The sequence below is a fragment of the Bos mutus genome, chromosome 5 (genome assembly GCF_027580195.1).
Source record: "Bos mutus isolate GX-2022 chromosome 5, NWIPB_WYAK_1.1, whole genome shotgun sequence".
NCBI classification, from domain to species: domain Eukaryota; kingdom Metazoa; phylum Chordata; class Mammalia; order Artiodactyla; family Bovidae; genus Bos; species Bos mutus.
The window spans coordinates 51,375,564-51,447,652 of NC_091621.1; the positions used below are offsets into that span (position 1 = coordinate 51,375,564).

The 72,089-nt window shown below is 37.0% G+C and overlaps 1 protein-coding gene across 2 annotated transcripts; it reads left to right on the forward strand.

The window, feature by feature from the left end:
- The first annotated feature begins 226 nt into the window (after positions 1-226).
- DCN (decorin) lies at positions 227-39,366 on the forward strand. Of its 2 annotated transcripts, none has more exons than XM_005910087.3 (8): positions 227-528; positions 4,308-4,554; positions 16,244-16,356; positions 23,002-23,215; positions 24,014-24,127; positions 29,820-29,913; positions 34,276-34,414; positions 38,654-39,366. In XM_005910087.3, the coding sequence occupies exons 2-8, from the start codon at positions 4,341-4,343 to the stop codon at positions 38,846-38,848; spliced, it is 1,083 nt and encodes a 360-aa protein (XP_005910149.1). In that variant the 5' UTR covers positions 227-528; positions 4,308-4,340; the 3' UTR covers positions 38,849-39,366. The 2 variants fall into 2 exon arrangements, with proteins under 2 accessions (XP_005910149.1, XP_005910148.1); XM_005910086.3 differs by lacking the exon at positions 227-528 and adding an exon at positions 3,419-3,576.
- Positions 39,367-72,089: the final 32,723 nt, after the last annotated feature.

Sequence of the window (72,089 nt, forward strand, 5' to 3'; positions counted from 1 at the left end):
AAGCAAAAACAAAACAAAACAAACAAACTGTCATTTCGGAAGTATGATAAATGTGACTCATAAAGAAGACTAGAAAGAGTGGATAAAGGAGTAGGGTTGGGGGTGGGGAAATAAACCCTTTAGTTACAATTTCAGGGAAATGAGTGGACACAATGAAACAAATTCCAAGTCAAGTTGCTCCACTACTACATTACAGAAGCAGTTTAGAATTTTAAGCAGATGCAAAAGGCATAAAGCATTTAAATGGGGAAAAAAAGGCCGATAAAGTTTCTGGCTACAATACAAGAGACATATCATTACCATATGATCTAATGTGGGTGTCAGCCGGATTGTGTTCATTGAGGGAAACCTTATTTTTTAACTGTGCTATGGAGTAGAAGCAGGAGGTTTTCAGCCTAGTGACAGTCACAGAGCAGCACCTTCCCCCTCCTCCTTTCCACACCTGCAAACTCTTTTGCTTGGGCTGAATATTTAGTGTAATTACATCTCAGCTTTGAGGGCTCCAGTGGCAAATCCCCGGATTAAAAGGTATGGTTTTCAATAATTGTCCTGAACTCTGCTACAGACTAATAAAACTTTGATCAAGTTAAGAAAAAAGGAGTTATTTGGTAAGAGAAAAAGAGAAAAAAAAAAATGTGTACTGAACTTTTAGTAATGTTTATGCAGTGTTTTAAACAAGTATTGCTTGAAAACAGAAACGAAGTATTTGGTAAAATGGTTGTAATGCATTGTTTTAGTTCTTTCTCTCTGTTCTTTGCAAAGATGTTTCTTAGAGAAACTATAACCTAACACGGTGACTCTCTTTATTGATATATTTTGTGTTTTTACTATTAAATGTTTAGGAAATGTTTATAGAAAAGTATTCTAGACTGGCATGCTATTCATAGTTGGATTGTATATTTAAGAATTTATTCTCCTCCTGAATTCTTGTATATTTTAAGAACCTTTACACTTCAGAGAAGTGAACTTTGGTGATTAGTTATAGAAGTCTAGTGTATATTTCTACAACTTAGAAAATAATAGAAACTGTCACCAGAGAGGTGAAAACCAACACTGACTCTATTTATGCTGATTATTAAGGACCTAACTAAGCTAATCTCACAGTTAGCTACATAGTTACTAAAATGTAAAGAAGAGACTCTGCCAGAATTTTTTCTGCAAATGAAATTTTATCATAAGATACATTCACTATAGAATGAAAGCGTGGGTTATTTTCCTTTCTAATTTCAAAACAGGGTAACATGATGACCACTGATTAAGTGGGCTCCCAGTGATATAAATACCTGCGGCTTTTTCTTCGAATTGCTATTTTGACCAGAAAAAGAATCAGATGCCTCCTATAGTACCCCTTATTGATAGATGGATACTGTTTTACTGTTTACTTTTAGCTTATTTCTATTATTATTGAGGCTTTTAATTCACCCAGTGCTGGGGGGTTTAATTTGCTCTGTATTTAGAGCTTCACTTATCTCCTGAGGTTTAAATTTTGACTTGGAAATTCACGTCAAAGGCATAAATGACATCACACAAATGCTGATCTGAATGGTATAATTTAATGGGATGTCGTTTACGAAACCTAAAATTATTATTTTTGATAGAACACATTAAATTATGGCAATGAACTTTACTGAAGTAGTGACATTCTTAGCAATTAGTATTTAGGAAATAGGCATACATTTTGAGAATACTTAAAACGATTGAAATAAAATGTTAATAGTACATCATCTCAGTAACAGTCTCCTTGATGTCTACTTGGGCCACTGCTATAGGTTTGTTTGTTTTCCTGATTTATTAAGAGAGGAAGGAAATGGTAAAGAGACTATCACTGTCAGTAGCCTGGATTAATTATTTTAAGATGCTGTGTTTTAAGTATTATGATACTAATCTAAAAGAAGTTATTTCATGGAGGAATTTGTGGAAAATACCTGGCCATATTATTTTTCCCCAGGACATTCAGGGTTAAAATGGCACCCCCCACCCCCCGCCACACACCCAAGAAAATGATAAGTAATGGAAGCTAAAAACTGTCTGTTTGAGTTCAGATTCAACCCAAAAGAATATTGTGTAGAGAATTTGCACCATTTTAACAAGAGTAAACAAATGTAAATGATAATATTCCCCTGAGCTAATGTTTAATATTCTGTTTTTTGGATTCGTGAACCAGGCTTTCTTTTTTTTTTTTCTGGAGAAAAGATCAGAAACAGACATCTGCATTAATTTCTCATTGCTATTTATTAAATCTGCAATTAGTTTGCTTCATTTTTCTCAAAACTTGCAAGACATGAAATATGCAAGGCTAGCAAACTTGTGGTAAACCGTAAACATTGCATTTTAATGCGAAACAGACAGAAAACCACTCCCTGAGATCCAGTCCAAGGGAACCCTGCCAAAACAATAGGGTCTCCTTTAAAAGGCAATGCAGTAACTGAGTGGGAATGGGTTTCCAGAGGGAATCTGATCCTGAATTTAAAGGGGCAGTGTGAATAATAATCTTCGTGGTATTATGTTAAAGTCACTAGCCTGTATTGCAAATGTGCTGCCTTTGACGTGCTTCAGTAATAAACTAAGAATAAAAGTGTAAGAAATTTTAAAACATTTGTTTCCCCTCTAGTGGATCTAGGCAAACATTTCCAGAATATATATTAAAGTTAGCACATATGAAAACTTTATCTTTTCTGTATTGCTATCATTTGGATAGTGACTGGAAATAACATAATTAAAGATGATGAGACTAAAGATCATATTACAATGTGTTTGGGGAATATTGAGCAGTTTTAATGGAGTTTGAAAATATAACAACTCAAAATAGACTGTTCTATCCATGATCAACTACTTTTCATTATTCAGATTTATTAAGATTTTGTTATTCAGATTCATTTAGTTCACTTCAGCCATCTAAACAACCAACTCAATAACAGAGATGTATATATATCTAGAAGGGCTTGTTAAATGAATGAATAAAAATGGTATAGATGCACTGAAATCATATTTTTGTCAATTTGTTTACAAAATAATCCTATTGGTAAAATTAGATAACATATGTCATATAAAATAAAATAAAATCAGATAGGATTTTCCATATGTGTTTACTGGTTTATACCGTCCTTAAAAAGGATTCATTTGAGAAACCACCCAAAAGATTTATGTTAAAAACTGAATCATGCTTATATCAAGCTCAGGTTTTCAATTTGATATCTTTCTTACGCTAGAAATTCACTATTTAAACAAAGATAACCATATTTTAAAAAATCAAATTTGGTTGCTTAGAACAAATTGAATAACTTGTATTATTAATAAATTGACGGTCAACTGAGTCATTTATGGGCAAAATATTGTGCAAGGCCCCGGTACAGAACAAAGGATAATCAGACACGCCCTGAAGGAGTACATCTTCGAGTGGGGGGGCAGGCCAAGCACGCAAAACAAATTACAATATAATGTGATAAGTTCTTTAAAAGAGGTAAGCAACGTGCCTTGGGAGCACAGAAGAAGGAGAACGCAGCATCCTGCCCGGATGCCCGGGAATACACAAGGGAAACCCATTATCTCATTTAGCCTTTACAACACTCTCACAAGGTAGGTATTTTAAATGGTGATTAGCTTTGAGTGTCAGGGTTGAGGTGGGGACTGGGAGTAGAGAGAAAATGGAGAGAAATGGTGTTAAGTCGTGCATGGTCTTATTTGCAACAAAGGGGATGGAGACTTTATTGGCAAGCTGTGAGAAGTCAGCAAAGGATTTGCAGTAGAAAATTAATACAATGAAATTGAATTTTTAGAAGATGACTTGGGCAGCAGAGTGGAAGATGGCCTGGAGTGGAAGAAATATTTGAGGCTGAGACTATTTGAAAGCTCTTGTTCAGTGATGAGAAGGGTCTGGACTGGGATAAATACAGTGGGATGGAGAAATCAGATTGGCTTCTAGAGATATTTCTGAGCAGGAACTGGAGACTCTCATGTGTACAGACAAAACTTGTTTAACTGTGGCATGGCTTGTGTTGAGTGAGCATTGAAAATTTCAATGTGATTTATCATCTCAACAGTTTTACAGGTTGACTATATAATCTGTGGTCTTAATTCAGACCCCAAATTCAATGAAGTGATTCAAATACTTTTTAAATTTTTCTTCATAAGTAAACAGTGCAAGTTCATCTCTACTGAACCTTATTACCTTCCAAATATATTTCTAATGTTCTGCTCCTAACACTACATAAAATATTACTTTTTAATGCTTTTTTCTATGTGCACTCCACTTATATAACACATACATTAGGCAAGGCTATTCTTCTAAACCTTCCGCTATTTCCCAGGTTCCTCGGTTGTGAAAATATACGAGAGAAATCATGAAGGCAACTATCATCTTTCTCTTGGTTGCACAAGTTTCCTGGGCTGGACCATTTCAACAGAAAGGCTTATTTGACTTTATGCTGGAAGATGAGGCTTCTGGGATAGGCCCGGAAGAGCACTTTCCTGAAGTTCCTGAAATAGAGCCTATGGGCCCAGTCTGCCCCTTCCGCTGTCAGTGCCATCTGCGAGTTGTCCAGTGTTCTGATCTGGGTGAGTGGGATGCCGGCTCTCTACCTACCTTGTCTGCTTTATTCATGGGAATGGCTTCCCTGGGAGCGCAGCATTTTCAGTTTTAATTTCTGCAATTCCAAATGTGAGAGACAGTGCCACCTAATGAGGAGTTAGGGAAGCAGAGTAGAAGTGAAAGAAGTTAAGTTTGAAGTTAGGAGACTTGATTCTTTTTTTTAAGTCAGAGAAGCATCGCTCTGCAATCTTGGACACATCACTAAAAAAATTTTTTTCTAAGGTTCATAGCTCCCCTTATGTAAAATAAAATTTTGAACAAATAATATCTTGTGTTCTATGATTCCAAGGTGATAGATTATTTTAAGTCTGTGATTTGCTCCCATGAAATCTTAGATATTAAGAAAACCCGGGTGATCTCTCTACTCTTGGCTTAGCCCAGATAGCAGGGTTTGAACAAAACTGTAAAGTATGCAGTGTTATCAAAAGCAAAACCAGTAAACTTTTAGAACAAAAATTTATCTTTCAAGTACCAAAATACTCTCATAATCCCTGGGTCTTAGTTTTGTCTCTGCCTTTGGAATTTTGTAATCTAGCTGTTTATATTCTTTAGAAAGTTTCAAAGAAAATCTTTATAACTAAGTCGTGGTATAAATATTCAATATGATCACGAAGCCTGTATCTTTAGCTTAACACTGCAGATGCATTTTGATTTATTATCTTTCAAGAAAAATTTGGCCTGGGAATTCCAAGAGCCATATACTCAGAAGATAAATCTCCAGAAAGCTTGGAGCCCTAGCAGATGAGCCGAAGGGAAATGAATTTAGCTTACATGGCAGCTGATTCACATTCCTCTCTTCTTTTGGTTCATTTTCTTACTGGAAAGAAAAAAAGAAGGAAAAAACCTCACAGGATGATTCTGCCATGGAGCATTTTCTTATAGAATAAACCCCGTAGCTTTGTAGAGTACTTATTTTAGAAATCCGATAGTTATTCAGAATATGCTTTCTAGGGGTATTTTGCAGGAAAATTTTCCACTAACTCCTAGAGCTGGAATAAACACATACAGGAACCCAGGAAAACATGAAGCATGTTAAATAGTAACAGCTGCTGAAATGCAAACACTTTGAACTAGATTCTTCGATGCTAACATGTACTGTATCGCCATTTAAACCCAAATGAAAAATGTAAAGGGAGATTTTGTAAAAGGCTACAGGATAATGCCATTAGATTAATGGCATTTCATTCCGCAGATATTTTGAGATCTTATAATGGGTCAGATCTGTTCTGGGCCCTGCGGAAAAAGCAATGAGGAAGACAAATATGGTCCCAGTTCTTGTGGGTCTGTTATTCCACTGGTGATGATTTTCCTTTTTTGAATTATATATTCGAGACAAAAGGGATTAGATTACTACCAAATTCTACAGAAACTTTTATAGCATCTAGAGATTATCTCCATAACTGGTTTAGACAAGATATCTAAAGAAGAGAATAAACATGTGATGGATATACCAGTAGTAAAATTTTTCAAATGTTGCAAAAATGGCTGAGTTCCTAAGAAGTGTGACAAAAGTGGAATCTCACTTTGCCTGAGGACATGTTTAAAAGGATCCATAATTACCCCTCACTACATATATTATCAACAATAGAGTTGATATTTTTAAGGAGGATGGGTCCAGTCACTTCGCTGAAGTTTTATTTTTTTCCATATAGTTTTACTTTGCTTTCTTGATAAATAACTCATAAATCTTGACTCTGATGAAAGCATTGGGACAGTTTATTATTGTCTATCATGAAAATTTCCCAAGTCTATTGTTCAAAACTAAACAGAAAAATGTAACCTTAGGAAACATAAAGTCATTGATGTGGCTGTTTCATGATACAGTTTCTTGGTTGTCCTTGAGATTGTTTTGTTTATTTTGTGTTGTTTTCAAATGAGAAAGTTTTCCAAGTTATCTTTTTCTCTAAGATTTCAGAGAATACAGTATTCCTTTGGGCTTAATGATCTTATTTACAGAAGAAGTAGCTGAGATTGAAATAATGATTCATTTTGGGGAGCCATGTTTGAAGAGGAGCCCTGAGTTCCAGTGAGCAATGAATGGTCTCATACAAGTCACTTTTATTATTTTTTTTAATTTCACAGATGAGTAGTTAAACACATATTCAAAAATTGGTCAGGTATTTCTATAACAGAAAATACATTTTTTAAAAAGAAAAGCAATCCACTTGCCTTTAAAGAAAACACTGCATTCACATTTTCAACGACAACATAGCCTCTGCTCCCTTTATGATCATGGTAAGCTGTTCAGAGTCTTAACATTTTTATCTGCAAAGAAATCACAGTCCTAAAGATCTTACTATCTGTGTGAAGTACCTGGCCCATAGTAGAGGTTCAATAGGTTTTTCCTGTGTGATGATCCTGTGTGATGGAGGAAAAATGAAAGAAGCATAGGAAAAAGCAAAGAAGTGGACAATTTCATTCATAGTAAAAGCATGCATGCTAAGTCATTGATGTAGTGTTCAACTCTTTGAAACCCTATGAACTGTAGCCTGCCAGGCTCCTCTGTCCATGGGATTCTCCAGGCAAGAATACTGGGGTGGGTTGCCATGCCCTCCTCCAGGGGATCTTCCTGACGCAGGGGTCTTGCATTGTCAGGTGGGTTCTTTACCACTAGCGCCACCTGGGAAACCTAAAATAAAGGCAATGCAGTTTATTTTTTAAATTCTCTAGTGAGCTGAACATGAAGCTTGAATTATTATCATTTGTTGTTCTTCAGTTGGTAAGCAAAGAAAAAAGACAGTGCACTTTGGGATAAGAAATGTGAATGCTTATCATATAAACAATTAATGTTTTCTTAAGGATTATTTTTACCAGAGCTTTTAATGAACAGGGAGGAGCTTCAGTGTTGAAGGATAATAGTGCTTTGTCATCTTATTATCCAAACAGTGTTTAATGTAAGCAAACGTTTCTTTTTAAAATGTCTGATTATTTTGCAGTAAGAAGTATTTCTGACAAAGTTAAACAACATATCATTAAACAGTTCTTTCAAAGCTGAGATGTAAAAACTGTGAAATGAAAAATGAATAATCAGCCCATGGGAAGCTTGAAGTGTTCAAGAAGACCCATTGACTATTTTAGTTCCTAGTTCCAACTTATCTGAATAGTATTATCGTATGTTTTTCTAGAGCATGGGGGATTGAAAAAGTAAACGTATATTTTAGCCTAAGAAAGTTATGAATTCTCCATTGATATTGACCAAATTATGTGGCTGAGCTTGTATTTAATTTGTAATTTGAACCGTAATTTTATGAGACACATATATTTTTTTCATTATCTAGCCTCTTAAGGCATAAAAATATACTCATAATTATAGCATTTATAAAAATATCAATATAAAAATAAATGTAGGGTTAGCAAATTCAGAAACCTATGGATTTCCTTAAAATAAGAAACCCACAATGTAACTCATTCTTGTCAGATCTTTTGAAAAGATGCTTTATTTTACTTACCTAGTACCTTAAGGGAAGACGGTTCCCTTACTTATGTACTCTTTGGCCCAGCCATTCATCTTTGAATCAAGTGTCACCAAGAAGCATTATTTGGTACTTTGATCTCGTTTATTAAAGACAGATCAGCTCTAACTGGTGAAATAAGCATAAGTATTGCTTTTGACTATTCTTCCAAATTAAAGCAATGTTTATTAAAATTTTTATTATAAACAACTTTCAAAAGACTTGAAATACCCTTAAAAACACTTGATCATGGAAAGATCCTGGGTTATGAAGTTCAACATCTGGACTCAAATTCAGCTTTACCATTTATGGTGGTTCAGACAGCAATGAATCTGCCTGCAATATAGGAGACCTGGGTTTGATACCTGGGTTGGGAAGATCCCCTGGAGAAGGAAATGGCAACCCACTCCAATATTCTTGCCTGGAGAATCCCATGGACAGAGGAGCCTGGTAAGCTACAGTCCATGGGGGGGTTGCAAAGAGTTGGACACGATTGAGTGACTAACATGGAGACTGAGACCCGTAACTTTGAAACTTTCAAAGCCTGTCTCCTCACTGGATAAATGGGAATATCTCTTACTTCATTAGGTAAGAATAGAAAATATTTATACAAAATATTTTTCATAGTAAATGTTATGTCCAGTTTACTACTTAAGTAAGCTAATAACATGAGGCTATTTCTCATCAGTTCAGTTCAGTCTCTCAGTCGTGTCCGACTCTTTGCGACCCCATGAACTGCAGCATGCCAGGCCTCCCTGTCCATCACCAACTCCTGGAGTTCACTCAAACTCACATCCATCGAGTCGGTGATGCCATCCAGCCATCCCATCCTCTGTCGTCCTCTTCTCCTCCTGCCTCCAATCCCTCCCAGCATCAGAGTCTTTTCCAATGAGTCAACTCTTCGCATGAGGTGACCAAAGTACTGGAGTTTCAGCTTCAGCATCATTCCTTCCAAAGAACACCCAGGGCTGATCTCCTTTAGAATGGATTGGTTGGACCTCCTTGCAGTCCAAGGGACTCTCAAGAGTCTTCTCTACCACCACAGTTCAAAAGCATCAATTGTTCAGTGCTCAGCTTTCTTCACAGTCCAACTCTCACATCCATACATGACTACTGGAAAAACTATAGCCTTGACTAGATGGACCTTTGTTGGCAAAGTAATGTCTCTGCCTTTGAGTATGCCGTCTAGGTTGGTCATAACTTTCCTTCCAAGGAGTAAGCATCTTTTAATTTCATGGCTGTATGGTTTTTATTTTTATATGAAATTAAGAAACACTAAGTATATGGCTTGCCAAGCTGGATACAAAATAGCACCTTTTCTCCCCTCCTTCCCCAAAGAAAGCCATATCACAACCAAATATAAATAGGCAAAAATTAGAAAATTGTATAATTATCAAATTAATATAATTATCAAAATAGTATTCTCCAAACACTATTCCTTTGAACTAAATTGGTTTGGTTGAGAACCAAACCAATTTAGAGAACAATAAAGTGTTTGGCTATTTTATAATCATAAATGATTCACAACCTATATAGTTAGCCCTCTAAAGAAGAGGCCAGAAGGTGGAACATTTTATTTTTCCAGGCAAAAGCATTATGAATAACTAATGTTCTTAAAATGTACTTCATGATGCAAATAATATTTTACTTGTCTAAAATCTCAGGAAAATGTACAGCCCTTTAAATTGCATAGTTTTCTTCTTTTTAAAATCATTTTGCTTCAATTAGGAAAATTTTGTTAGTGGTCACCACTTGGTACTTAGATCTACAACATCTAAGGGGAAACTGTTTTTTTTAGAAGCAAACCTTATGTATGAGGTAAATGAACCATTAGAGTTCTTCTGTGAAATCATCTTGGAAGAATAAATTAGTCCTCTTTGTCAAGGGTCAGAGAGAATGCTGGAGGCTTAGTTGCTTTCATAATTTATATCTAGCTTCACATCAGCAGGGGTGAGGGATGACCCTCATTCAGAGTTTCAAATGCATCGAAAGAGTATCTCTAAGATGTGGCACACGCAGGAGGCTGTGCACGGAGCATGCCCATTGGTTGCCTAAAGTAGTTTGGGGTAGGAGTAGAGCAAGAGGAATACTCAGGTATGATCCAGATAACCAAAGCCTCTGACTCAAGGGGTTAAAGAGAAGGAAGAGAGGAGTCAGAGAAGGCCAAAGGAAGCATCTGTCTCCTTGATCTGACTGACAACTAACGTATCCCTGGTTTCCTTCTTAGTCCCAGAGGGGAGAAGGAGGCAGCTGTGTGGGATCAAGGCATTTGGTTAGACTGCAGCTGTGATGCATTCTCCTCTGGAAGATCATTCCTGGCTCCAGAGGACAGGATGGGAATAGGTTAGCCAGAATATCAATTTCCTGGATGAAAGAGGAAATGCAGAAGACTCTCTAATCTTAATTTTCTCCTTCAAAAGAGAGCGAGAAAATTATATATTTCTTTGAAAATAGGCACAAAGGAGAATTAACTCAGTTTGCAATCCAGTCTTAATAAAAGGAAGAAACCCTGTAGCAGCTACACTGTAACACTCAAGATTCAGTTAACCCTTGACTTAGTCTGAAGGTGGTTTTCAGGCAATTATTTCATCTTGTCTACTTCCATGTTTTCACTGTAATCTTTATTTGCCTTGATGACTACAATAATCAATTAATTACATTTAAATAGATGATAATTATTCATTACCTTTAATTACCTATTTAAATATCTACTTTCTGGGACTTCCCTGGTGGTCCAGTGGTTAAGACTGTGCTTCCAAAGCAGGGGCAAGAGTTCAATCCCTGGTCTGGGAACTAAGATCCCACATGCTACATACACAGCATGACACAAAAAATAAAAAAATAAAACCAACCAAACAAAATGTAATTAGATTGTTATATAAAAATAAATATCTACTTTCCCTACCAGAATTAAAGCATGGTGATAATTTATCTTTTGGCCCTCCACTCCAAAAAGTTATACTTGGTAGGTTCTCAAACATCAGTAAATGCTTGATATGAATAAATTAGCATATACATGCCTTAGTGCTTAAATGAGTGCTTAATTTTATTTTCTTGACTCTATCAAGCTGGAAACAGGATAGAACATGACTGCCTAGAAATTAGGAGTCATGAAACTGTAGTGTTTCCTTTCTTATTCTTTTTGAGGATGACTGTTGAACCAGGAGTGGGCTTCCCTGGTGGCTCAGGGGTAAAGAATCTGCCCGCAATGTGGGAGACCTGGGTTCAATCCCCGGGTCAGGAAGATCCCCCGGGAAAGGGACTGGCAACCCACTCCAGTATTCTTGCCTGGAGAATTCCCTGGACAGAGGAGCCTGGAAAGCTACAGTGCAAGGAGTTGCAAAGAGTAGAACATGACTGAACGACTGACACACACATAGAACCAGGAGTAGGTTTCCAGGTGGCTCAGGGGTAGAGTCTGCCTGCCAATGTAGGAGATGCGAGTTTGATCCCTGGGTCAGGAATATCCCCTGGAGAAGGAAATGGCAACCTGTTCCAGTATTCTTGCCTAGAAAGATCTCATGGACAGACAAGCCTGGCAGGATACAGTCCACAGGGTCCCAAACAGTCGGACACAGCTGAGCATACACACACACACACACACACACACACACACACTCAGAATCAGGAAGCTCAAACTTTCCTTAAGTTATTTGGAAAGAGAATTAAATTAAAGGGAAGTTTTAGTATTTCTGAATCCAACTGCCATCAGTGTTAAATTACCATTTTTAAGAGAAGAAGGAAATGTGCATGCCTTTAGCAGAAATGTTTTTTGATGGATCTGGGACTCCATTATATTATACTGGTCATGTGTCAAAACTAAGTGTATCACCATTGTCTTGATTATTACACTGGAGACAGAAATATTTAAAAAGTGTTGGAAGTCAACGAGAATAAATCTTGCAGTTTGGACCCCTGCCACAGGTCAGAGAACAACAAAAAAGGCATGGTATTTTAGGACATCCTGGCCTTTGTCCAACATGATGTTTACCAGATTGCTGAAATTTACTAGCACAACAATACCATTCATCACCGAGACAACTAGAAAAAAAAATACACTTCTTAAAAATACAATTCTTATTTGCATTTATTTCAGAAATGATTTCCTGGTAATATCTTAAATAGAGTTTTATTTATTTTAATTAATAACCCAATTTTAAAGAAGATAAAGTTTCCTTTACTGAATTTGGAAGAGCAACTAAATAATTCAGTTTAGCCTTGAAAACAATTGCATTTTAACAGAAGATTTAGAATTCTATTAAAGAATGCTTATTGAAAAATAATTGGATTTAGGAAACCACTTTGTTCCTGTTACTATTCTGAATAAATATTACCTCAAAACTTAGTTACTTAAAAATAATTTTATTTGCTCATAATTTAAGCTACAGAAAATTTGAGCAGGTCTTAGAAGGCTGCTCTCCCTTGCGGTCTCTTAGGCATTTGCAGTCAGGTGGCCATGGTTTCCCAGATGGCGCTAGTGGTAAAGAACCCACCTGCCAGTGTAGGAGATATAAGAGGTGTGGTTCCATCCCTGGGGCGGGAAGATCCCCTGGAGGAGGGCATGGCAACCCACTCCAGTATTGTTGCCTGGAGAACCCCATGGACAGAGGAACCTGGTGGGCTATGGTCCATAGGGTCAAAGAGTCAGATGTGACTTAGCACACATGCATGTTGGCTGAGGCCGTAATCGTGGTGAGGCTGACCCAGTCTGGGTCAGCTCAAGACAGCTCACTCTAGTGACTGACAGTTGGTGCTGCTGTTGCCTGGGAGCTCAGCTCTTCTGTCATCTGGAGTGTCTTCAGGTTGCCTCACCAGCTCAGTGGTCTCATCGTAGACAGACTCAACTTACATGACCCCACACTGTCCCCAGAGCAAGCATGCCAGAAGAATTGGGTAGAAACAGCCTTTTCTGACCTAGTTCCAAAAGTCACGCCATGTCACCTTCGCCACAGCCCCTTGGTTCTGAGAGACATCATAAGGCCATGCCAAATTTGAAGGGAGAAGAATTTGACTCCATCTTTCAATGGGGTTGGACAAGTGTGTATTGAATAAGAATATGTAGGATCCCGAGTTTCCAACTAAGACCTGGAGCAGCCAAATAATTACTTTTTAAAAAGAAGGTCTATTTTAAATGGAGGCAGGAGCTATCCTCACAAAGGTGTGTGTGCACATATATATGTGTATCTGGTAATTTATATCAAAACTAACCAAATTTCCCTATAGGTTTCTGATTTTGACACAGACTAATAAGAACATCATCATAGAGTCTACCTGATCAGCATTTAGAAATCAAAGACTAGCTGATATTTAATGGTCCTTCCCTTTGTGACATTCTAAGAATACGTATCTAGGATTATTTCCCCTTCCTATTCTTCCTGTAATTTCTGAGTGAGCTCACTTAGCACTCTGATGCCTGTCTAGCCCTTTTCAGTATTGTTACTGAGTCTGATGTCAGAACAGTTCTTGTTAGGGATACGAATAGGGATGACAGGGAAAAAACAATATCCTGTTGGAAACCAAGAAATAGTTTTTTCATCTGCATTTTGTCACCCCAGTTACATGAGCTCGTTCATGTCAACTAACTTTTTCTAAAAATCATCCGAAAAAACGAAATTTTCATAGTGCCTTACCTATTTCATTTGGTTGCTGTGAGATTAATGAGGTAACATATTTTCATTTTTTATAAATTGTAAAGCTATGTAAATATAAAGTTTTAATAATAGAACACAAATCTGTTAAGTCTCTCAAATGAATATGAATTTTCTAGCAATTCAGAGATTGTAGGGTTATGATTTTAATCATTAAGATGACTCTCTAACAACTAAGCTGCAAAAGCCACAAACCTGATTTTTTTCTGTGGCAAATCATCAGGGGAACAATGTATATAATTCACCCCAAGTAGTTCTTGTTATTATAATATTCTAGAATGACAACATAATCAAAATGATCAGCCATCCAGATATATCATTTTTTGTCCACATCTGAAATGAACCTGCACTTTGGCACTGAACAACTGTTAAGGCAACTTTGACACTGAACACTAGAATTCACATTCAACAATGTATAAAAGTAAGCAAAAGTGGGAATTAAGACTTGGACAAAGAAGCGCATGAAGTAATAATAAAATGTAGGCAGTAACTTTTTTCCAAATGAAAGGAAACGTATCTTTTCTTCATTAAAGAACACTAATTATCAAAGATTTGGCAGAAGTCTGACACTCTTTAATTGCATGAAATTAGCAAACTGACATTTCTGAAAATGGCAATGATCATGAGTATATAGTACAGTTAAATATCCTCCTACAAGGTAGCTGTTCTGTGGCTTGCTGTTTATCACTGAAAACACTTCATTTCTGTTATTCCTCTGTGAACTATTTCTGTAGTTAGTTCTTAGAATATATTTATGCATGTGCAGAATCACCTGCATTTTGATATTCAAATTTATAACCATAGCTGACCACTGAATTGGAAACTATAGACTTTTTCCCACTATCATCAGATCAGTGATAATGTGAAAAATTCTTTGGAAAGAAATTAGAAGTTGGTGATTTCAGATACATTTTCTGTAATTTCCAAGGACATATGAAGATAGAAATATGGTAACCTTGATAATCTACCTTCATATGCTTATATATAATAAAAATCAAAAAGATATCTTTCCAACCTAGTTATTAAATACTCTGTTGTAATTTTCCTTTTAATTGAAAACTGTAGATTGAATTCTTTTTTCCATGAGAATTTGGGCAATTTCTATCTTGTGCCTGCTATATCCTCAGGCAGGGCCTGCCTAATAAATTAATGATGTCTAAAAATATTCAATAAGCCTTTATTGAATGAATGAAAGAATGATCTTCAGCACTTCAAGTTTCAGATATAAACTTTCAGAAGAGGTTAAAAAGCATTTCTGATTTGTTATACAATCTTAAAATATTAATATGAAAATGATCGTATGAATTTGAGTTAATAAAGTATCATCTTATATTAATATGGGACAAAGCCCATGGAACAAAGCAAGGCAAAAGGCCTCATAGTTTAATATTATCTCCATTAACATTCAGCATGATAATTTATTTTAGATGCCATACCTTTTGAATAAAAGCAATTTATCCTTATACATCTAGTGGAATGACTATGAAAATGTTTCTTTAATGCCATAGAACATTTAGTTTTTCAATGTATTTACATTTATAAACTAAAACCTCAGTCATTTAGATCCAAATTTAAGTCTGAAGGTAATGCTTTGTATAATACACTTTAGAGAAGTTAGAATCACAAATTTTATTCATTTTATTCTGATTAATAGTCATAAAATTGATACTGTTTTGTGATTTAAAACTGAAAGAACCATTCTCCCAAGAGTTTGAATAAATTTTCAAGTTGTTGACACAACAGCATGGTTACATATTCACATAATTTAAACTTTATGTGTAGATCTGTGATAGTGCTAAGTTTATCAAAAGAATATTTGATGATGTGGTTAAAGTTGTCTACTGAAAGCATGTTTATATAGAAAGGTATAGATTTACAAATCACTCCCACTTAACACTTATCAAAGAAATGACTCTAAAATAAGAACAATGAGGTGAAACACACTGTGTACTGAGACATTTGAACCATACCTGGCAAAATCTTAATTTTTATTTTATGCAAAACAATCATTACATGGGTAAATAGTTTGCTCTGTTTATGATTTTTTTTAATAAACCCTTTGACTTTGTTAGAAAAGGTAAAGCAGATATTTTAAACAACAGTTGGTATAATTCCTCAGTTCGGTTCAGCTCAGTCGCTCAGTCGTGTCCGACTCTTCGCGACCCCATGAATCGCAGCACGCCAGGCCTCCCTGTCCATCACCAACTCCCAGAGTTCACTCAGACTCAGGTCCATTGAGTCGGTGATGCCATCCAGCCATCTCATCCTCTGTCGTCCCCTCCTCCTCCTGCCCACAATCCCTCCCAGCATCAGAGTCTTTTCCAATGAGTCAACTCTTCACATGAGGTGGCCAAAATACTGGAGTTTCAGCTTTAGCATCATTCCTTCCAACACCCAGGACTAATCTCCTTTAGAATATAATTCCTAGAAGAAGACAAATATGATAGTGGAAAACTATCACTGAAATACTAATGTCTTTGTAAACACATTCTTTGTGACTCTGTGGTCATGTGTCCCTTTTTAATGACTGCATGTTGCTTTTTCTCTCCTTCTAGGTCTGGAAAAAGTGCCAAAAGACCTTCCTCCTGATACTGCGCTGCTGGACCTGCAAAACAACAAAATAACTGAGATCAAAGATGGAGACTTTAAGAACCTGAAGAACCTTCATGTAAGAATTGCTATTTTCTTGAGCTATAACAAGATCTGACTCAAAGTATTTTTGAAAACAAAATGTAGGTAAGGTCAAGAGTGCTCTATGGTAATACATAAGCACATAAGTGTTTATTAAATTCTCTTTTTAGGGAGTGATGGAGTAAAGCAGGATATTAACCCCTAAAAATCAGAGCCAATTTTCTCACATATACCCCTGTATAGGCTTCCCAGGTGGCTCAGATGGTAAAGAATCTGCCTGCCAATGCAGGAGACTTGGGTTTGATCCCTGGGCCAGGAAGATCCCCTGGAGAAGGAAATGACAACCCACTCCAGTATTCTTGCCTGGGAAATCCCATGGACAGAGGAGCCTGGCGAGCTACATTTCATCGGGTCACAAAAGAGTCAAACATGACTGAGCTACTAACCACCAGCAACAACTCCTATATAGCTTTAGTATCCGCTGTCTAAAAGACACATTATATCTTAATCTTCTCACATTTCATCGATAACAATCTTTCTCTTTCCAATATCTTTCCAGAACGTATTTCAACAGTGGAACAAAATGGACTGATCTTAGTTTATTTCATTGTTCTGTTTTCTTTAGGAGGCTCAAGAGACATGGGTTTGATCCCTAGGTTGGGAAAATCCTCTGGAGGAGGGCATGGCAACCCACTCCAGTATTCTTGCCTGGAGAATCCCATGGACGAAGAAGCCTGGTGGGCTGACTCTGTCCATGGGGTCAGGAAGAGTGGAACACAACTGAACGATTGAGCATGCACATGCTGAATCCTTATCTGTATCTGTGTGTATATTCTGATTTTTCACTTCCCTCTAATCTATTATAAGGTAACACAGTCTACCAGTCAGGATTCCAACAGAAAAGGGATATTATAATCAAGACAGTATCTACTTATCAACCTTCAGACCGCCAAGATAAGAAAAACAATAAACATTTACCCAGTAGGAGAAAATTTGCTGCTGCTAAGTCGCTTCAGTCATGTCCAACTCTGTGCGACCCCATAGACTGCAGCCCACCAGGCTCCCCTGTCCCTGGGATTCTCCAGGCAAGAACACTGGAGTGGGTTGCCATTTCCTTCTCCAATGCATGAAAGTGAAAAGGGAAAGTGAAGTCACTCAGTTGTGTCCAACTCCTAGCGACCCTATGGACTGCAGCCTACCAGGCTCCTCCATCCATGGGATTTTCCATGCAAGAGTACTGGAGTGGGTTGCCATTGCCTTCTCTGAGAAAATTTACCAGATTTTAAAAAGGAAGCAAAGAATTTTTCCTTGACATTTTAAGATTGCTCATGAAACAGTTAATAAAAATAATAGCACATAACAAAATGACATCATCAAATTACTGAAGTAATGTAAGCACATTATGATATAAGTAGTGAATATTATGGGCACTAATGATGAGAAAAAAAGAGACATGTTCCTACATCAGGTTACCCAGATAGTCTTTTGAGATAATAAGAGACAAAAGGGTCATAGAGGATTAGCAGAATTTTGAAAGGAGAAGAGAGTTTTCTGTGCAAGAGGAAGGAAAGGCAGAAGAAAATGAGTGAGAAACAAGAATAGAAGATGGCTAAAGTGAAAGATGCAGGCTCCAAAATGGTGGAAGCTAAGGCCTGAGCTGGAGATGAACCCTGGACCAGTGGGATCCTTCTCCACTGCCAGGACAGAGGACATGGGACCCTACTCACCTTCCTCCATTTTTCATGTTATGATTTCACTGGGAGTGAGCTGATGGAGGTGCCAGCAAAGTTTGTTAGTGATTATTTAAACTAACTATTGAATAAGTTAAAAGAGGCAATAATAAAAAAAATGAATATATTAGCTTCAATAAACAAAACTATAAAATGCTTCATTTTATTTGCATAAATTACCCTCAAGCTACTTTGTAAGAAAGGAAAAGTCTCTTGATTTCAACTTCCTGTTTGTTTAAATATTATCTCAAAAGTTTGTTTAAACTCCTCATACCTTAAACAAGAGATACCTAGCTTCTGTGACTTTCTCACTAAATCTGATGTTTGTAATAATGTGTCCTTTCTTTGCCCGATCCCCTCCTAAGTATGTTTTTAGGCAACTTATCATCTTGGCAATCCCTTTCTTTCTAATTTAAAGTATATACTGGAAGAAGAGAGAGAGTTTATTAGAGCTTCTAAACATTTAGAGGATATTAAACAGCTATTTTTCTCTTACTCTTTCATTCATGATCATTTCTATCCTTGTTATTATGCAAATAAACATCGTAATTTTAGCAAAGAAAGCCACCCTTGAATGAGAAGGGAGAGAAATAAAAATTTACCAAGGATTAAAATGGAAAGGATTTAAGAGAAAAACGTTGCTTTTTTCCCTCAGTCAGTTCAGTTGCTCAGTCGTGTCCGATTTTGAATTTTTTCAGTTTACATTGCGCCTCCCTATGAGCGGTACGTACTGCTTCAGAGTAGTTGTATTCTTATAAGTATCATAAAAATAAATAATTATTCTATAAAATAATGGAAAGTTAAACATTATAATCCAACATTCTATGTATTTCCTTTGAATTAAAGTTTAGTTGCATTCTTGCTCAGTTGTGTCTGACTCTTTGCAATCCCATGGGCTAAAGCCCACCAGGCTCCTCTGTCCATGGGATTCTCCAGGCAAGAATAATAGAATGGGTTGCCATTTCCTCCTTCAGGAAATCTTCCCAACCCAGTGATTGAACCCATGTCTCCTGTGTCTTCTGTGCTGGCAGGTGGATTCTTTACCATTGGGTCACCTGGGAAATAAATCTAGTAAAAAACTTTTGTTTTAATTTAAAATGAACAAACATCATCAAGGATTGAATAATAGCAAACATTTGTTATTTTTTTGGATTTAATATGTGTTTTTTTTTTTAATTGATTGAAAGAGTCTTTAAACTCTATAGTGCTTTAATTTGCAAAAAGCAAAGCACTTGTTTAGTCATTACTATGGGGCTTCTCTGGTGGCTAAGCTGGTAAAGAATCCACCCGCAATGCAGGAGTCCTGAGTTCAATCCCTGGGTTGGGAAGATCCCCTGGAGAAGGGGATCCGTGGCTACCCACTCCAGTATTCTGGCCTGGAGAACTCTATGGACCGTATAGTCCATGGGGTCCGCAAAGAGTCAGACACAATTGAGCGACTTTCACACACATACTAAGCACTGTTTCTAACATCTTATATTCGTTTATTCATTGACTTATTTAATTCTTACAGTTATTCTAATGAAGTAGACACTCTAGATAACACCTTAATACAGATGAGGGCACACAGACACAGTGAGGTTATGCTACTTGCTCATTGTCACACAGCAAATGATAGCCAGAGCTTGAGATCTAAGCTCAGGAGCAGTCTGGCTCAAGTCTGTGCGTTTATAACTGCCTGTAAATACGATAATAACAATAAAATTCCTTAAAACAACCCCTGGTACAGTATGAGCCCTACATTAGTGGCTTTGGGGAAAGTTGAACATACTATTAAGTTGGGTTTCAACATTTTTTCTTTCAATTTTATTGAACTATAATTAATATACAGCACTATATATCTTCACCAGGGATACCCTGGTGACTCAGCCAGTAAAGAATCTGCCTGCAATGGAGGAGACCTTGGTTCGATCCCTGGGTTGGGAGGATCCCCTGGAGAAGGAAATAGCAACCCATTTCACTATTCTTGCCTGAGAAATCTGTGGACAGAGGAACCTGGTGGGCTGCAGTCCACAGGGTCGCCGAGAGTCAACTGAGCGACTAACACTTTCACTTTCATACAACTTCAAGGAGTACAGCAGAATAACTTGGCATCCATATATTGTGAAGTGATTACCATAGCGTGTTTAATTAATATCTATCATCTCATACAGATATTAAAAAAAGAAGAACAAATGTTTTCTTTGTGATGAGAACTTTTAGGATTTAGTCTCTTAGCCATGTTCAGGCATGCCATACAGCAGTGTTCACTATAGTCTTTTTTTTTTTTTTTGTACATTACATTCCCAGTACTTACTGGTCTTAAAACTGGAAGTATGGACCTTTTGACTACTTTCTTTGACAAAGGTGGTGAAAATGCTTTTACTCCTCCTTCCACCCTATTTCTATTGCCAGTCACTTTTTCATCATCTCTCCCCTACTACCAGGCTATATCACTTTTTCTTTAGTTACAAAGAAGTAGGTAGTTCTGATTTTTTGAGCCTGTGCTTCAGTTTTAGGTTAAATGGCACTCAGGGCATTTTATGATGCTCAAGCTACAGTGTCCCTCCTAATTCAGCTTCTCTCAGCCCGTTATCTAAATAATGATAGTCTGTTTCTGCCTGTCTTTCTTCTTTTCATCAGCTGATCTCCTGAACAATATATGTGGTTTACCTTTGACTCTTTCTCTGGTTTATCTGGGCCTTGTCATTAGTCAATGTAATTAGTCCACTTCTTTCCATATCAACATTTGCCATATAATTTTATAAACTATGCTTTCTTAAATACCTATCCCTGTGTATAGAACTAATGTTAGCCATTCTCAGCAGTACTATATATACATGAGTAACTTTTTTCACACGTGTATCTGTTTTATATGAAACTCTAATTTATACAGGTCTTGGAAAAGAATCTACCTACAATGCAAGAAACCTGGGTTTAATTCCTGGGTCGGGAAGCTTCCCTGGAATGGCAGCCCACTCCAGTCTTGCCTGAAGAATCCCATGGACAGAAGAGCCCGGAGGGCTATAGTCCATGGGGTCACAAAGAGTCAGACACAACTGAGCAACTAACACTTCACTTTATGTCATGATGATCAAAATTTGTAGTTTATTTATTTTTCAGTGGAGATTCTTTTTGCTAGACTAGACCTTTTCTACAAACAATGCTATTTGAAAGTTGCTTTGCAAGAAAGCAGTCTATATACATGATTGATACTTTTAGTCCTCACAACAAGCCCCTGTAGGTATTATTATTATTTCTGCTTTACTGAAGAAAAAACTGGGGACAAATGTCACACCACCTCTAAAATATAGCAGCAGTTATTACTATAGCATACTCACCAGTAGAGACATTGTCTAGTTATTATCTAGTAAAAGAAATAATATTTTATTACCCAAAATGGCAGGTAATACATCAGCAGGTTGACTCTTCATAATAGGTTTCATAATAGGTTGAATATTTTATTCAACATAAAATAACACAGATTTTTCAGACCAGGTTTAATGCATTTAATAATTAAATGCATTATATCAGCCTTTCAGAATTTCCTTCCATGGATGGCAATTAAGGACGTCCTGCGTTTACAATTAAGCATCCACCATTTTGACTGTTTTTAAATGATGCAAGTCCTCTCTTCTCTCCTCTAGCTCTGGCTTTTACTGATTTTTCTGGACATTTTGCTTATTAATGTCAATTTCCTAAGACTTTAACCTTCATGTTTTTTTTTAACTTTCTATAATAGTTACTGAAATTACCTAGGATTTTATTTTAATCAAACAATTCACCAGTGAGGATTAGTTAAAAAGGTTATTAACTTATTATTTGTAATAAGGTTTAATTAATCAAATAATGTGAACTCTATGAGAATGTCCATGGGTTATTAAACTAGCTATTAGTTTCTAAAAATAGTCTTATATTTTTGAGATGGAAAGTTCCCACTGTTCTATTCCTCTTGTTCCTTTCTTGCCCTTTTGCATTTTCACATGTGCCTAAAAACAAACCACAATTGAAAATAGAAGTTTCTTAGATCTTGATAAAATTATCCTAAATTCTTTATGATATGCCAACAAGTTGATATAATGCAGTGTGGTTCTGTATACACACAGATCACTGGAAGATAATTGAGGTAGTCCAAAAGTAGGTGTAGCAGTATCTATAGTATAACGATAATGGATTACCAATAATTTCTTATATTAGGAGAACTTAGAAACACACATTTTAAAATTACAAAAAATTAACATATTTGACTACATAAAACCATTATGTGCAAAATGAGCAGAAACAGAAGAAAAATATAATGTATCCATAAATCATTTATTAAAATACAATAAACATTAAGAAAAATGAGAAGTTTTGTGACCAAGCAATCCTTTTCCTCCAAAACATAAAGCTAATGGTAACAAAATAAAAGGAAATTTCTTTAACCTCTCAAGAGACAAGAAAGTGCAAAGTAAAGCAATAAGCTACAACATAATGTGTTGATTTGCAAACTTGTGGAAAATGATTATATCAAATTCTGCGAGGCTGCGAGAATGTTACTCTCTGGCAGTGTTGGTGGTGGTATAAATTAGTGCCACCGTTTCGTAGTGGATTCCATGACAACAGCCAATGAAGACGGACTTAGAGGTTGAAAAGCTGACTGGAGAATGGATGTCGTTGGCACTAGATTCTTTCCAGGTCACTCTAGTAATTTCAATATTTTGGAGCATTTATTGTTTAAAAATTAAATAGCTATATCTCTCTATGTATAATCCGCTTTTTATCAAATTTCTCTCCCCTTTTCTCCTGAAGTTCAGGTTCTCATGTGCTTTTCAAGTAATCAGATCAGTTTAACTTCTTTCCAATTTCTTCTAATTTTGCAGATTTCTCTGCTAGTCCCATAAATGGAATGAAATTACACACTTGCTTGACATACATATTTTATGTGTGGAAGGTTCTGGAATTAAGATGTTGCTTCTGTTCACTATCTACAGACACTGATTCTCATCAACAACAAAATTAGCAAAATCAGCCCTGGGGCATTTGCTCCTTTGGTGAAATTGGAACGACTTTATCTTTCCAAGAATCAACTGAAGGAATTGCCAGAGAAAATGCCCAAAACTCTTCAGGAGCTTCGTGTCCATGAGAACGAGATCACCAAAGTGCGAAAGTCTGTGTTCAATGGATTGAACCAGATGATCGTCGTAGGTACAGATATTCTTATAGCTCTAAAACCAGGATTCAAAGTTCACCTTAAGAGATTACAAGTAAGCTTTAGCTACAGGAAGGTAAATTAGCTAGAATTTACAGCTCTTAAAGCATGTAGAAATAACAGTAGCTGGGCCAGGAGAAATGGGTATTGAATCTGTGCCTTACAAAATTTTAATTCTTGGACTTGAGGATCTGAAAATGTAGGAAGAAGTCTCTAGGGCTGATGCTGCACTACCTACTGCACCCAAGATGCAGGATAGAATTAAGCTGTGCTTAATTAGAGATATTTGGAGAATACCTTTACATTGTGGGAATTAATTCTAGTCTGAACATCTATAAATCATTTGCTTTAAATAATGTGTTCTAATGTTTTTCTCTGTATGTGGTAAAATATGTCATATTATAATTGGCTTACCAAATGCTAGATTCATATTATTTAACAGTATTTTAATATATCTTAGTAATTGCCCCATAACAAGTGTGATTTATAAACACTCACTTTTGTTGATTTGTTGACAAACCTGTTTATGGACCTTAAATAATTTTGTTGTTATTGTTTTTCATATTATTACTTTTTCCTAAATCACTTTTGTTGTTATTGTTTTTGGTTGCTTTAATAAGGGAAACTTTTACCACATTTTGCCATCCCTTTGAGACACAAACCTTTTAATTTCTCTTTTGTATTTTCACTCAAGTTGTTATTGATCCAAATTTTTTCTTGTTGAGCAGACACTACTCTGGCTTGCAGTTTCCTCAGGTTGTCCTCTAAAAGTTTTGCACTTACTGCATTTGTAGAACTTGGCACCAACCCGCTGAAGAGCTCAGGCATTGAAAATGGAGCCTTTCAGGGAATGAAGAAGCTCTCCTACATCCGCATTGCTGACACAAATATAACTACCATCCCTCAAGGTGATGAAAATTCTTTTTTTTTAATATATATTTTGTTAATTTGATATTCTTTTTAAAATTAATTTATTTATTTTAATTGGAAGCTAATTACTTTACAATATTGTAGTGGTTTTTGGCACACGTTGACTTGAATCAGCCACGGGTCTTCAAAGCAATTTGAATATCTAAATCCAAAGGCCTTGACACTAAAAAAGTCTTTGAAAATTTGAACGGTGACTCAAGTGGCCAACATTATTTCTAGTAAATTCTCTATCCGTTGAAGTATTTCAGTGAAACTAGCTGGCCACTGGGCCATCCAGGCTGACTGTAGAGATGGCTAGACTCTTTCAGCTATAAAGATACTTACATCTAATGTAAGATGCAAATTAACAGACAATGATTTTATATTATAGAATTGTGATATCATAAAGAAAAAATTATGGTTATTTAAAAAATAGACTGCTTTTGTAGTACTTTGTTTTAAAAAATGATACCATGGAAGAACATCTGAAATTGAGCCAATTTTTACTGAGTCTCTAATCCCTTAGTGAATTCCATTGCATTTGAGGACATTCTAGTCACTACCATCTGAATAATAGGATCCACAGTGGTCACACTCTAAGAGTGGGGGTTATATGTTGTAAAGAGTGTGGATTTTGGAGTCTGCTTGAGTTCAGACTGTCACTAATTGGCTGTATGATCTTGGACAAGTTATTCAACATCTATGACACATTTGTAAAATCTGTAAAGTGGTAATAATATTAGTATCCACTTCACTGGATTGTTTTAAAATTAAATAAATAGAAAAATATCTGGCCGGTAAATAAGTAGTGGGTTACTGTTACCTTCTATTACTCATTAAAAGTTTTTTAAACACTCATGTAGCTCAGGCAAAGTATAAGCATGGAGAAAGGGCAGTGAATAGGATATAGGCCTGCCTTCAAGAAGCTTATTGCCTAGAGCAGAGCCAGGCAAGTTTAGCCATCATCACAGTCACAGGGATAAGCTCACCATTCTAAGGTTTAGTCAGGAGAGGCTTTTAAGCCAACAAATCAGCAAAAATAAGTTTCTCTAATTGTCACAGTTTTCTGGTCCCAGGTATTTATTTCAGTCACACAAAGCCTCCTCCATATTCTCAAATTTTCTCCTCAATCTGGCCTTTCCTCAGTTTAGATGTCTTGTTCTTGAATTGATACAAAATATAGGTACTTGCCCACAGAAAACAATTATCCTTTATTGTGCTTCTACTGAAATTTCAGGTCTAGAGAGTACTTAGTCCATAGGATGGTTCTTACTACCCCTTGCCCTCTCTATTGTATTTTTGCGACAAAGTGTTTTTGATACCCATTGATAGCAACTACTGGCACAGATGATAGATAGATAGATGATAGATCAATAGACAGATGATAGACTGATAGATAGATGAAGGGAGATTGATTTATAGTTCACAAAGTACTTTCATTTTGAGTCTCTGACTTGTTACACGGTAATAGGTAATTTTTACATCACCAGTGCATGGATTTTATATTTGTAAATATATTTTAATTTACATTTCAGTCCAGTTCAGTTCAGTCACTCAGTCGTGTCTGACTCTTTGTGACCCCATGAATTGCAGCACGCCAGGCCTCCCTGTCCATCACCAACTCCTGGAGTTCACTCAGACTTATGTCCATCGAGTCAGTGATGCCATCCAGCCATTTCATCCTCTGTCGTCCCCTTCTCCTCCTGCCCCTAATCCCTCCCAGCGTCAGAGTCTTTTCCAATGAGTTAACTCTTTGCGTGAGGTGGCCAAAGTACTGGAGTTTCAGCTTTAGCATCATTCCTTCCAAAGAAATCGCAGGGCTGATCTCCTTCAGAATGGACTGGGTGGATCTCCTTGCAGTCCAAGGGACTCTCAAGAGTCTTCTCCAACACCACAGTTCAAAGCATCAATTCTTCGGCGCTCAGCCTTTTTCACAGTCCAACTCTCACATCCATACATGACCACAGGAAAAACCATAGCCTTGACTAGACGGACCTTTGTTGGCAAAGTAATGTCTCTGCTTTTCAATATGCTATCTAGGTTGGTCATAACTTTCCTTCCAAGGAGTAAGCGTCTTTTAATTTCATGGCTGCAATCACCATCTGCAGTGATTTTGGAGCCCAAAAAATCAAAGTCTGACAATGTTTCCACTGTTTCCCCATCTATTTCCCATGAAGTGATGGGACTAGATGCCATGATCTTTGTTTTCTGAATGTTGAGCTTTAAGCCAGCTTTTTCACTCTCCACTTTCACTTTCATCAAGAGGCTTTTTAGTTCCTCTTCACTTTCTGCCATAAGGGTGGTGTCATCTGCATATCTGAGGTTATTGATATTTCTCCCAGCAATCTTGATTCCAGCTTGTGCTTCTTCCAGTCCAGCGTTTCTCATGATGTACTCTGCACAGAAGTTAAATAAGCAGGGTGACAATATACAGCCTTGACGTACTCCTCCCCCTACTTGGAACCAGTCTGTTGTTCCATGTCCAGTTCTAACTGTTGCTTCCTGACCTGCATACAGATTTCTTAAGAGGCAGGTCAGGTGGTCTGGTATTCCCATCTCTTTCAGAATTTTCCACAGTTTATTGTGATCCACACAGTCAAAGGCTTTGGCATAGTCAAGAAAGCAGAAATAGATGTTTTTCTGGAACTCTTGCTTTTTTGATGATCCAGCGGATGTTGGCAATTTGATCTCTGGTTCCTCTGCCTTTTCTATACATTTACAATAGTACATTTTTTATTTATATATATATATATATATATATATATATATATATATATATTCTCTAAAGCCTTAGAGCTGTAGGAGGTAAAGTAAAGTAGCTTGAATTTAAAGTCCAGGTATTTTTATTACTTCATGCTACCAGATGACTTGCATTAAAGCACATTCTTTGATTTTGCTGTCCTTCTAATTACATCTCCTAAATATAGCTCAATAACACGTTTCATCAGTTAGTGATCAGTTTTCCTTGATTTCTTATATCTGTTTATTACTATGCGAGGGCTCTTTTCTCATCTTTTCTACTTGCTTTTATTTATTAAACTCTTAATAGTATTAAAATCATAATAACTCAGTTTTATTAAGCACTTATGCCAAATGCTTTTCATGAATTCTGTTATATTATGCAAAATGCTTTTCTTGGCTTCTGTTATATGAATCTCAAAATGACCCTTTTAAGTAGTATTATCACACCTGTCTTATAATTGAGGAAAATAAATCTGAAAGACATAAAGTAAATTGTGACCAAAGCCTCCAAGCTAGCCAGTGGCACGGCTGGCTTGTGCTAGGCTGATGCCATAACTCATGTGTTTGACCGTTTCATTCTGCTGTCATCTTAAGTCCTTCTTCCTGTGCATATCTATACCTGTGTCATGTAAGAGTCTAGCTTTCCTAGACTGGTACCCTTACACCTGAACGTAGCCTCTTTCCAGGAGTCTTAATTTCCACATGTTATCTCCGTTCACTGAGTGACATCAAAAGGCAGTGGAGTGGAGTATAGATTTATGTTCACACTGTGAAGTCAGACCTTCCTGGGTGAGAGGACTGGCTCAGTCATTTAGTTATCCTGTGACTTCAGGCTTATTATTCCACACTTCTAAAACCTCAGTTTTGCTACCTATAAAATGGTGGTATTAGTGACGCCTCTCTTGTAGGATATTTGTGAGGGTTAATAGATATAAATAAGACTTGTACATACACAGTATCTGGCCCAAAGTAAGCTCTCAATATATTTTATCTTAAAAATGGAAAAGGAAAAGAAAAAGCAGTAACAGGTGTAGAATCTTTGGCTAAATGCTACTGTGGCAGAGGCTAATGATGTTTTCTATAAATTTGGATCTCTGATGAGATGGCTGGATGGCATCACTGACTCGATGGATGTGAGTCTCAGTGAACTCCGGGAGTTGGTGATGGACAGGGAGGCCTGGCGTGCTGCGATTCATGGGGTCACAAAGAGTCGGACACGACTGAGCGACTGATCTGATCTGATCTGACCCTCCTATTGCAAACTTCTCTTTCACAGTGAAACTTACCATAACTTTCCTTTTGGGAAACTGATGTCCCAAAGGGAAGACACTTAGAAATGAGGTAAGAATGAGGGATGTGATGATGATTGTTGTTCCAGAGACACTACATTTTTAAAAACACCTTTTCATAGTGGCAGGGAAGAAAGGATGTACATTCACTGCCTTGCTCTGTACTCACTTGCTTTATTTATGAGAGTATTTTAAAAATCCAGATTTATATATTCTGAGACTAAAGTGATTGAAATCCCTTAGTCCTTATTGACTTTGATTTCCTGACATTTATTTGCAAGAATCATGCCATTGTTATTTCATTTTCTTCAGTGAAGAGCATGTTATTCTCTTTGGCCATCTGGGAGCGTACCACAGTCCCCACTTAGTAGCTAGATAACCTACAAAATGGGTAACTGTGAATCTCTGTTTCTTCATCAGTGAAACAGAATTAATGAAAAATAATTAATATATTGAAAAAACTTACATGAGCTAGGTTAGGAAAATGCTATTCTCAGTGTTCAGCACATAACAGACAGTTAGTAAAGCAGAAGTTCCTTTCTTTGGTATCTCCCACATAAATCATACTACTGTTGAGAAATTAATAGTCATTTTCAAATAAAATATGGAATAAACTTTTACATTAAATAGAATGTTTTGACTGAGTTCAGTGGGATGTAATGAAAATTTCAAGCCAAACATAACCTGTGATTTTCCAATTTTATTCATTATAGACAAAGAACCAACCCTATCTGCTAAGCAGATGTTAGTTCTCCATGTAACCAATTTGCTATTTTCTTTGTAGTTGTTGCTGTTCTTATAAATGGAACAATATGTAGTTTTTAAAAAACTGTATAAAAACATAATAGATCCTCAGATGGCAAGAGGAAATGAAAATATAGTATTTAAACTTTTATACTTAACATTACTACATTTTCAGAGGTCATAGCCATTCACAAGGTACTATCCAGAGGTCTAGCTGATGTGTTGGATTTCCCCAGGTGCCCTACCTATGACAGATCACTTGATTATAGGACTCTCTATTCCTCTTGTATAAAGAAACAGTCTTAATTTAAAATGATCAAGTAAGCTCTTTCTACACATTATGTTATAGAAACATTTGATGTTTTTATGGAAAAATTGATTAAAACTAAAGCCAGCACAGTATATAAGTATTAGTTATTAATGAATCTCAGTAAGGAAATACATGATTAACGTTGTTTATAGGTTGAACTTATCCATAATTACTAATTTATACTTCAAATGCCAAAAGCTTCATTTTAGAGTCATTATCCTCTGTCAATGGCAGTGTGAGCCCATTAACAAAGGTGTGAGAAACTAATGAGATTCAAAGAAGAGAAGTCTTCACTTCTACAACTGTACTGACAGTGTCTAGGACAAAAATCTACTTCATGATAATCTACTACATAGCAAACACAGTTTGTTAAAATCAGTTTAGGAGAAAAGTAGAAATGGCTTGTACTACTTCCGAAAACATGTATTATTGTAAAAGGGATGAAGGAAAAAGATGAAAAGCAAAACTGATGAATAAGATGAAAAGCAAATCCTTTGAAACTGAATGTCATTTGGAAAATTGATGACATGTGTCTGCATTAAGTCTTCATACATTCTCTAATTATATTTCTCTGCTAATTTAACTTCCTGTATTTCCATATTTCAGGTCTTCCTCCTTCCCTTACTGAATTACATCTCGATGGCAACAAAATCACCAAAGTTGATGCAGCTAGCCTGAAAGGACTGAATAATTTGGCTAAGTAATAACGTTATTTCATAATATTCTATCAGTGAAATGGATCAGTATATTAGTGCCTATATGCTCAGAATTAGAAACATGATGATTGATTTTTGCCTGTACCACAATTTTTGTTTTTGTTACTAATAACCACAAACTTCTGCTGAATTATTTAAAATTAAAAAAAAACTAATGAAATAGTGTACTTATCATAAGTCCACTAATATCTGCCTTATATTTTATGAATACCATACTGTTTTTAGATTAAGATATATCATATGTACCAAGTATTTGATTATATCCGTATTCTCATGCAATATGTTCTAACTTAATTGTATCAAACAGAAGTCTAAGTAATTATAACATAGTGTTCAGAATTTGAAAATGTATTAAAATGAAAGCTACCAGGACATGAAAATATTGGGCATCTTACAGCATGTATTAGAATACATATCATGTGATTGTCTAACTCCTGTTCTCTGAAGAGTTTAAAATGTCTATCTGGACTTTACATATACTCTCAAAATTTTTTTTATGACCCTTCTAAACTTTTTTTCCTTATAGATGATCATTAATGCCCATTCTGCTTTCTAACCTAATTTCAATTTTTTTTTATATTTGTAATCTGGCGAAGCAGTAAAAAGAGAGTGTTGGCAGACCCTTTCAACTGTCTTCACGAACAGTCTGCTCCTGATTCACATGTACTGCTGATGTCCTTGCTGAGAAGCATAGTGTTATGCCAAATTGGCTCACTCCTTTTTTTGCACATAAATTTCATCATGGATAAATAAATACAAAGCATATCATTTATCTTTGAGAAATACATAAAAGCAGATGCATATATAGTGCAGTTTTCCCCTGTTTCTGTGCGTATCCCCCAGTGACCCAGGGGAGCGTGAGGGATGAAGGTGACATATGCATGTGACTGTAGCTGCAATATATAACCCTGGTGCCTCAAATGATAAGAAACCCGTTATCTAAAGCAATTTTAATTAGTCTCGAATGGAGAAAATAATATTCAAAATAGTGTCACCTACCTTTCTATGTTGACTAAGCCTGTCTAGCTAGAGAGGAATATAGGAAGATAAATTGCATTTCTCACTGTGTAGAAGTGTCTTTGAAAGAAAGTGAAGTTGCTCAGTCATGTCCGACTCTTTGCGACCCCATGGACTGTAGCCTACTAGGCTCCTCAGTCCATGGGATTTTCCAGGCAAGAATACTGGAGTGGATTGCCATTTCCTTCTCCAGGGGATCTTTGCAACCCCTCTCCAGCGATTGAACTTGAGTTTCCCGCATTGTAGGCAGACACTTTACCATCTGAGCTATCAGGGAAGCCTTAGGACAGCTATTATTATTGGATTTTATTGGATTATTATCAATAGTATCAGGAGGAGTATAAGTAGTAGGGATTGGCAATAGTATAAAATTCTAAACATGGTAAATCATTTATAATATTGTGCCATTTTAGAAAAGTAAGTTTATTTTGTGCTGAAAGTGGTATGGAGATTTTAAGATTCCACACTTTAAAATTAACATCACATACTTTATATCAAACAAGCATAAAGAGCTAATAAACTTTGAGAAGGTTAATAGAAATGAAGATTTTTGTTTAAAAAGATTTTGAATTCCAGTCATTAAATAAGAGAAAATTGCCTCACTGGCCAGGCAAACTTTCTCAGTTCTTGAATTGATTAAATACATTTCTCTTTGGAATCAAGTTCAGAAAAATCTATCTCATAAAGCATCAAATCCTTATGTTGTTTGCTCCTCCCTGATTCTGGAACATGAGAGGTACATTGGTGCTGAAAATCAAAACTGTGAAAAGGAGAAAAAAGCAGCCACTCATCTCAGAACATTGTTGCAGGGCAAATATTCCAATTAGTTGTTAGGAACAAGTAAAGAGAAAATCCTGTATGTCCCTCTGCAAGAATATAAAGTGATTTTTCAGGCAAACTTCCTTTTTCTTATTAAGCATATATACCATATTCTCTCCTAATAGGTAGAATTTTCTTTGATGGAAAGAATCATGGTTTTTGAGTCATGTCTCCTCTGCCCTCACAAGCCTAGAACAAAAGTCTTTAACATAATAGGTTCTAAAAAACATTTGATGAGCGACTATAAATTGATCATTGAAAATGTAGTTTCCTATACATCGGTGTCTCTTTTGCTGTCTCGTACACAGGGTTATTGTTACCATCTTTCTAAATTCCATATATATGCGTTAGTATACTGTATTGGTGTTTTTCTTTCTGGCTTACTTCACTCTGTATAATAGGTTCCAGTTTTATCCATCTCATTAGAACTGATTCAAATGTATTCTTTTTAATGGCTGAGTAATACTCCATTGTGTATATGTACCACTGCTTTCTTATCCATTCATCTGCTGATGGACATCTAGGTTGCTTCCATGTCCTGGCTATTATAAACAGTGCTGCGATGAACATTGGGGTACATGTGTCTCTTTCCCTTCTGGTTTCCTCAGTGTGTATGCCCAGCAGTGGGATTGCTGGATTATAAGGCAGTTCTATTTCCAGTTTTTTAAGGAATCTCCAGACTGTTCTCCATAGTGGCTGGCAAAACTAATACAATATTGTAAAGTTTAAAAATAAAATAAAAGTTAAAAAAAAAAAAGAAAAAGAAAATGTAGTTTCCTTCAATTAGATTGTTAGGAATATTATATTCTAAGACATGGATTAGTCCAAATTGGATATGGGACTTGGAGTGCTATAAGAACTAGGAGTCAAGGTTCTGAAATAGAAAAGGAAAGACGAGAAACAGATGAAAGTTTAAGACTGAGGGAAAGACAAAATATTATGAGACAAGGTGCCAGGCTGATAATCAACAAGTAAGGCAAGCCACCTGTGTTATCAATAGCCTAAAATCAGCACACTTTAATCTCAGTTATTTCAAATACCAAGTCACGATGAAAATTGGAAGACTTTGGTTACCTAAAGTGAAAGTCGTTCAGTTGTGTCCGACTCTTTGTGGATCCCATGGACTATACAGTCCATGGTATTCTCCAGGCCAGAATAGTGGAATGGATAGCAGTTCCCTTCTCCAGGGGATCTTCCCAACCCAGGGATAGAACCCCAGGTCTCCTGCATTGCAGGCAGATTCTTTACCAGCTTAGCCACCAGGTAAGCCCTACGCCAACATCTAAATCCCAAAAGGGCTCAAAAATCTCAACTCACTGAAGGCAAGCAGGAATCATTCTTCAAAAACGGCCAAGTCTTTTTCACTAAATTTGAAGAAATTCAAGAAATTCTTCTGCTTTCTCTCCCTTTGAGCTTTCAGATTCTCTTCTACTACTTTATTGCCTCATCTCTCTCTGCCCTTTTCGATTGACAGCACCCTGGTTCTGACAGATACTGAGAATGTTGGGTACAGTGGTTCTGTCTTCAAGTCAGCTTCTTCTGAGTTTTGAATCTGATTTACTGTGAGGGAGGGCTTCCGTGGTGGCTCAGTGGTAAAGAATCTGCCTGCAACGCAGGAGCCGCAGGTTCAAACCCTGGGTCTTGAAGATCCCCTGGAGGGCATGACAACCCACTCCAGTATTTTCACCTGGAGAGTCCCATAGACAGAAGAGCCTGGCAGGCTCCAGTCTATAGGGTCGCAGAGGGTCGAATATGACTGAAGTGACCTAGCACGCACTGTGAGGGAACATCAAAGCTGCAGACTCCCACTTGTTAAACATTTAATTAAAAAAATACAACCCAGAACCTTGAGTGGCATTGTATGAGAAATGGAAGAGGGGGCAAGATCAGGGTCAGAGATCAGGGCTCTAAGGCTCATAGCTCAGAGGTCAGTGTCAGAAGCCAGAAATATTGACACTAGGCATATTCTGACAGTAACAGATTGTCATTGATAGACTCTTTTAAACACATTTTCTGTTGAGCTTTCTGGCAGGTAGATTTATTGACATTACAAATGTTCACTTTTTATTTACAACAAATAAATTTGTACAATAAAAATACAATTGCTTGATTTACAAAGTGACCAAGATAGTAATAGTGTCCCTTTCATTTTGCCTCAGTTGAGTTAACTGCATTCATTATACAGTCAACTCTTCATCACATCAAGCTCTGGGTTAGTACCAGATATACAAGACAGTCACTTTTCTCAAAGCAAGACACACAAGTACACAGCCCCTTGAGTATTACAAGAGGGTGACAACAGGGTGCTATATGAGCATTCACTAGGAGCAGACTGTATCTGAGATGAAACCTTAAGAACAAATGGGCTCTATCCAAGCTCAAATAGTTTGGGAAAAATCACGTTAGGCAGAGGTAACAGTAAGTACAAAAACAAAACAAAAAAATGCCTTTCCTATTGTAAGAAGGCATCCATGTGCAGTGGATCCATTCATTTCTGTTTTCTGTTGCAGGTTGGGACTGAGTTTCAACAGCATCTCTGCGGTTGACAATGGCTCTTTGGCCAACACTCCTCATTTGAGGGAACTTCATTTGAACAACAACAAGCTTGTCAAAGTGCCCGGTGGGCTGGCCGATCATAAGTACATCCAGGTAACATAAAGCCACTACCTATTGTGAGGAATATCTAGGGAGCAAAGCATCCCTACTGGGATGCCTGGAGGCAGGAAGTTCTGCTTAGAAATGTTTTTGCAGAGAGATATTTTTGATGTTTCTATATGAATTTTCATTCTGGTTCTGTGAGATATATGGGTTTAAATTAGTATTAATTTTTTAAAAATTAGGACTACTACCTTGAACTTACTATAATACTTGCTTCCAGAATGTAATTTATTTTTTATGAAACAGGGTAGTTTCAAGATACAGATCAGTGTAACAAATCTATAGTGGTTAGATATCATCTGTAATCTATAGATATGAAATAAAATAGTAGTTTTAACTTTGAGTTTCAACAAACATCTTGTAGGTCAAAAGACAATGTTTACCTAGCAGTGTGACCGAGTCAACTTCATATAAATTATCAGTTATCATGTATTCTTAAAGATAAGAAGATATGGTTCAGTGGTTCACTATGCTAATAGAGCTTTACAGTTCATAAACCTATAAATGTAAGTCATGCCTATTACTTTAAGTAGTCATAGTGATTTCATATATAACAATATAAGATTTCCATTGTGATCTTGAGGAAATTAAACAAACGTGTTATTTAAATTGTGTATTTTTAAAAGATTGTATATACAAAAAGCTCAACATATAGTGTGTCTTACTGTGGTCACAGAGAAAATATCATCAAACATGCTGTTTTGAAATCTTTGTTGAATATCAGCAAATTTCATGGACATTTACACAGGGCCCCACATTCAGAAGGACCTTAGTTTCCCATTTCCAGTTGGCATCCGTGTACTCATATTACCTGCATTTCTAGAGGCTCTTAGGGGTTTCACCCACTCTACTTTTTTTTTTCTATATCCATATAGTCCAAATATTTTTAGTAAAATTATGTAATTATCCAACTATCACCACAATCTAGTTTTAGAATATTTTCATTACCTCCAAAATAGGCCTCTTATATATTTATTTCTAGTTGTTCTCAATCTCGTCCCCAGGCACAGGGAATCATTAATCTGTTTTCTGTCTTCTCTATATATTTCTTTTCTAAATGTAATCATACAAGGTGTGGCTTTTGGCTTCTTTCACTTATCAGAGTAATTTTAGGTCATCCACATCACAGCATGTGTCAGTAATTCATTCATTTTTATTGATGACTTGCGCATCATTATATGGATATACCACATTTTATTTTGCTAGTACTATACCTTTTGATAACTAACTTCTGATTATGTTTAGAAATTAGAAATGAAGTTCCTCTAACCTTGTTCTTAGTTTTCAAAATTTTGGCTGTTCTTGTTTCTTTGCATTCCATTCAAATTTTAGGGCCGGCTTGTTCATTTCTTCTCAAATAGATTGCCAGGGCTTCAATAGGAATTGTGTTGAATCTATAGATCATTCAGGAAAGAATTGTCCTTGTAATAACTTCAAGTCTTCAAATGCACAAACATGGAATATCTCTATTTTGTCTTTATTTTCTCACAGCAATATTTTGGCATTTTTAGTATGCAAGTTTTACAATTTATTAAGTTCATTTCTAAATTTTGTGTTATTTTTGGTGCTGTTATGGATGGTTTCCTTTAACTTTATTTTTGAGTTTTTTTGTTAGTTTATAGAAATTCAATAGATTTTTGTACATCTACCTTCTGTCCTAGTTCTAGGGTCCTGTGCTAAAATTATTTTTAATTGTAGTACTTTTAATACATTCCTTTGGATATTCTACATTCAGGATCTTGTAATTTGTAAATAAAGAGAATTTTAATTCTTTCTTATCTGAATTTTAAAAATTTCTTTTCTTGCTTCATTGCATTGGCTAGAATCTATGGTACAATGTTGGTAGAAGTGATGGAATTAGACATCTTTGAACACTGGGGTATGTGTGACCTCCAATTAAAAAAAAAAAAGAAATTAGATATCTTTGTTTGATCCCTATTTTACAAGGGCAATCAACCTTTTGTCATTAGGCATGATGCTAACTATAGGTCTTTTGTACACGCTCTTTATCAAGTTAAAAATGTTTCCTTTGATTTTTAATTTATTGAAAATTTTTGTCATAAATGTGTGTTTTTTCCCAATATTTTCTCTTTCTGTTGAGATCATGTGATTTTTGCTTTTATTCCTTTAATATGCTATATTAATTTAATTGATTTCCAGTTAAATAAATTTTACATCCTTGAGAAAAATCATGTTTGGTTTTGACCATGGTGAACAGTCCTTTTTTAAATATGTTGTGATATATAATTTCCTAATATTTTGTTAATTTTTTGTCTATATTCATATGTGATATTGTGACTATAGCTTTCTTTATTGTGATGATTTTTGTCTGGCTATAAGAAAATATTGACCTCATATAATGACTTGGAAATTTAATTTCCTTTTTACACAGACTAACACTTGCTTTATGTCTTGATATTTCCTTCTCTTATTTTAACTATTAGCCATAGACTCTCACCAAGCACCTCTCCTTTCTTTTTAATCATTGTTAAACAATGGAGACTGTCAAATGACAACAAGAAATTTTCAAAGTTTGAGAATCGCATACACACATACACACCTTACAGATATTGTTTTGATATTAATATCCCTTGTTTCTGTTTTTGTAAGACATCTATGGTTCTCTTCATAAACCTTTTTCTTAATCAAGACTCTTAATCAGCATATGAATACAAATATTCTGGTGGGTGGAACAATATTTCAAGTCAGTTATTTTAAGGAAGGACCTCATAGATTTTATAGCTTGCTTTAGAAATTATTACTTTACCATTATATTTTTGCCTTGGTTTTATGATCAATCACTTCTGTTCTTCAGAATTCACATATAAATAATGGGAGTAAAAACTCATTTTCAAACTTCTTTTTAAGTCTGATATTTAGTTTTGCTAAAAAAAAAAATCTATGAACAAATTGCCATTGTCTTAAACATAACCATAAAATATATTTCAGAAATAAATTTCTAGTGAACTATAATATTATATTCATTGAATAGTACTTATAACTTAGAATACATCTTTGTTAAAAATTTCTAGGTCTGCTTATTCCAAATACAGTGACATTCAAGTATTTCTTAGAGTTTGTGATTTTTAATTCTGATTCTAATACTCTATACCCTCTCATACTTTACTATATTACTTCCTTATTTTAGGCTAATTCTTTAAATAGTCTATAATTTTATCTTTGCCCTGAAAACATAATATTCCATGTGGATACAATTTATGAAATAACCATGAAATCATTCATTTATTCATTCAACACATATTTGTTGAACATCTACTCTGTTCTAGCAGACACCAGAGATATAGTCACAAACAAAGCAGAACAGGTTTCCTGCCTCATAGAGCTTTTATTTTAGAGGAGCAAAACAGAGAAAAATTATAGTGATCATTGCTATGAATAAAAATAAATATAATTGGAACAGCAAACAGCAGAATGGGATAGTCAAGAAAGACTTCTTTGGTAAGGATAAATGAATTACATGAGTCAGTAAGCCTGGCAGACACCTTGGAGTTTATGGCAAAAGAAGGATGTGGTGTGTGTCAACCTGAGGAGGGACAGTGCTCTAGTTGAAGAGAAGTGAGTAGGTCAGGGAGGTTGGACTAAACGGTGAAGGGAGGTGAGCTCAGAGTAGAAGGATGGCCAGCCATTGTGAGAACTTTAGATTTTACTCTGCATGAGACGGGAAGCTGCTGGGGTACTGAGGCAGGATGATATAACTTGCTTACTTTTTAAAAGAATTGTTGGAAGGAAAGAAAGTAGGAAGGTAGAAAAGAGAAAGAAAGAACAGACTTCAAGAAGGCAAAAGAGGAAACAGGAAGATCAGAGCAGCTTCAATAATTTAGAAGGAGATAATAGTGGCTTTGGATAAGGTTGTAGGAGTAGATATGGGGAGAAGAACTGGATTACACGTTTTTGTGTTTTTTTAAGGTTAAACTAGCAGGATTTGTTGATGGTAAGGCAGAGAGTATAAGACAGGGAGAGTCAAAGATAATGGCAATGTTTTTAGCCTGAGTCATCTGGAAAGACTGAAATGCCATATACTGAGATAAGGAAGACTAAGGAAGGGAAAAACAAGATTAAAAAGGGAGAGAGAAACCAAACATTTGGTTTGATAAGTATTAAGATATTTAAACTGAAGGATGAGCATGCTAAAAAAGAATTAAGTGTTCACCTGTACGGTCTCCATATATTTAGAGAAAAATAACCATGTGCCATTATTTGGGGTTGCAGGTTGTCTACCTTCACAACAACAATATCTCTGCAATCGGCTCTAACGACTTCTGCCCACCCGGATACAACACCAAAAAGGCTTCTTATTCAGGAGTGAGCCTTTTCAGCAACCCAGTCCAGTACTGGGAGATCCAGCCATCCACCTTCCGATGTGTCTATGTGCGTGCTGCCGTTCAGCTTGGAAACTACAAGTAGCTCCCAAGAAAACCCTCATTTTTATAACCTGGCAAAATCCCATTAATGTCATTGCTCAGAAAAACAAAAAAACAAAAAAAAAAGAAAACTAGATACTGGAAATCTATCTGCAATGTGGATGTTTTTCCCACATGACTTATTATGCATAAAGCCAAATATGCAGTTTAAGTAATTGCCTACAATAAAAAAATATTTTGCCTGCCATTTTCAGAATCCTTTTTTGAAGCTTATTATTGATGTTAACTGAGCTATTGCAGATATTCTTGTTTCACTAAATGTAAAATTTGGAGTAAACAATTTTAGTAGAGCATTTAATTTCCGGAAAGAATCAAATAAAAATGGTATCAATCTTCTGTAACTCAATGGATTAGCTCCATTGACATAGTCTAGCAATGTATTCATCCATATTATTATTGATAAAGCCTCATTTGAGTGTGTGAATTCAATCCAGGCTATGTAAAATTTTTGCTAATGTCATTGTTTTGAAAAAAATAAATTCACAAGTACATTTAAACTTACTATTGTATAAAGGCGTAATTTTAAATCTTCCCTAAACTCAGTCTTCTGAAGGGAATAGACATTGCTTTCTTGATAAAAACAGCACATCTTTTCAAGTTCTCAGGTTTGTATTCTACCCCTGTCCTTTGATGTTTGTGTATTATAACTTACTTAATCTATATTCAGTGTTAAGCTGCTGCTGCTGCTAAGGCACAAAACTGACTTTTTCTTATTGGTCTAAAAAAAGAATATTTTCAGTTACTGGATACTAAATTGGTTTTAAAACTTTGTGTATAATCAATCTGCTCACATAAACATTTCTGTCCTTACTAGATGTATTAGAAATATTTCCTGCGTTTAGCTAAACCTTCGGTTTTATAAATTCTTTTGTGTCGAATTTAAAAATAGCTATCAAAGCAGATCATTCAACAAGCCTGGGGAATGGGCTGCTTTACCAAGAGTAAATATTTATCAAAAAGTACGCGTGTGATATCAACGTCTAATAAGCAAACACGTGAGAACAGTCTATGTCTTCTATAACCTTGTATGTTTTCTGATTGTAAATACTGCGACCCAAACTGGTTTAAACTATGAAGGGAAATACAAAACAGTCTTGCTAGTAGGTGAGCCTTTATCAGAGTTTCTCATCAATTCTTTCAGCTTCGCCTTCCTGCATTACGTTTTCAGGCTGGCCTCTCTTATGGCTGCACAATATGAACTTCCTCCATCATTGACTCCCAGACATATTAACACATGTAACATGTGTTACATTAACATATAACACAAGAGCATATTAACACAAAATTCCAGGAAAAGTCATGAGATTGTCCCTTACTATTACATACAGACTTCACAACCCTGTAGAGTAAATACTATTGTTATCCCCATTTTGTAGAAAAGTCAACTAAAATTAGGAGAAATTTAGTAACTTTCCCATAGTCAAATACCTGGGAAATACCTGGCAACAGAGCTTTCTCTTTTAATCTTTGTACAAGTCAGGGTCTGGTAGAAAACAGAATTCACCCCAGAGAATTTAAATGAAAGCAATTTGATGATGGGGCTGCTCTAGAGTGTGCTCAGAGTTAGCCACAGGAAACAAGGGATGGTGAGGCACCTAGGAATGGACAATGGAGGAAAGGCATTCCCACCCATGTGGCTGATGGACAGGAGAAGAACTGAATTTCCGGAGCTAAGTGAGAGGATGCATCCAGGGAGGCATGCTCCTGGTGGGATGCAGTACCCACCAGAGGTGAAGAACTGAAGTAGGGTAACTACCTTCCCTTCCCACTTCGGGTCCTCCCACTGGTCAAACCTCAAGGGAAGACAACCCTTAAAGAAAACCAGAGATTAAGCCTCCTCCTGGGCTGAGTGGGGAGGAGAGGGGAATGGATGTCTTCAGGACAGTCAGAGAATAGCCCAAACACTGTAATCGTATCTGTAGGATCATTGAACACGTTCCACCAGCCTCAGCTAAGCATGAGCTTCCCTGGTGGCCTTAGAGGTAAAGAATTCGCCTGCCAGTGCAGGAACATAAGAGACACAGGTTTGATCTCTGGGTCAGGAAGACCCGCTGGAGACAGGCACAGCAAACTACTTCAATGTTCCTGCCTAGAGAATTGCATAGACAGAGGAGCTTGGTGGGCTACAGTTCGTAGGTTGTAAAGAGTGGGACACGACTGAAGCGACTTAGCACACACTCATCTAAGCATTACATTTGCATTGTAGGTCATCCCAGGCAGTTTTTCTGACCCCGATTATTTTAGACTTTTCTGCATTGAGCAGAGGTGCTAATGCAGAGGTGCATTAGCAGAGGTGCTAATAAATACAAAACTATTTGACAAAATTTTGTCAAATGATTAGCTAAATCTGATTTTCCATTGTGAAACACTAGACTGCTTTTATAATGGCTTTGACTAAAGCAGAGTGTACTTATTGAAAGAAATGTAGTTAGTGTCAAAAATCGAAGCGTAAACAGAAAACTCATACTGTCAATGGGCAGTCAATTATGTATTGTACATAAATATAGCAGAAAACCGAAATAATATTTGCATAATCATGAAGATCATAAGAATCAAAGCTTGAGCTCTAAGCTGTTTTGGTTAAAATCATATTCTCCTCATACCAGTTACTGCCTGGGATATACAAAGCTCTGTAGGAACAGTTTAATTATGTGGCAGACTCTCATGAAGTGAATATGCTAGTGATTTTTATTCATAATCCGTTATCAGTCCATAACTGGAAGAAGCTATTTACTGCGTTAGCATACTCTACTCATTCTTTTGTTCATTCATTTATTCAATAAACTAGCAGTGAAGGTATTGCAGACATGTGATAACTCTTGGTAGAAAGATAAGAATGACAACAATAACAGTAGCAGAAATAGACATTTATTTCTGGAGTTTATTCAGTGCATACAACAAATTGCCAGCTTTTGTATTTGGCTCTTTGGGGACCATGTCTACTTATCACAAAAAATCCATAAGACTGTGTTATTCCATTTCACAGATGATGAAATTGAGATATTGGAAATGCAGAGTCAGAATCATAGTCCTGATCAGGTTAGAATCAGCCTTTGTTTTGCAAAAATTTATATAGTTCTGCTGCTGCTAAGTCGCTTCAGTCGTGTCCGACTCTGTGCGACCCCATAGACCGGCAGCCCAGCAGGCTCCACCGTCCCTGGGATTCTCCAGGCAAGAATACTGGAGTGGGTTGCCGTTTCCTTCTCCAATGCATGAAAGTGAAAAGTGAAAGTGAAGTCGCTCAGTCGTGTCCGACTCTTAGCGACCCCATGGACTGCAGCCTATCAGGCTCCTCCGTCCATGGGATTTTCCAGGCAAGAGTACTGGAGTGGGGTGCCATTGCCTTCAGCATGTCAAAAGCAAAGGTGATAGTCTTTAATAAGGGAATCTATTCATGGTTCTCAGAAGCTCCTCTGTGTTAATGGGTTAGAGTATTGAGGTGCAGTTTCCATAAAAATAATCACTGTATTTTATTGAATATTATGATTTACCTGTATATAAAGCATCCTATTTGAGTTTCCTTGGTGGCTCATTCGGTAAAGAATCTGCCTGCAATGCAGAAGACCCAGGTTCGATCCCTGGGTCGAGAAGCTCCCCTGGAAAAGGGAACAGCTACTCACTCCGGTACTCTTGCCTGGGAAATCCCATGAGCAGAGGAGCCTGCCAGACCACAGCTCATAGGGTTGCAAAGAGTTGGACACAACTAAGCAACTAACACACACACAGAAAGCATCTTATTTAATATTTACAACAGCTCTGTGTTCTATCTCTGGTTATTTAATATCCCTTTTACAGATGAGCAAATGGAGCTCCAGAGAAGTCAAGTACTTTTTCCATGGATATACAGCTTGTAAGTAAGAAAGGCAAATTTTCCATCACTTCAATATGTTGTCTTCTGCTACTTTAAAATAGATCATACCCAACAATGAGGAATCACTGAACATCTCCCATATAATGTAGAGATATAAAATAATAGACAGTCTCACCAGTTCAAATTAGTGTCTTCACTTTTCAAAAAGGATACATTTGTTCATAAAAAATCAAAAATATTCTTCAACAACACTGTTCAGTTTTGAAAGTGTTCTCTATCAATACTGTTCAGGCTTGTATCCACTAACCAAACATGACTGTGAAATGATTGAAGAACTTACTTTTAAATTTTATGTAATTTTAATGAATTTTAAGTTAATAGCCATATGTCGATATAATAATGGAAATCATATTCTTAATAATCACAATGATTTTAAATATCATTTTCATGGTACAGAGTCAATTTCTATTCTTGGAAAAATATTTACTAGGTCCGTGTCAGACACTGGAGATGCAAGAAGTAAGAAGACACCATCTTTGACTTTAAGGTGATTGGAGTTTAACAAAGGACACAATCTTTTAACCAAACAACAGAAATTCAGAGGGATAAATTTTATCATAGGAATGTATGCAAATTACAGCAATGGCTCACAAGAGGGATGGTCACCTCTTCTAAGAGCAGGAGAATAAGAACAGAGGAGCCTGAAAAACTTCACAGGTAGGGACTGAAATGGGTTTTGATGATTGTGTGAGCCTTCCACAGGGAGATTTGGAGGCTATTCAAGGCAGAGAGTAAGTTCAACCACTCAGAGGTATACCTAGCACATTGTCTGATCCTCTGGCATAAAGGAAGGCTTTCCGCTACTTCTTCACCTTCTGAAGCAGAAGCAGTGGTTTATAGTTACTTATGGTATACACAGAGCTGAGGATAACATTAGGGAAAGAGGTTTTTTTTTTTTCTTTCCACAGTCTTGTCGGTACACAAAATATCAGTTTTCCAGAACGTTCAATAGGAAGGAGGAAATGTCTTTCTTCTTCTTCTTTTCTCTCATATGTCTCAAGAGGTCCTACTCTCATGACTACAGTGAAAAGGTCATTTCTATTGGAAGGCATTTGGTGTTCAAGGATATCTCTGGACATTTTTTTTTCAGAGCTGGAATGCTATACTGTCCTCTCAAGTACAGCCTCCTTCATGCTGTAAACTTCCTCCTGGAGAAGAAATGTTTGCAGCTACCCTGCTGCTTAACCTACAGCTGGGGGAGGGATGGATAGAGAGAGAACCACGGAAAAGATTTTGGACTTTCCTCTGCAAGGCAGATACTCAGACTTACCTTTTCCAGTGGTAAAACTATTTTTAATTTTTTTTCCAATTCATGGGAAAGAGGCCTGACCCTTCAGAATCCCACTCTTAGGTATCAGCACAACTTCTTTCTTGAATATCTTTTCTTTGAAATAAGGAAAAATGTAGTTCATTTCCTTGATTTTACCTTTTTCTGTTCACAGGACTTAGGAGAGTTATTTAATTTTTTTTTAATTTTATTTTATTTTTAAACTTTACAATATTGTATTAGTTTTGCCCAACATCAAAATGAATCTGCCACAGGTATTCCCGTGCTCCCCATCCTGAACCCTCCTCCCTCCTCCCTCCCCATATTGAGGCAATAAACTCTAATCTCTGCCTGTGTCTCCAACATGGCCTGTTTCTCGTGTGTGTCTGTTTTTACAGTATTGGGTTAAGTCCCATTCCAACTCAGTATGGCCTTACCTTCATTGCATCTGCAAAGACTGTTTGCAAGAAGATTACAGTCACAGGTACTAGGGGTTAGATCTTGAAACTGTCTTTGAGGGGATGTAATTAAACCATTAACACTCACTTTCTTTTTATCTTTATAAAATTTTTTATTTCTTTTTCTTTCTATTGACACTTTTGTTTGACTGTGTGTGGTTTACATAAGAGGTTGGAAAGTATGAATTTGCTCCTGACCCTTTGTGACTGGGTAAACCACACACTCATGCTAGCCTAGGCTGCACACCTTTTTATCCTAAGGGCTGTCATCTATCATATTCAAGCGCCATAAAATTTCCAGAGCACAGTATTTATGTTCTTTTAATGCACTCCTGATCAATGACCTTGACCTGGCAATGAAAGTACCTATGTCTTTCTCATCACATAAATCAGGCGTAACTTGGATGTCCACTTTTTTTCCTGGATCACTCATTTTACTGAATCATGCCTACACCTTCCTTCTCTTTTTTCCTCCTCCCTCTCCATTATACAATTCCTTATTCCACATTTTCTTATAGCTGCAGCTGCAGGATCTCATTGCCTTGTCTTCCAGGCTAACAAAGAAACGCCTGATCCCTTAAGTAAACTAAAAACTAAAAACGCGTATACAACACTTTCTCACTCATCCAGAGTTCCAGTGAGGGCTGTTCCAAGATTGCTCCTCAATGTACACTGTTAACTCTTGACAAGAATTCATCGCCCTGCAGACTCTCCTCCTGCGACACACGTTACAAGTTGTTGAGTTGATATTTCATTTCTGATTTTGCTGCTCAGTTTTTAATTCCTATATTCATTGCTAAAAGAATTTCTTTTAGGGGATCTGTTCATGTATTCTAGTGCACCATCTGTCACAGTTATTTCAAGTCACAGGTCTGTGACAGACTGTTAATTTCATACTACAAGGTGTAACAGTGGGAAAAAAAAGAAAACTCAAGAGAGGGAAAACACTAAAGTTATTAAAAATCAAACATAAACATCCAGGAATGTAAAACAACCTTCCAGTAGAGTTAAATTTGAAGAGAAAGTCCATATGTCTGCCACTCCCGCCTCCACAATGCAAGATAACAAGAACAGGACTGGATGAGTTGCTTACCAAGTACATGACCCTCAACTGTTGATTAACCATTGATGAACAGACAACTTGCTCGCCAGACACCTTATTCCAATAGGGACTATGAGGGCTAAGTTCATACTCCCAGGCCTTCATAGACAAGTGTAGGAACACAAATCAATTTTTAAATAGACATAGAAGTCAAATAATCCAACCCTTCTATCCATGTCTGATATATCTGCCAGCACATATCACCTTATTTATTCAACACATATTAATTAAAGACCTGCTGTGTGTTTCACATTGCCCTAGTGGTTGACATAAAGCAATGAACGATGTCTCACTCTCAGACAGCAGACGTCACAGTGGGAGGAGACTTTCTGGACATGAAAAATAAAACAGAGGAAAGTCAAGGACCAGGGAATAGACAATATGAGATGGGAACTTGCTGTTTTATATAGCATGGTCAGAAGAAGACCTTAAGATAAAGTGACATTTGAACAGAGCTATGAAAAATGGAAGGAAGCAAAACAAAAAAAGGAGCCAGAAGTTAGGAAGATGTGTGGTAGGTTCTAGTAATAGCAGAGAGATCAAATGTGAGCAGGCAAAATGAATAAAGAGAGGCAAGATACGGCATGAGGTCAGAGAGGCAATGGGAACCTAAATCTTACAGGACTTTAAGACTATCTTTTCCTCTGAGCAAGACAGGAGTCTATTGAAAGGTTTTCAGTAGAGAAATGACTTGATTCAACTGTCTATGAAAGGGTACCTCAAGTTGCACGGGCTGTAGAGCAACAGGCATGGACCTAGGAGGGATATTTATCAAGAAAGAAGTGACGATGGTTTTGACCTGGTTAGTATCAGACAAGGAAGTGAGAATGGGGTCAAGATATGGAAATGTTTTGAAGCTACAGAGGACTGGATGGCTGAGAGATCAAATGGGGTGTGAGAGAGAAAGAAGAGAGACAGAGATGACTCCAAGAATTTTGGCCTGAGCCACAGGGAGGATGAAGTCACCCTTGACTGGGATGGAAAACACTGAGGAGGCTGGGGTGGATGAAATGAAAAGTCTGGCTTGGGATTTGTTCTTTTAAGACGCCTATTCAGTTTCGAGGAGGAGGTATAAAAGAAGCTTTTGATCTAGGCATCTGGAGCTCCAGGGAGAGGGTTGGGTTGTAGACATAAATTTGGGAGACATCAGAATATAGATTACCCTCCTTTATCAGCACAGAAATGACTTGATTTTACCCAAACTAAGCAGTCATACTGTATATCTTAGCAACACATTTTATAGGGCCAGTTCTGGCCTCTTGCAATGTTCTTGTGGTTTCTAAGATAAATAAACATATTATATGTTTCCCTCTGGATGCCTTTGCTAAGATCCTGTCAGCATTTCCAAAACAGTCCTTGCTTGAACAACACCACGAAGGAAAAACCTCTTGAGGAGAAAGCATTTTATTTTATTTTTTTTGAAAAAGTTCCTGTGTTCTCTCTTCTGTGTTTAAAATTGTATAAAAACACAGCCTAGTTTCTGTTTCCCTCAAGAGTTCACATTAACACAAATTCAGCTTGGTGCCTGCCTTGAATGTGGATTGATAACTTGCTGGTGGCTTGACAGTTATGAGTAAATAGTCCTGTGCCATAAAGAAAGTATATTTTTGAAACTACAGGAGGTCTCAGTGGGCGTTAGGCCTTGTACCAGCACATCTAACTAGATAACCACAAAAACATGAACCAGTTCCACAGCTGGTCATTACTTCACGAAATCCCAGCATAGACGATTCTTTTATAACTTCTATTGATCACTGGTTTATGAAGAATGCATGAAGTCACTTGTTCTGGCGTTGATACGTGAAAAATATAAAACATTTCTTGTGAAATAAGTTTCTTTTTCTCATCTTTCCACAACACCAGTTATGTGTGTGTGTGAGTGTGTCTGCCTGTGGAAGGGTGGTATCTTCTTGTCATCTTAACACGCTTATTAGAGACAAAGTGGCTTCCCTGCTGACTCAGTAGTAAAGAATCTACCAGCAATCCAGGAGACTGCCTGTAATACAGGTTGGATCCCTGGGTCAGGAAGAATCTCTGGAGAAGGGAATGGCAACCTACTCTAGTATTCTTGTCTGGAGAATCCCATGGACAGAGGAGCCTGACAGGCTATATAGTCCATGGGGTTGCAAGAGTCAGACACGACTTAATGACTAAATCACCACCAAGAGAGGAAGGAAAATTTTAATTAATTTGCTCATTCATTCATGTATTCACTTAATTCACACATTTATTGAAAACTTAGAATATGACTGGAACTATGCTAGGTCTGGAGAAAATAAAAACAAAAAATGTATATTTTATTTCCTGCAGTCAAAAATGATGGGATGTGAAAGTGTGATATTATTTCAATAAACTTTAAAAGTGAATAAAAGGATAATATCTGAGAAGATTCTGAGAGGAAATGAAAGTCAAAAGTATTGTGTCTCTGTTCATGATTAAAAATTATAATGTTAAACAAATTTCCTGTGGCTGCCTTTGACTTCGGGAGAAAAACATCTGGAACGCTGTGAGAAACACCAGGCCACCTACAACTCACAAAGCTTTTTCTGAGGTCTAGGAAATGATAAACAAAGCTTATGAGACCAGATGTTCATGAATGTTGTTATTTTGATTAAGATCCTTCTCATACCAGCTGGACTGATACATAGATTTCCATCCCCCTCCCCACTCTGGTATTTCTTCCTGAGCTTCAGCAACTCTCATTGATAAAGATATTAGCAATCTGTTTACCTAAGATGAGGGACAATAGAGTTCATAGATTCTGAAAGGGAAAGTTAGTGCAGAAAACAACTATTCATTACTGGGCTGTACAACACAGCTGGGATGTCAAAGTTCTGTCACATCCATAAGGCCTACATTTTCTCAGATATCTAGGGTCCCCCTTGGACTCCTTTCTGAGAAAGAATGCCTTTGACCCTAGTGGGCAAGAATTGAAAATCAGCTAATAATATAAACACAGTCTTTTTGTAGGTTGCTAGAACTCCGTGACCTTGGTCCTTTTTGACTCTGCAGATAGTAAACTGATTTGAAGTTGTTTCAGCTTATTTTTTCACCTGGGCAAACATGTATTTTTGCTCTGTTTTATTGATATATAATTGACATACGACATTATATTTAAAGTATGCAATTGACCCTTGAACAACGTTAGTCTGAACCATGCAGGTCCACTTACACACAGATTTGTTTTCAATAAAAACATATAGCATGAGCCACAGTTGATTGAATCCATGGGTACAGAAGAGCAGATGTAGAGGACTGACTGGGACTCGAGTCCCCACAGGTTGTAGTTTCTGTGGGAGGTCCTGGAACTCATCCCTCATGAAAACCAAGGACAACTGTACAACATAATGATTTGGTGTTTACTATACTATATATATATATATGTATATATATATATATACATATTATACAATATATACAGTATTACATATACTGTAATACAGGCTTCCCTGGTGTTTCAGATGGTAAAGAATCCTCCTGCAATGAGGAGACCTGGGTTTGATCCTGTGTTGGGAATATCCCCTGGAGGAGGGCATGGCAACCCACTCCAGTACTCTTGCCTTGAGAAACCTCATGGACAGAGAAGCCTGGTTACAGTCCATGGAGTCACAACGAGTCTGACATGACTGAGAAATTAAGTATATACAGTGAAACAATAACCACAATAAGTTTAGTTAACATCCATCTATATCCATTCTCTGGGTTTTCTCTCAGTAGCAATAATAACAATAGCAATAGGAACGCTTCTCTGCACTGATATGACAGTGTTTGGTTGACAAGTGTATTCACTGATATAATCTCATTGCTGTTTTACAACCAGCAATGGAATTGGTTTACATTCTGCTACACAAAAGAGATAAGGAATAAGTGATTTTAAAAGGCTTTGATAGAGAAATAAAATTAAACATAGGTGTAAACATAGGATTATCCATTAGCAGGGGACAAGGGGTTACACTGGTAACAGAACCTGGGAAGATCTTTTGTCCCATTCCATCATCTTATTGGGATCTCCCTTACCCCTTCACTGGCTTACTTCTTCATTCTCCCGTTTATCTATTGCGTCCCTTTTATGGACTGAATGTTTGTGACATTCCAAAATTCATGTGTTGAAACCCTATCTAAAGTGATCGTATTAAAAGCTAGGATATTTTTCTCTAAGGACAGGAAATAAGAATGAAACTTTATTACTCTATTAAACACTGTACAGAAAGTCCTAGATAATGTGGTAGACAAGAAAATAAATAAAAATATGAAGATTAGAAGGAAGCTGTAAATCCATTTTTATTTGAGGATAAAGTGAACATATCCATAGAAAATACTAAGATGACTATTAAAATTAATAAATGAATTTAGCAAGATTACAGAATACAAGGTTAATATACAGGAATCAAGTCTGTGTTTACTAGCACCAAAAATCTGGAAAAAAAAAAAAAAACTTTTATTCTGTTTACCTTAGAATTATAAAATGTGTGTTTGAAAACTTATGAATAAATTTAACAGGAGACATGTAAGACCATATACACAGAAAACTAGAAAATACCCCTTATAGAAATCAAAGAAGACACTAAGAATGAAGACGTATACAGTGTTCATAATTTGGCAGTTCAATATTGTAAGATAGTTGACCTATAGATTCATCACTTCCCTGATAGCTCAGACGGTAAAGAATCTGTTTACAATTCAGGTGACCTGGGTTTGCTTCCTGTGTCAGAAGGACCCCCTGGAGAAGGGCATGGCAACCCACTCCAGTATTCTTGCCTGGAGAATCCCATGGACAGAGGAGCCTGGCAGGCTACAGCCCATGGGGTCACAAACAGTCAGACACGACTGAACGACTAACACAATCAATAGATTCATCACAATTCCAATCATAATTCTAATAAGACTTAATATAGAAATTGACAAGCTGATTCTAAAGTGTACATGGAAATACAAACAACCAAGTAGATATAAAGGTTTGTTTTTTTTTTCGAGGAAAGTATCAAACATTTATACTCATTTTTTTTTTTAAGTTCTATGATGCTGTGGTGTGGCATTAGTGAAGGGATAGATATAAAGATCAATTGAACAAAAGAGATCAGCCCAGAAATGAGCCCATGCATATACAGCCAAATGATTTTCACCAACAGTGACAAGGCAATTCAAAGGAGACAGAAAGGCACTTTAACAAACAGTCATGGAACAACTGGATATTAGCATGAAAAACAATGCATATTGACCATTAATTACCTAACACTGTGCGTGCTAAGTCACTTCAGTTGTGTCTGATTCTTTGTAACCCTGTGGACTGCAGCCTGACAGACCCCTCTGTCTAAGGGATTCTCCAGACAAGAATATTGAAGTGGGGTGTCATGCTCTCCTCCAGGGGATCTTCCCCACCCAGGGACTGAATCCTTGTTTCTTACGTCACCTGCATTGGCAGGCACGTTCTTTACCACTAGAAACACCTGGGAAGCCCACCTTACACCTTACACCTTACACTCTACATAAAACTTAACTCAAAAGGGATCATAAATGTAAAAACTAAAACTATAAAATTCTAGAAGAAATCATAGGATAAAGTCTTTGTGACTTGAGGTAAGCAAAGATTTCCTAGATAAGATACAATTACATAAACCATAATAGAAAAAGTTGACAAGCTGGACTTTATCAAAACTAAAATTTTTCCTCTTCAGAAGACATTTTAAGAAAAATAAAGAAAGCTACAGAGATAGCTTGAGATAAAACATTTACAATACATATATTTAACAAAGTGCTTTTACCCAGGGTGTGTATATATGTGTGTGTATGTATGTGTAAGGGCTTCCCTGGTAGCTCAGTGGTAAAGAATCTGCCTGCAATGCAGGAGTTGCAGGAGATGCAGGTTTGATCCCTGGGTCGAGAAGATCCTTTGGAGGAGGGCGTGGCAATCCACTCCAGTATTCTTGCCTGGAGAATGCCCTGGATGGAGCAGCCTGGCAGGCTATAGTCCATAGGGACGCAAAGAGTTGGACACAACTGAAGCAACTTAGCATGCACACGTGTATTTGTATGGGCTTCACTGGTGGCTCAGTGGTAAAGAATCTGCCTATTCAGATCCTTTACTCATTGTTTTTAACTGGCCTGTTGTTTTTGTTTTTAATATGAGTTGTATGAGTTATATATCTTGGATATTAATCCCTTATCAGACATATTATGTACAAATATTTTCTCCCAGTCAATAGGTATCTTTTAATTTTGTTGATGGTTTCCTTCACTGTGCAAAAGTTGTTACTTGTGATTAGGTCTCATTTTTTTTTTTTTTTGGGGTTTTTTTACTCTTATTTCCGTTGCCAAAGGAGACAGATCCAAAAAAATCTTGCTAAGACCGTTGTCAAAGAGCCAACACTATTATTTATCTAGAGTCAATTTCTGAAAGAGCAAGAACTTTTATAGTCTCTAAACTTTTGCCTTAGTTAATATTTTTTTTGCATGAACTTGCAGATTGGAGTTTCAATAAGCTACATGCAAAAATGGTATTCCATGTGCAGCAATATAAGTTCGGAAATGGAGAGGCAATTTATTTTCATAACATCTTATACAGGCTTTTTGTTTTTGTGTCCTGGTAGAGACACACAAATGATGCACTTTTGAATTTCTAAGTAATTTTTTAAACTTTCCTCTTTTTATTGTACCTGGAAAGATAAGATGACCAAATGATGGAACCAGAAGTTTCTTCCTTAGCTCAGCAAGTTCATATTCTAAAAATCATTATGAAAGATCCGAATGTTGCATGTCACTTAGTTTCCCTGCTCAATATATAAAAGGATTATTTTTAAAAAGCCAAAAGAAAGAAAAAGACAAGAAGAAGAATATGAAGTGTTTGTTGATAGGCAAAATGCCAGTCTGAATGGAGGATACTCAAGGATGAAAAAACATTGTAAAAATAGCTAGAACTTTAGGAAAATATTCTGCAATATACAATGAAAAGGAGAACTGAATTGGCATGGGGAATCACTGCTTTGAAAATAATTTATCAAGAAAATAGAAACTGAAAACTTCTAAATAGATATTGAAAAAGCATGTATGAAACTAGAGATACTGTTGTTGTTCAGTCACTAAGTTATGTCTGACTCTTTGAGACCCCATGGACTGCAGCGCTCCAGGCTTCCCGGTTCTTCACTATCTCCTGGACTTTGCTCAAACTCATATCCATTGAGTTGGTGATGCCATCCAATCATCTTATCCTCTGCCATCCCCTTCTTACTCTTGCCCTCAAACATTCCCAGCATCAGGGTCTTTTCCAGTGAGTTGGCGCTTCACATTAGGTGGCCAAAGTATTGGAGCTTCAGCTTCAGCATCAGTCCTTCCATGAAAATTCAGAGTTGATTTCCTTCAGGATTGACTGGCTTCATCTCCTTGCCAGTCCAAGGGTCTCTCAAGAGTCTTGTCAATTAAAAGCATCAATTCTTCGGTGCTGAGACAGAGAAGGAAAGAACTGGGTGATGGACAGAGCTTAAAAAATGAAAATACATTATGAGAAAAATAAGATATTTTTAGAAACAGTAGAGATGTAAATCAACACTGCAGAAATAAAACAAAGGAAAAAGACAAAGATGTGAATAGATCAATGGGATGACAAATAAAAACTGAAAGAGGAAACTATCCCATAGGTAAGTGCTGTTCTTTAAAAATAAACTAAATCAAATAGTCCAAAATAAATAAAGGCAGAATAGGAGAAACATCTTCTGAGTTGAAGACTGGAATCTGAAGCTTACCAGGGGAGCCCATGAAATATGAATGGAAAAAAATATTAAATTTTTAAAGATTTTTAAAGAAACCTGGTAATGTACTTGGATATCAAAAATGAACATAACACCAACCACAAAAACATCACACAGGTATAATGTGGGACAAACAACAAATAAGAGTCTTTCCATAGGTGGAAAATTATTACATGTGCCTTGGACTTCTCTACAGCACCATACTCCAGAAGAGCACGGAGCAAAATTTTTAGTATTTTGAAACTTTTCTGACTATGCCTATGTACTCTTTCGTGTTATTTCCCTGAGGCTTGGAAATTGATAAATATCTGTTAACTGAATTCAGAAGGAATAGATAAAAATACGAGTAGAGAAAGCCTTCTAAAATCACTAGGGAACACAGCGGTGTACTGTAACAAACCCATAGAATTTTAAACAAGGAGTATCAGTTTTACTTATTAAGTAGGAATTCGTGTACCTGTTTTTCAACTAATCATTATTAATATTCTTAACTTCTTGTTGTCCAAGAGAATGAAATATGATTTTCATTCCCTCCACATTATTGAGATAATCAAACATTTCTTGTCAACATGATAGAGAGGCATTGATTAGTTCACCCAAAGTCTGGGAAGCTTTTCTAATAATCCATCAGTAGTAGTGAAGTTGCTCAGTCATGTCCGACTCTTTGGGACCCCATGGACTGCAGCCTACTGGGCTCCTCCATCCATGGGATTTTCCAGGCAAGAACACTGGAGTGGATTGCCATTTTCTTCTCCAGGGGATCTTCCTGACCCAGGGACTGAACGCAGGTCTCCCACATTACAGGCAGATGCTTTTACCATCTGAGCCACCAGGGAAGTCACAAACATAACGTTCAAAGTACCTCTCAGTAAGCCCCCTTTTCATCAACTCTGCTGTCAACCAGTTCAGCACCATTATCCCTCACCTGAGATGTGACATATTCTGAGTGATCTTCATGCTTCTACTTACCCTCTCTTTCTCTCGATCCCACTTCTACATGATCTATAAAGCTTTACATGAATACTTTCTTGTCCAAATCTCTTCACTTAACTCTCACTAGTAATATGCCAAGCTGGTCCTACGTCAGGGCATTTATATTTGCTCTTTCCTCTGCCTAGGGCACTTTTATCCATGCTCAAATGCTGTTTTCATGCCCATCATTTATAAAACAGGATATATTTTCATCAATTTCCATCTGTTTACCTTATTTTATTTTTCATAGTACTTACACTATCTTCTGACATTGTCCTGTTTACTTGTTTACTATCTTTTCCCTCCAAATAAGCTCCTTGAGGGCAGGGACCTTGTCCTTCTTGTTTGTTGCTATATGCCAAGAACAAGGGCTAATTGTAAACACACAGTTGGACATTCCCCATATCTGGAGCAAATGAATGAAAGATTAAATTAATGAATGAATGCCAGAGCAAAGGAGATCATTCAGTTAAACGATATACTCTCACTCACAACTAGCTACTCAGAAAATTTGAAATTATTATTCAAAAGTGTGCAAACTCGTTGCTTTTATTTACCTTCTTTTCCTTAATTTGGTCTTCAGAGTGAAACAGTTAATAGAGATATTTTTTAACAATCTTCCAGAAGAATCTGAGGGAGTAGTCAGGATTCTAGAAGGCAGGGCAAGGAATAGGTTCAAGGTGACACAAGATTAGCATTTAATAAAGTTTTCATCACTTCTTGTATCTGTGGTATGAAACAAGTGTGTCCTGGTAGGATTTGTGGTACTGATAATTCACTTTTTTTTTTTAACAATATTACTTCCATTTAGCCATAAGTTTCCAAAGAATAATTGACTGAAGAGAGAGGGTAGGAGAGAGAGAGAGAGAGGAAGAAGAAGGAGGAGGAGGAGAAGAAAAAATAGTAGTAGTAGAAGGACAAGGAAGAGGAAGAGAAGAAGAAGAAAGAAAAGGAAAGGAGGAAGGAAGAAGACAGAAGGAAGAAAGAAAAGAAGTCTCCATTTCAACAGCTGGATTAAATTAGAAAACCAAATGAAATTCTCTGGGTTGGGTTCTTAGACTAGAAAGCTGCAGTTGTGGTGAAACACCACATTATTTTCAGCAAGCAAAATGAGGGGAAATCACATCTGTTGTCCTGGGGTCTATAAATGTTGGTGAATTAGACAGACAGATACCTTAGGAAACAGTCCTCAGGAATTCTGATCATTACTGAAGAAATGGAAAATTAGAGTTAATGAAGTTTAAAAACAGTCACCTAAAAGATTCCATTTTGCAAACTGAGCCAAGATTTGTTTGAGGTTGGCTTGTGTTTATATGAGGCATAATGTCTGAAAAGCTTCCTTTGGTCATCAGATGGTACATCTATTTAAAACAGCATTTTTTTTGAGGTGAGGAAATGCTGAGCACCCAGAGTACTTTCTTCAAAATAAATATGGGCATGAAAATGAGAGAAGATGTTCTTGACAAAATGTATCATAACATTTATGATACATTTATGATATTTATGATATTGTGATGTGAAGAAAATGTGATGTGAAGAAATTCATGGCATTAAAAAATTCAAATTATTTGTTTTATCTTTTCTCAAATTTGAAATGCAAAGTATAATTTCATTTTTAAAAACTACTATGATTGTCAAAGTATGAAAAATTAAATGAAAAGTTTGAAAGTTTTGGGCTCCCCATATGGTGCTAATGGTAAAGAATCCGCCTGCCAATGCAGGAGACACAGGTTTGATCCCTGGGTCAGGAAGATCCCCTGGAGAAGGAAAAGGCAACCCACTCCAGTACTCTTGCCTGGAAAATTCCACGGGCAGAGGAGCCTGGCGGGCTGCAATCTATGGGGCCGCAAAGAGCTGGACACAACTGAGTGACTGAGAACACACACAAGGCTTTATCCAAAATGCCCACATAACTTTAACAGGCAAATTCTTCATTTTATTTCTGGTTGGAATAAAAAAACATAAATAAGATAGAGAATTAGATCATAATTACAAAAAGGACCCATAGAATAATGGATTCTGTATCTGTATTTAGGAATTTGCCATTATTAAGAATTTTCTTAGATGATTATTTTGATATTAGGTTATGTAATATTATGTGACTAGAGATAAAGAAATTTTTAGTTCAAGGAGATAATTGTGTCAGTGACTTCACTTTAACACTTCGTTGTTAGGTATGTATTCTGATGCAGTTATATCACTGCAAAGAGAAATTATGAATTTTTATATTGCACTTTTACTGATTTATTTAAATAAAAATGCTTCCTCTTTTTCTTTCTTTTTAAAAAATTATTTATTTATTTTTAATTTTTAAAATTAACAACGAAAACATTTTGTATTAGGGTATGGATATAATTTTAGCAATATATTATATTTCATTATATGAGGTTACTTACCATAGTCACTTAAACATGCTTTTTTCCTTTAAATTAGAATTTCTTTTAATTTTCTTTTATTTTTTTATGGAACAAATTTTCAATTTTAGTTTTGCTCACAAACTTTTAAAGATATTCTTCCTTTGAATTGGCTCACACACTCTTCCTACCTACACTTTCTACTACCATAAAATAATATATAATGTTTAAAAATTATATACTGTATAAAAATTTATTGTCCTGATTATAAATCACTTCATATTTTGATATCTAGATATGGAGAACACTGGATCAAAGGCTTTGAACATTCCACTACATTTTTGTCAAGAAAAAATTTTTCTTAAATTAATGTTATTTCATAGGTCTAAAATAGTAACTTCTTTTTTCTGCTTATTTATTAAACAACTTTCTTGTTATTTATTAAACAACTATTATTTTTGTTTTTTTTTTTTTTTAACCTAGTTATACTTTACTGACTTCATTATAATAATAAAGATTATAAAGTTCAAAGAAGTTTTAAAAAAATAAAGCTACTAGAGGAGAGGAAAAAACCAGCAAATTAATGAAGGAACTAATCCTGCCACCAGTCCTCAAGTCCTGTATTCTTTATCATTTACATGCAAATATATGGTAATATCATGTTTTAAACTGGCAATGAGAAACTTAAATCTGTGAGATTCATAGTAAGAGTATTTTTGAAACACAAATTGGTTGAGAAGTAGAAGTTTAAAGATACTGCTGTGAGGCAAAAGAACCCAACTTAAATATTTTCATGACAGAGCCTAAGAAGTATGGGGAAATTTGGATTATCACAGAGCCTTTTGGAAAACCTCACATAATCCCAGGACTAATTACTTCCACTATGGTTTAATTTTTAAAAGATATTCATCAGACTCAGAATCAAACTCAGAATCCTTTGGCACATATAATGTTTTAGCTGTGAGTGGGTTAAACCATGATTCAACAAATATTTAAACTCCTACTCTGTGCAGAACATTGTGATAGACGCTGGAGGTATTACAGTGAGAATGACAACATAAAAATAAGTAGGATCACACTCCAACTACACACACACACACACACACACACACACACACACGGTAAGCGGCTGCTGCTGCTGCTAAGTCGCTTCAGTTGTGTCCGACTCTGTGTGACCCCATAGAAGGCAGCCCACCAGGCTCCTCTGTCCCTGGGACTCTCCAGGCAAGAATACTGGAGTGGCTTGCCATTTCCTTCTCCCAGAGTAAGCAGAGAAATAAATAAAAGGCAAATTGTAATGGGTGCTATTGAAATGGAGCAGCACGCTTTAGTCAGTCCCTCCACGTCCTCCGCCTGCCTTTTGTCTGTAGAAAAACTTTAATATGTTTAATCAGAGAAGTGACAAAATGCAGAAGCAAAGGAAAGCAGTCAAATAAGACCAAATAACAGTAGCTTGGTCACTAAGCAGTCAAGAACCCTTAGTGCCTCAAGGGCTATAGATAATATTCTGAGTTATATCCCTTGAGATGTTTTACAAATTCTGAAACCCCATCAGGTAGAAGAAGTTAACTACATGATGACCAGACTGTCATCATGACATGACATCATGACATCATGACATGACATCATGACATCATGACATCATAACATAAGTTGCCACAATTCCGAGAGCTGGCCTCTAAGAAAGGGGACCAAATCAACCCTGGAACTAAAGATTAACTGCACTTAACAGTCAAGATGACGCTGATCTGATCACTACATGACCGATTTCAAGAGGACTGTCAGAGCTAACTGTGCTGTTTCTACATGTAGACCCTTCCTCTGCCTATAAAAACTCTTGCCCACTGATTGTTAGGGGGTGGGGTTAGCGGGTTGGGGAGAGTTGGCCTTTGGATGCGAGTCTGCCCCTGCCCCATCATTGCTGGCCTCTGAAATAATCAACCTTTTCTTTCCACTAACCTTGCCTGTTCATTGGCTTTAGGGCAGCAAGCAGCCAGACCCCACTTCTGATAACATTATGACAAAAGCTAAAGAGTAACTGAGACAGACAGCCTGCAGAGAGGAGAGCCCCAGGGCTTACATGTACTGTGAGGCAAAAGGACCCAACTTAAATGCTTTCATTACACAGCCTAGAGGTATGGGGAAATTTGGATTAACACAGAGTCTTTTGGAAAACTTCACATAATCCCAGGACTAACTACCTCCATTATGGTTGAATTCTTAAAAGATATTCATCAGACTGAATCAAATTCAGACTTTTTCAGCATATATAATATTTTAGTTATGAGTAGATTAAACCATTATCCTCATCTACTTGTTCACTCACTCAACAAATATTTAAATTCCTACTCTGTCCAGAACATTGTGATAGATGCTGGAGGTATTACAGAGAAAATAACAGCATAAAAAGCATGCACTTTGGAAGACTTGAGTTGGGAGTGGTGGCAAGGGTTGGTGAGAGAACGAGTATCTGATAGGAAATGGAAAACACGAGACAGTATCTCCTCTCTCAGGGATAAGAAGTCAAGGAATTTGGACCCAGATATCTTGTATATGAGGTCTGATTTTCTTCATCCTTAACATAGACTTAGTAATTTGCACTTCACTGAGTTTTAATAAGGATCTGTTCAAATAACATACATGAAAGGGCTCTCTAAATTGTAAATCACTAAGACATTAGTGGTCTTGATTAATTTTGTCAAGAACGGTAAACTGGTGAATTTCTCTAGATATCACCACCACAAAAGACTCTTAAGAAAGAAGGCATTAAAATAAACTGCTTAAGGAGCTCTGCATATACAGTGAGATGTGTTTACAGAGACCTGTTTTAGGGTGCCCGTCTGCAAACATGTAATAATGTCTTGAACATATTTCACCACTTCAATTGGTAAGACTCCTTGTGTTAGAGGAAGAGGGAAACCTTGGAATTTCATTTAGGAAAAAAGTGACATTTGGAATTGAGGAAGGGAGACAGAGGGCTTAAATTTTACCACGGGTTTACTATATCTGAAAAATACTTTATCTTTTTTACTTTTTCTAAGGAATGCCCCCCGAATGTATACTACAACAGTATTCCTTAAGTAAGAGCCATATATAAAAGCTAATAAAATTGAAGTAGTGAATCTAAAAGTAGTGATATACCCCTTCCTTTGTTTACTTTTCTGTTCTACTTAGTTTTCTTCTGTGTGGAAAATATATGTACTAAATACATATATAAAACATACATATACATAATGTATATATATATTTATATACACACTAAATGTATATATATGTGTGTATATACATGTTTTATATATACATTTACATTTTATATGTATATATGTAAAATTATAAAATATGTTCTCTTCAGTCACTCAGTCGTGTCTGACTCTTTGCGACCCCATGAATCGCAGCACGCCAGGCCTCACTCAGACTCACGTCCATCAAGTCAGTGATGCCATCCAGCCATCTCATCCTCTGTCGTCCCCTTCTCCTCCTGCCCTCAATCCCTCCCAGCATCAGAGTCTTTTCCAATGAGTCAACTCTTCGCAGGAGGTGGCCAAAGTACTGGAGTTTCAGCTTTAGCATCATTAAAATATGTAACTATGTATCAATATATTCACATTATGTGTATTCACATTATATACAAAATAATAATAAGTGTTGCATTTATCACAAAGTAATCATAAGAGCAGTACAGGGAAATATAATTGGAAAGCAAGAAGGAAAAGGGGGAAGAAGGGAGTCAGTGTTAAGAAGGATCTTAATAATATTTATGGACAAAATGATTAGCACTTTGAGGTTTAGAAATTCAGGATTTGTATTTTCAGTGCTTGTGAGCCATGATCCAGCACAACCACCTAGCCGTTTTTCTCTTAGATACTCATCCTCTTCTTTTTTCCCAAAGCAGCAAAATGAGATATGACTCATTTAGGGATTCCACTCTGAGTCATGGCCATGGTGGTCAGAGAAATAAATGCAGACTTGGGAGCACTCGCACCCTCCTTCCTGGGACGGGTCGCCAAGTCTAGTGTACAACATCACTTCTGGGAAGAACAACCCACATGCCCACAAGCAAATGTCTCAGTGTACTTCCTAAGTTCCTCCCAAGTCTATTCCCAGAATGGACATTAACCAGACCAGGAACAAATTTATTATGACTTTATTTTTCCTTGATCCCAAAGGAATATTAAATACACAGACTTGGCAATGTATAACAGCTGAATAATGCTACTAAAGGTCATACCTCAGCTCACCTTCCTAAGTGGATGGGGTGGAATGTGTGTGCTCAGTCGTGTCCAACACTTTGCAACCCCGTGGACTGTAGCCAGAACAATCCATGGGATTTTCCAGTCAAGAACACGGGAGTGGGTTGCAATTCCTCCTCCAGCGGATCTTCCTGACTTAGGAATCAAACCTGTGTCTCTTGCAACTCCTGCACTGGCAGGCAGGTTCTTTACCACTGTGCCACCTGGGAGGGCCTAATTATCCTGACTGGATAATAAAAGCTAAAATAGAAAGCCTAGTTCTCTAATGTTAAAGGATAAATTAAAAGATAGTATATGATGTGGCTATAATTGATTTTTTAAAAACTCTATCAAACATATGGGAAGCCATAGATCTGCAGAGAAGAGTATCTTCTAATCAAACATCTTTGGAGATTTTATTTAAATGAACTCATAGGTTTGCAAAATGTTTTGAAACTGTTACAAGCACAATAGTGGCTTCTTAGATGCACATCTTCATCCCCAGAAGTTGTGAACAGGTTATATTATGTGGCAGTAAGGAATTAAAATAGCTGACAGAATTAAGAACTCAGTTGTCCTTACAACGGGCTTCCCGGGGGCTCAGTGATAAAGAATCTGCCTGTCAAGGCAGGAGACTCAGGTTCGATTCCCTGCACTGGGAAGACCCTCTGGAGGAAGAAGTGGCAACCCACTCCAGTATTCTTGTCTGGGAAATTCCATGGACAGAGGAGCCTGGGGGGCTGCAATCTGTGGGGTCACAGGGAGTCGGACACCCTGAGTGACTGAGCACAGGTCCTTAAAATAGATGATGACCCTGTGTTATCTGTGTGGGCCTCATGGAATCACAGGGTCATTACAAATGGAAGGAGGAGTCAGAAGAGGTGACGTCACAGTGGTGTGATGCGATGTGATGTGATGTAAGACTCAAGTGACCATTGTCAACTCTGAAGATGGATGTGATGCGATGTGATGTGATGTAAGACTCAAGTGACCATTGTCAACTCTGAAGATGGGCGATGTGATGTGATGTAAGACTCAAGTGACCATTGTCAACTCTGAAGATGGATGTGATGCGATGTGATGTGATGTAAGACTCAAGTGACCATTGTCAACTCTGAAGATGGATGTGATGCGATGTGATGTGATGTAAGACTCAAGTGACCATTGTCAACTCTGAAGATGGATGTGATGCGATGTGATGTGATGTAAGACTCAAGTGACCATTGTCAACTCTGAAGATGGATGTGATGCGATGTGATGTGATGTAAGACTCAAGTGACCATTGTCAACTCTGAAGATGGATGTGATCGATGTGATGTGATGTAAGACTCAAGTGACCATTGTCAACTCTGAAGATGGATGTGATGCGATGTGATGTGATGTAAGACTCAAGTGACCATTGTCAACTCTGAAGATGGATGTGATGCGATGTGATGTGATGTAAGACTCAAGTGACCATTGTCAACTCTGAAGATGGATGTGATGCGATGTGATGTGATGTAAGACTCAAGTGACCATTGTCAACTCTGAAGATGGATGTGATGCGATGTGATGTGATGTAAGACTCAAGTGACCATTGTCAACTCTGAAGATGGATGTGATGCGATGTGATGTGATGTAAGACTCAAGTGACCATTGTCAACTCTGAAGATGGATGTGATGCGATGTGATGTGATGTAAGACTCAAGTGACCATTGTCAACTCTGAAGATGGATGTGATGCGATGTGATGTGATGTAAGACTCAAGTGACCATTGTCAACTCTGAAGATGGATGTGATGCGATGTGATGTGATGTAAGACTCAAGTGACCATTGTCAACTCTGAAGATGGATGTGATGCGATGTGATGTGATGTAAGACTGTGACCATTGTCAACTCTGAAGATGGATGTGATGCGATGTGATGTGATGTAAGACTCAAGTGACCATTGTCAACTCTGAAGATGGATGTGATGCGATGTGATGTGATGTAAGACTCAAGTGACCATTGTCAACTCTGAAGATGGATGTGATGCGATGTGATGTGATGTAAGACTCAAGACTGAAGATGGATGTGATCGATGTGATGTGATGTAAGACCATGACCATTCAACTCTGAAGATGGATGTGATGCGATGTGATGTGATGTAAGACTCAAGTGACCATTGTCAACTCTGAAGATGGATGTGATGCGATGTGATGTGATGTAAGACTCAAGTGACCATTGTCAACTCTGAAGATGGATGTGATGCGATGTGATGTGATGTAAGACTCAAGTGACCATTGTCAACTCTGAAGATGGATGTGATGCGATGTGATGTGATGTAAGACTCAAGTGACCATTGTCAACTCTGAAGATGGATGTGATGTGATGTGATGTGATGTAAGACTCAAGTGACCATTGTCAACTCTGAAGATGGATGTGATGCGATGTGATGTGATGTAAGACTCAAGTGACCATTGTCAACTCTGAAGATGGATGTGATGCGATGTGATGTGATGTAAGACTCAAGTGACCATTGTCAACTCTGAAGATGGATGTGATGCGATGTGATGTGATGTAAGACTCAAGTGACCATTGTCAACTCTGAAGATGGATGTGATGCGATGTGATGTGATGTAAGACTCAAGTGACCATTGTCAACTCTGAAGATGGATGTGATGCGATGTGATGTGATGTAAGACTCAAGTGACCATTGTCAAGACTCAAGTGACCATTGTCAACTCTGAAGATGGATGTGATGCGATGTGATGTGATGTAAGACTCAAGTGACCATTGTCAACTCTGAAGATGGATGTGATGCGATGTGATGTGATGTAAGACTCAAGTGACCATTGTCAACTCTGAAGATGGATGTGATGCGATGTGATGTGATGTAAGACTCAAGTGACCATTGTCAACTCTGAAGATGGATGTGATGCGATGTGATGTGATGTAAGACTCAAGTGACCATTGTCAACTCTGAAGATGGATGTGATGCGATGTGATGTGATGTAAGACTCAAGTGACCATTGTCAACTCTGAAGATGTGGACTGGAGACAAAGAACAAGCAAACAAACAAAAACAAAAAACATGGATATCTCTAAAAGTTGGAAAAGGCAAGAAAATGAATTGTCTCTTGGACTTCCCCCTCAAACCCAGTGAAACTCATTTTGGATTTCTGAGTTTCAGAACTGAAACATAATAAATGTATGCTATTTTAAGCCATTAAGTTTGTGATCATTTATTATCGGAGCAATGGGAAAACTAATCCTGGAGCTCATCGAAGTCCCTCCTTCTCCCCCCTCTGTCTACTCTGGCCTTGGTTCTGTTACTTTAGTGACTGCAGAGTCAACCACCCAAGTAGGGATTCGTTTGGGAGTCATAGCCAACCATCAGAAAGTTATTCAAAGCCAGCTGGAGATGCTGTGAGATAGTCTTCATGGAGAATTGATGGGTACAGGATCCAACCCAGAGATAAAGAGAACACAGACTCAGGAGCACAGGACCCAGTGCAGAGGTTCATCAATGAAGATAGGGAGGAACAAAAGAACCATTATATACTAATCCTTGTAGCTGCTCCTGCCCTACCTAAGCCTCTGGCACCAGGAACATATATTAAGCTCCACACCCAGATTCCATCCTGGAGTTAAACTCTGCAAGGCTAAAGTGAAGTTGCTTAGTCTGATTCTTTGTGACCCCATGGACTGTAGCCTACCAGGTACCACCATCCATGGGATTTTCCAGGCAAGGATACTAGAATGGGTTGCCATTTCCTTCTCCAGGAGATCTTCCCCACCCAGGGATTGAACCCCAGTCTCCCACGTTGTAGGCAGACGCTTTACCTACCGTCTGAGCCACCAGGGGAATCCCTCTGGAAGGCTAAAAGGACAATCAAATTGAGAGAGGCCTTTTAAATAGAGATTAACAAAATGATAATTATTAAATTCAGATTTCCTACCATCCAGTGTTGGTGGAAGAGAGATTAAACAAAACAAACAAACAAACAAAAAACCCTTCAATTTTCTTTGTTCAACTGAATACAGTGCATTAATTTTCAATCAACATAAAATGAATAAATAATCCATGATTAACTAGCTTGTAGGTTAGCCAGAGTCCATGTCTGGACCAATAGGAATATCCCTGAAGACCCTGAGTCTTTTAACATCCTCCTTCCTCAAATTTGCATTATTTAATAGACTGAATAGATAAGGAAAGCTATGATAAGACCTTCCCCTTGGGGGTCTTCCTGATTCACTAATCCTGAATTTTCTCCATTAATCACACATTTTTTACTTAAAAAAAAAAAGTCAGAGGCACTATCTGCATAAGACAACTGAGAATGCAAAGAATTATGAAGGGACCGTTAATGCACAAGAGACCAGAAGAAATAAGGCTTTTGGCTAAAGTCCTGAGGAGAAGATCATTTCAATAGTACAAAGTTGGGTGTTCTCCATGCCTGAAATTAGCCTAAGACCTCTAAACTTACAATGATGATATCTTCCACTTTACCAAGAAACAAACATACAGAAATGAGTAGAATCCAAGGCTTGGATCATCTACTACATAGAAAAGCAAAAAAATAGTGAAATGAATAGAACATAACTTTCATCTGCTTATTGTAATCACTTTCAGTGCTTGCTAAAAATGTAGATGTCATAGTCACACACATTCAGTTAGGATCTCCAAGGGAAATCTCTTGGGAATTTGTATTTTTTAAAGTTCCTTGAATGATGTCGATCAACAAACAGCTTTGGAGATCATTAACTTATTTCAAAATATGAGTTGTGTCCAAAACTAACTAGAGTAGCCAAAAACCATGGTTTCTTTTTTTTTTTTTTTTTTAAACTTTACAAATTGTATTAGTTTTGCCAAAACTATTTCTTTTTAATACAGAAATATTTAAATCAACAAATCATTGCCAAGATTACTATAATGGATCTGCCCCATTTTCTCGTTGGAAACTTTAGAAGAACTTTTATTGACATGGTAATTGTATTGTTGTACAAAGGAAGAAATTGAGTATGGGTTAGAATATCATAGGCCTGGGTGAGTATCCAAAAATATATATTCTGCAGAGGGGAACTCTAGAACACTAGAGTCTTCAATATTGAAATAATTATCATAAAAAAAACCTTTGTGGTTTATGAATAAGTTAACTACAACTTGTATTTTAAAACCCCAGAGCTATTTTCTAAAATTCTCTTCTGAAACTTAGGGGAAACCATATAGCCCTGGAAAATGTGTATCATTAGAAAGTGTACTAACTACTTAATCTTACAGGTCAATCATTTTCTTGCACATGTAATAGAGGGGGGATATTTGGAATGAAGGGTAGACATTAAATTTCAGGACCAAAGTTTTAAACACTAAAATAATGAGTACTTAGACCACTTGCTGTTAGGAGTTTATTTGTTTTTAGTGGAACTTGTCTTATAATGAGTCTATATTATGTCATTTTCAAAATATTAATATGACTTTGGTACTAACTAAACACTTCAGGGTTATTTCAGTTTTTATAAATTTTATTTAGTTTCATGATATGGCTGCTGGACTCCTAGGTTGAAACCAAAATATTTTTAATTATTTTTTTTCTATTTGTGCATAAAGCCTTGATTAATTTAGTTCCTTTGAAAACAAAATGTCTGAACCATCATAGAGTTAATCAGAAGAAAAGGGGATTTATTTTTTAACTTTTAATGTGTTTACAGATCTTCTATTCATGAATTCAGTCATGGGAAAACAATTAATTCCTAAAGAAATAGGTTTCTCCATCCTTTGCCTCTTTCAAAATCTTTCCCTCTGCCACAAATGGTGTGAACTATTCGGCCCTTACACTCAGTTGCTTCAGTTGTGTTTGAATCTTTGCAACTCTGTAGACTGTAGCCCACCCAGACTCCTCTGCCATGGGATTCTTCAGGAAGAATTCTGCCCTTCCGTTCAGTTCAGTTGCTCAGTCACGTCCAACTCTTTGTGATCCCATGGACTGCAGCACGCCAGGCTTCCTTGTCCATCACCAACTCCTGGAGCTTGCTCAAACTCATGTCCATTGAGTCGGTGATGCCATCCAACCATCTCATCCTCTGTCGTCCCCTTTTCCTCCTGCCCTCAATCTTTCCTAGCAACAGGGTCTTCTCCAGTGAGTCAATTCTTCACATCAGGTGACCAAATTATTGGAGCTTCAGCTTCAGCATCAGCCTTTCCAATGATTATTCAAGACTGATTTCCTTTAGGATTGACTGGTTTGATCTGGCAGTCCAAAGGACTCTCATGAGTCTTCAAGGCCACAGTTCGAAAGCATCAGTTCTTTGGTGCTCAGCTTTCTGTATGGTCCAAATCTCACATCCGTACAAGACTACTGGAAAAACTATAGCTTTGACTATATAGACCTTTGTTGGCACAGTAATGTCTCTGCTTTTTTAATATGCTGTCTAGGTTGGTATAGCTATTCCTCCCTGAAGAATCCCAGTTCAACCTTCACTGCAAAACTTCATTTGGATTTTCAATCCTAAGGTAAAATCTTCTTCAATCAATCAGGCCTGGTTCTGCTGCTGTCACTCTCTCTTATTCTTCCGTCTATAGAAGAATTTGCCATATAACATCACAACTGTGTGCTTATTTGCAAATTGTCCACCTCACTGACTCTGCTTCTTGAGGACATGGGGCTGCTCTCTAGTCCAATATGGTGCCTAAGTCTCTATAGGCATTTATGTGTGGACTGATAAATAAATTTTGGTTTTCTTTCAAGGGGCAAATCAGAATTTAATTGTTGCACACTTATTTTATTGCTATGTATTTTATTTTAAAAAATATTTTGGGACCATTTTTAAAGTCTATTGAATTTGTTACAATATTGCTTCTGTTTTAGGTTTTGATTTTTTGGCAAGGCATATGGGATCTTTCAGGTGGTGCTAGTGGTAAAGAACCCACCAGCCAATGCAGGAGACATAAGAGATGCAGGTTTGATCCCTGGGTCAGGAAGATCCCCTGGAGAAGGGCATGGCAATCCACTCCAGTATTCTTGCCTGGAGAATACCATGGATAGAGGAGCCTGGCCAGCTATAGCTCATAGGGTCGCAAAGAGTTGGACATGACTGAAGCAACTTAGCATGCACGGATGTATGTGGGATCTTAGTGCCCTGACCAGGGATTGAAACCTTACCCCCTGCACTGGAAGACAAGTCTTAACCACTGGACAGCCAATGAAGTTCCATGGTTTGTACTTACTTTAATTTGAATTGTGTATTTGAGAGTAGCTCCATAATATTTTTCTTTCAGGGCTTATAGTCTTTAAGGTTCTTAATTAAGCTCCAGCTACAGACATCAGAAGGAAATACTTTTATGCTGTTAACTCATTCTTTGATTATACTGACATGATACGTACCATGTTCTATCCATGTCCATTGCCACCTCTCTAGTTCAAGTCACCATCTTTAATTCTTGCCTGGACTAATACTGCTGTGCTCCATTTTGCCTTTCTGCTTCCTCTTGTCATTCAGTTACCTACAGTCATTAATATTCCAAAGCACTTGAATGAAAATTTAAAGTGTATCCCATGCACTGTGATGACCTGTGTAACCTGGTCATCCTTACATGTTCAACCGCAATTTCCATACTACTTAACCATCCAGCTTTTATCATCAACCCCTCACTCAAAAATTCTGAAACCTCTGCACTGAATACTCTTTGCTCCACTTCTTTACCTTTTGCTACCCTGTTTAAATATTTGTTTACTCAACAAGCAGCCTTTCTCTGCTTTCAATGCTTATATTCTCTTTCATTAAATCTTACCAATTTATCTTATAATACTAAGATAAGCTGTATTTTTAATTTGTTTTTCCATGTTGTTTAATGTCAGTATTAGTATAAATATTAGTCATTTATGCCTTTTATATGTCAGCTTACAGAAATAAATCACTGTATACTTACAGTGTTCTAAGTAATGTACTCACTCAGTTAATCATCAAAGTTCTCACCAACAATACTGTGTTCCTGTTATCTATCTTTGTTTATACCTACTATCATTTCTCTATGTATCGTTTATCTGTTATTCAATAAATAATTATTTTTAAATCCTCAAATTGTCTGTGACTATAAAAGTGAACAAAAAGAAAATAGTTATACTTTGTTGTAATTTTTTTTTTTTTTTCAAAAATGCTTCTAAATTTTAAAATTTTATCTAAAATTATTAGAATTTTGAAATGTTTTATTCTATAATGAAACAAAAAATCAATATGTTCTTGTATTTCAGGACTTCATTGTCATTAACAAGGGAGATTAAGACTTTCTTTCTCAAACTCTAGCTGCACTGCACAAAATTAACATATCAAAGAAGTCTTTCAAATCAAAAGAATAAGGAATCCACTCTAAAGACTTCTAAAAATTGTTAGTGAAAATGGGAATGAGCATCAGAAATATGATGAAAATCATATTATCTCTTGGCCTTATAGACATTAATAACTTATTTTGTCTTATCTTATGCTACATAATATTTTAGATAGTTTTATGATGTCAGTTGTGTTGTGAGATCATTTTAAGACCAATCGTTCAAAGTTGAAAGAAAAATGAACTAAGTATTTAACTTAGACGTGAGAGACTCTAAATGTCAAAAATTGTTTGTTATGTCTTTTCAAACCAGAAATAAAAAGCCACTGAGCATTTTACTGGGAAAAATATACTGCGTAGGCTGAAAAGTATGCACAAAAGCGAAGAGACCAACATGACATTGGTGCATGCTTGCTGGATGAAATGTCGGTGAAGGAAATCACAGTAAATCACCCAGATAAAGATTTAGCCAAAACATGAAGACTGAGTCATCACATCTGTATAATCGTACTTTTGCCTTAAAAATGGACAAATCTATAAATGACTCTGGCTGAACCAGCTACCTTTTTATGGAGTACTGTTCTGTTTAATTTTTTTTAACACCAAAACCATTTTGTATTGGGGTATAGCCAATTAACAGTGTTGTGGTAGTTTCAGGTAAACAGTGAGGGACTCAGCCATACGTACACATGTACCCATTCTCCCCCAAACCCCTCTCACTTCCAGACGGGCACATAACATGGAGCAGAGTTTATGGAGTACTATTTTTAATTAAAAAATGTGACTGATGGATGAACTATAGCTTATCAGATTAGAGTATCTCACAAATATATTCTCAAAAAGCAAAACATATCATTCATGTTAAGGAAAAAAAATAATTGAGAAAATTCAGACTGTCAAGCAAAAAAATTGAATTGTATTTATTTATTCTTAATTTATATTTTATATTGGAGTGGAGTTGACTAAAAATGTGTTAGTTTCATGTGTACAGCAAAGTGATTCAATTATACATATACGTGTACCTATTCTTTTTCAAGATTTTTTCTCATTTAGGTTATTAGAGTATTGAGCAGAATTCCCTGTGCTATACAGTTGGTCTTTGTTGGTTATCTATTTTAAATACAGCAGTGTGTACATGTCAATCCCACACTCCCAATCTGTCTGGTCCCCCTCCTCCCCATTCCCTGGAACCATAAATTTGTTCTCTAAATCTGTGAGTCTATTTGTATTTGGGGAACAAGTTTGTATCATTTTTTTAGATTTTTGAATATAAGTGATATTATATAATATTTGTCTTTCTCTGTCTGACTTACTTCACTTAGTGTGATAATCTCCAGGTCCATCTATGTTGCTGGAAATGGCATTATTTTATTTTTTTTAACATGCTCAGTCTCTCAGTCATGGCCAACTCTTTGCCATTCCAAAGACTGTAGCCCACCAGGCTCCTCTATCCATGGAATTTTCCAGGGAAGAATACTGGAGTGAGTTGCCATTTCCTTCTCCAATTCTTTTTAATGGCTGAGTAATATTTCACTGTGAGTATATAGGTACATGCTGCTGCTGCTAAGTCGCTTCAGTCGTGTCCAACTCTTTGAGACCCCACAGACGGCAGCCCACCAGGCTTCCCCGTCCCTGGGATTCTCCAGGCAAGAACACTGGAGTGGGTTGCCATTTCCTTCTCCAATGCATGAAAATGAAAAATGAAAGTGAAGTCACTCAGTCGTGTCCGACTCTTAGCGACACCAAGGACTGCAGCCTACCAGGCTCCTCCGTCCATGGGATTTTCCAGGCAAGAGTACCGGAGTGGGGTGCCATTGCCTTCTCCAATATGTGTGTGTGTGTATATATATACACACACATATCACATCTTCCTTGTTTATTCCTATGTAAATGGACATTTAAGTTGCTTCCATGTCTTGGTTACTATAAACTGCATTGCAGTGAGCACTGGGGTGAATTGTCCTTTTGAACCATATTTTTCTCTGAATATATGTCCACGAATGGGATTGCTCTATTTTTAGTTTCTTAAGGAACCTCCATGGAGAAGACAATGGCACCCTACTCCATCCAGTACTCTTGCCTGGAAAATCCCATGGACGGAGGAGCCTGGCAGGCTGCAGTCCATGGGGTAGTGAAGAGTCGGACACGACTGAACGACTTCGCTTTCACTTTTCACTTTCATGCGTTGGAGAGGGAAATGGCAACTCACTCCACTGTTCTTGCCTGGAGAATCCCAGGGACGGGGGAGCCTGGTGGGCTGCCGTCTATGGGGTCGCACAGAGTCGGACATAACTGAAGCGACTTAGCAGTAGCAGCAGCAAAGAACCTCCATACTGTTCTCCATAGTGGCTGTATCAATTTACATTCCAACCAACAGTGTAGGAGGGTTTCCTTTTCTCTGTACTCTTTCTAGCATTTATTGTTTGTAGACTTTTTGATGATGGCCATTCTCTGGTGTTAAGTATTATCTCATTGTAGTTTTAATTTGCATTTCTCTAATGATTAGTGCAGACATGCAGATGACACCACCCTTACGGCAGAAAGTGAAGAGGAACTAAAAAGCCTCTTGATGAAAGTGAAAGAGGAGAGTGAAAAAGTTGGCTTAAAGCTCAACATTCAGAAAACGAAGATCATGGCATCTGGTCCCATCACTTCATGGGAAATAGATGGGGAAACAGTGGAAACAGTGGCAGACTTTATTTTTGGGGGCTCCAAAATCACTGCAGATGGTGACTGCAGCCATGAAATTAAAAGACGCTTACTTCTTGGAAGGAAAGTTATGACCAACCTAGAAAGCATATTCAAAAGCAGAGACATTACTTTGCCAACAAAGGCTCGTCTAGTCAAGGCTATGGTTTTTCCAGTGGTTGTGTATGGATGTGAGAGTTGGACTGTGAAGAAAGCTGAGCACCGAAGAATTGACGCTTTTGAACTGTGGTGTTGGA

Excerpts from the sequence above, each read along its gene's own strand:
- DCN (XM_005910087.3), top strand. The coding sequence starts at position 4,341 with ATGAAGGCAACTATCATCTTTCTCTTGGTTGCACAAGTTTCCTGGGCT. Across the intron at positions 29,914-34,275 it reads GGACTGAATAATTTGGCTAA|GTTGGGACTGAGTTTCAACA; the intron begins GTAATAACGTTA and ends TTTCTGTTGCAG. Across the intron at positions 34,415-38,653 it reads CCGATCATAAGTACATCCAG|GTTGTCTACCTTCACAACAA; the intron begins GTAACATAAAGC and ends TTGGGGTTGCAG.